This window comes from Aedes aegypti, chromosome 3, assembly GCF_002204515.2.
Source record: "Aedes aegypti strain LVP_AGWG chromosome 3, AaegL5.0 Primary Assembly, whole genome shotgun sequence".
Taxonomy (NCBI): domain Eukaryota; kingdom Metazoa; phylum Arthropoda; class Insecta; order Diptera; family Culicidae; genus Aedes; species Aedes aegypti.
This window is the reverse complement of record NC_035109.1, coordinates 73,659,616-73,731,704: the sequence shown is the minus strand read 5'-3', so window position 1 is coordinate 73,731,704 and position 72,089 is coordinate 73,659,616. Positions and strand designations below refer to the sequence as shown.

At 38.3% G+C, this 72,089-nt stretch overlaps 5 protein-coding genes across 5 annotated transcripts; 2 read left to right on the top strand and 3 right to left on the bottom strand.

Moving 5' to 3' along the window:
• The first annotated feature begins 1,842 nt into the window (after window positions 1–1,842).
• LOC5567389 lies at window positions 1,843–3,469 on the top strand. The gene is made up of 3 exons (XM_001651741.2): window positions 1,843–2,166; window positions 2,235–2,351; window positions 2,752–3,469. Exons 1-3 carry the CDS (start codon window positions 2,075–2,077, stop codon window positions 2,888–2,890), a joined length of 348 nt encoding a protein of 115 aa, XP_001651791.1. The 5' UTR covers window positions 1,843–2,074; the 3' UTR covers window positions 2,891–3,469.
• A 5,772-nt stretch (window positions 3,470–9,241) lies between these two features.
• LOC110679215 lies at window positions 9,242–11,314 on the bottom strand. Its single transcript, XM_021853356.1, has 2 exons — window positions 10,740–11,314; window positions 9,242–10,148 (listed from the first exon to the last, which is right to left on the bottom strand). The coding sequence occupies exons 1-2, from the start codon at window positions 10,822–10,824 to the stop codon at window positions 9,823–9,825; spliced, it is 411 nt and encodes a 136-aa protein (XP_021709048.1). The 5' UTR covers window positions 10,825–11,314; the 3' UTR covers window positions 9,242–9,822.
• A 9,561-nt stretch (window positions 11,315–20,875) lies between these two features.
• On the bottom strand, window positions 20,876–22,814 carry LOC5567390. Its single transcript, XM_001651742.2, has 2 exons — window positions 21,978–22,814; window positions 20,876–21,279 (listed from the first exon to the last, which is right to left on the bottom strand). Exons 1-2 carry the CDS (start codon window positions 22,696–22,698, stop codon window positions 20,933–20,935), a joined length of 1,068 nt encoding a protein of 355 aa, XP_001651792.1. The 5' UTR covers window positions 22,699–22,814; the 3' UTR covers window positions 20,876–20,932.
• Window positions 22,815–29,408: 6,594 nt separating this feature from the next.
• Window positions 29,409–56,559, top strand: LOC5567391 (nuclear RNA export factor 2). The gene is made up of 4 exons (XM_001651743.2): window positions 29,409–30,639; window positions 33,868–34,587; window positions 55,207–55,983; window positions 56,063–56,559. Exons 1-4 carry the CDS (start codon window positions 29,548–29,550, stop codon window positions 56,267–56,269), a joined length of 2,796 nt encoding a protein of 931 aa, XP_001651793.1. The 5' UTR covers window positions 29,409–29,547; the 3' UTR covers window positions 56,270–56,559.
• LOC110677742 lies at window positions 34,601–35,314 on the bottom strand. Its single transcript, XM_021849008.1, has 3 exons — window positions 35,067–35,314; window positions 34,920–35,008; window positions 34,601–34,861 (listed from the first exon to the last, which is right to left on the bottom strand). Exons 1-3 carry the CDS (start codon window positions 35,122–35,124, stop codon window positions 34,634–34,636), a joined length of 375 nt encoding a protein of 124 aa, XP_021704700.1. The 5' UTR covers window positions 35,125–35,314; the 3' UTR covers window positions 34,601–34,633.
• Window positions 56,560–72,089: the final 15,530 nt, after the last annotated feature.

The following is a 72,089-nucleotide window of genomic DNA, read 5'->3' as shown; positions in this document are numbered from 1 at the left end:
AATTTAACTATTTGTTGGCGATCTGTTAAATAAGATTCAATCCAGTTGAGGAGTCTCATCGCAATTCCCATTTTATTGAGCTTGAAAATCAACATAGGAATGTCTAGTCTGTCAAATGCCTTACTAAAATCGGTGTGAAGTGCTTCGACGTGGTTACCTCTATCCATTGCATTCAAAGTGTAATTTACAAATTCCAAAAGGTTTGCTGTAGTAGAGCGACCTTTATAGAAACCGTGTTGTGTATTCGTTATTCTATGTTTTATTTGGCTGAACACATTTTTATTTATAATTGATTCAAATAGTTTTGGAATGGATGAAATAATAGCAATTCCACGATAATAAAAGAGATGAATTGAAGGAATTCATATGAAAAAACTTCGAACTTCTTCGAAACTTCTGGAACAAACCTCAATATAAAAAAAATCAGGCAAAGGCTGCATATACTCAACGATCACTAAAATTAACTAACGAACAACACGAAACTCCAAAAAGCCTAGTGATGAATTTTTCATTGGACTAAAACTTCCTCCGACTGGAGCGGGAATCGAACCCGCTCTTCGTTGTATTCCCAATACGGCTAAGCGACTGAAACCTTTAAATCACCACCGAAAAAGCTGAAAATTTCACTTAACACTATTTTTATGGTTAGGATCGTAAGGATGATATGGGAAATTGGATTTTCAAACATTTTTAAATTTTGAATCGCCCTACTGAAGCAGTTTCTGAGAGATTTGGTGTTTGTGATTACTGGGACAAACGCTTAGGCAATTTATTCTAAAGGTATGCTTACTGAAATTTCAAAGGAACCATATGAAATCTTTTTTTTAACAGTAGTTTACAATAAGAGACTCAGCAAAATCACGACCCTCTAACTTATCAGGGCAAAACGCAGGACAACTGGCCGACAGCAAACGAATCTTCTGACTTTTTCCAATCGAACTTCACCGTTGAGCCAGTCGATAAATTGTACTATAAAGTTTTTGTACTTCACATTGCTCACAGTGGGAAAAAGAACAATATTAATATTTATACACGGGAAAAAATTCTGTGGTAATAATTACTATTGTAGCTGACTACGCCCATTCTTGAAACTACCATGGAATTTTAGATCAATTTACTATGTTTACGGTACATCCCACCATATAACTGGTACATTCGACAGAAATAATTTACAACAATCTGATTTCGACTACAAACATGGTAAAATCAAGCGCGTTTCTGGTCTGCTGAAAATTGCCGGTGCGAGCGCTTAAGTTAACCCCCCAAAATAGTAGTTCTTACCGCACAATTTTTTTGTAGAATGCACATACTAAAAAGAAGCTGAGAGGTTTTGAAATGTTTGGTTTGGCATGAAATCGGTTATGAACTTTAGAAATCTGCTTATCCTTCTACTGATGAAAAATCTGGTTACACACTTGCTTTTGTGCATGCAACAATGTCTTGATACTACTGTCAAATAGATTTATTGAAATTCTCATAGGTATGATTTTATGAGTTGTGAATGAAGTTATAGCATTTTTCCTCAAATATTAATTTGTAAAATTATTGGTAATAATTAACCAATGAATTTACCTAGGTAGGTACAGCTATACACTTTGCGGGACGGTTATCGGTTCGCTCTCAATTCTCTCTCTCTCACATTTAACTACTACACTAAAAACAATACACACAGCGCCTGTATTTTCTGGAGAAGATCAAAATAATAGAATTATTTCTCATATTTTTCATAAAATAAAAGCAAAAGTTTTAACATTTAAAAATATCTATTGAAGCAAAAACTTTTTAAATTGAAAATATGTTATTATTTTTTTTTTGTTTCTACAGAAATATTGGTTCTACTATGAACGAGTGGGTTACGGGTAGTTTCTTCCTAAAATCATACAGCCGCTGAGTACAACACTATTAACGTGTACAGTATTCTCTCGCTCTTATTTCACACCACAGTCACACACTTGCATTGAAGATTATAGCGAACAAATTGTAAACAAACAACATTTTACGATACAGTTTACTGAAATTTGGGCAACAAGTTTAATTATACTCCAAAGGAACCACAGAGATCGGTGTAACTGAGATGGGCAAAAACTGTGCTGTTGAAGGATGTCCTAGTTTCAGGCATTGTATATCAACAAAATCGTTCTACAAAATATTCACTGCAAAGAGAACGTAAGTTGATTAATCTTGTGATAATGCATTCTTCGCTGCATCACATCTGTACATTTTTTTTCTTGCAGGAATATCGACAAGTGGATCGAGTTTTGTCAAAATTCACCGCTTGCAAAAGACAGTGTGATTTGTGAGCGACATTTCAAAGACTCTGATTTCTGCAATCCCAACAACAAATCGCAAGGGTATGTATTCACATTTTTCTTTTGGATATATAGAGACTTCCCTTTGGGGCCCAGATAGCCGTAGCGGTAAACTCGCAGCTATTCAGCATGACCATGCTGAGGGTCGTGGGTTCGAATCCCGCTGGTCGAGGATCTTTTCGTAAAGGAAATTTTCTCGATTCCCAGGGCATAGAGTATCTTCGTACCTGCCACACGATATACACATGCAGAAATGGTCATTCGGCAAAGAAAGCTCTCAGTTAATAACTGTGGAAGTGCTCATAAGAACACTAAGCTGAGAAGCAGGCTCTGTCCCAGTTGGGACGTAATGCCAAAAAGAAGAAGAAGAATATAGAGACTTCAACAAAAACATTGTTGAGGAATTAAAACACTCATTCTTATCGGATATTATTTATTTCAGGGTACACTCACTTGCATGTCCGAGCCTTTATCCGCCGACTACCGGTTCAGTCGAACCGAGACCCAGTTTGTTGCATAGGGATGAAACGCAGGAACTAAAGCTAGAAATCAAGATTGAACCGACGGAAGTAAATTTTTAGTTGGCCCTTAGACATGATGTACACAATTCCTACTCAACTCAACTATTGAATTGTTTGTAGAAATTAAATGTTAATACTTAAGTAGCTATAGGTACCGCAAAGTGCCTAATTCAGCGCATTTGGTCCAAAGTTTGTCGAAATTTAAGAAAACTGTATATGATGGTGATACATCACAATAACACTGGAAATCAACATTAACATTATTTCCAATTTATTGGAAACATTCCAAAATGCGCGTAATTAGGGTCTTAGGCCCGCTGAATTACGGCACCTTACGGTATGTATATTTTATTTTGTTAATTCGACTGATAACATTTATATATTTAATAATTATAAATTAGCCAAAACAAGATAAAAAATGCGAAATATGAAAGTACACAATAAATTTAGGTCCTGTAAATGTGATTAATCTTTTCGTTCAAGTGCAATACTAAATACGAAAATTACTGGAGAAACTAACAATCGTATGTTATGGGGAATGAACTTCTTTGGATTTTTTTAGGTGCAGCTCAGGTAACGTTTAGCATAGCATATTTAATCGAACACGAAAGTCGATGTTAAAAAAATCTAGAAAATAATTCCTCCAAAGATCTGAAGATAATATCAAAATTTTGATCTTGGAATTTCTTAACCAATTCAAAATTTGATGTTTGCAGCTCACAGCTATCGATCAGATTTTTGAAAAGAAAAATATGATTTGCTAATGTTATTTCAGGAGTAAATTTTAGATCATTTCCAAATATTTTATCTTTTATATCTATTAAGGTAATATTTATTTTAGCTATTCATATCCTATTTTCTTTTCTATTACTAAGCTTTTAACGCCTGCCCGGAAACTTTTTCCGTGACATGATTTGTGCATGGTCCGTAAATACTAAACAGATCTTCAACAGTTTGGCCAAAAAGGCCATTCTTTTATGCAGAATAGCTTAAAACTGAAATTTTCTTTAGATGCTCTTTCACTAAGATGTTTTTCGTACTGTAAATAAAGAAAATCTTTCGATTACAGCGCAGACAACGCTACAGAAGGTATTAGAACGATGTTTTTATCCATACATTTGATAATTTTTCTTACACAATATGAGCTACCCTTCCTTCAGTAGTCCTAAAAGTTGTTATAGACTAGTTGCGCCCTGCTGTCCATCATTAACATGGCAGAAGCGAAACTGCAATCGAAAGCAGCAAAAAAAGACATGTACAGTCAACTTTCGTTCGTTGCACTATCTTTATGTGGGCTACACTTTAATTGGGCTTCCGTTAGTTGGGCTATAGCCCACCTAAACGAAGGCAAACGTCATTTTCAGACATAAGACGTAATTTATCAATGTTGGTAGCTCTGTTTTTCTTTTGTTCTATGTTATTTGAAAGCTCGAAACTCAGCTCGATTAGTGAAAGTCTTTCACAGCGGGCTACAGGTTTAGTGCAACGAACGAAAGTTGACTGTACTATGAATGAGCATAAGAGCTCTGCTATGTGAAGGCCCACCTAGAAATAGCATTTTTTTTAGTTGCCTTTCACTGCAAATTACGGTCAGTTATTGTTTGCGGCCAAAGGAGAAAAATATAAAAAATAATCTCACCATCCATTCATCACACTGCAGGGGTAATAACATATTTTTATTATGATGCATACTAAAATTGTATTTTCCGGGGAAGCCAGATTGCAGCACCCCAGAAGGGTTGCACAAACGACTAGCAATTTAGAACCTTACGGATGTATTTTTTAAGCTTAAATAAACTCCTTCTCACGACGTTGTATGGCTATTTTACTTTTCAATTTAAAAATGATTTTTTTTCACCAAAAGATATCTTAATACTATTTTATAAATACACAGGGCAACATTTGTTTAATAGGAAGAGAAAGTATGTACCTCATAATTTTCACCAGTAATTTTTGCAAAAATACCTATTACTGTTACCTGAGCCAGTCCCACTATGAGGCATTTTGTATACATTTTTTTTTCAACCTAGCACTAGTTTTCGACCCACTCATATGATTTTGGCCTACTTTGTATGAGAATACGAAAATTGGCACAGATTTCTTGTGGGTCGAAAATAAGTACTTTTCCCCTATTCTAGTAAATTTAGTATATCATTAGTCGTATTTATGTATTTTCATCGCACCGGAAGGGGTAACTAGTATTTAACCCAGTAATGAGCTACGCAGGTATTCCTGAACAATAAACTTGAACGTTTGTTTTCAATGTCAGGGACAGTTCAAATGCAAATCAAAACTAGAATAAGGTTGCTGTATATAAGATTGAATAGGAGAGGCGGAGGTGGAATTGTATCACAGTCATGCACAGTCGACGAAAGTAAAATTTTACAAAATATTCGCAATATCTATTACATATACTATTGTTTTACTAAATTAAATCTTTCCATTATGTATGTGGATATATTTGTATAGTCTATCTTGAACAATTAACATGGTCGCACTTGAGATAAATTGTTTTCAACAAAAAAAATAAATGTTTTTTTTAAGAAACAATAAATTAAAAAAAATATTTACAATATTAACACTCCAAATACCGTGTTAAAAACTTTACGCGGATTACCTCATAGAATAACAATGGGACAAGGGGTAGGACACTTGATCTGGTAACAAAATATTAAAAGCAAACTGAATATTTACATGCACCAGAAGAACAAATTTTATAATAGCAAAGCTCCCGTTTAGGACTTGCTCTATTTCTGCTATTGCTTTTTCGAAAGGGGATTAAAAGATGTAGTCGATTGCGTCCATCATTCAGATGAAGTTGAGCCTACGAAAGTGTATATTAGGTATTCGAACATACGCGACAGACAGGGGTGGCGGAATGAATGTGTTTTAAAATCCAGAAAACAATGAACGTACTGACCAGGTATTAGTCTGAAAAGAATTTCTCGTGGGTTGAGGAAATGGCTCTGGTTCAAGTAATGGGTATGGTAAATCAAATATACTTTTGCGGTGTAGGCGAAAAAAAAACCAGAGAGATAATACTGAAAGAACATGCAATTTAATTATCAAAATCTGTCTACAAGACGTCAAATCTACAAGACGTCAAAATAAGTTTTTCTCCCACCATACATGTTTCAGCTCATTGAAGGTTAAGTTTTTATTTGAATTTTTACATATTAAATTGCTAAAATGCGGCCGAGTGTTTCGAGGACGACTAAGATCGATATCTGACGTTATCATCCATCGTTTCTGAGTTATCTGACTAGGCATCGTCGTTCTTCATCCTCGGTGTCTTAACATCGACATCTGGTGAAACTCTGTTCACCTTTCTGCTGTGGTAATCAGGATCATACCGTAACAAAATTCTCACCATGTGTACCACTTTGAAAAAATCTTGTACCGTTTTGTCTCAAATTCCGAACAGACTCATATTCCGAACACTCGGTTTTTGTATGGCGATTTGGTTGAAATGTTTCGCTGAAATATGTCACCAAATAACAAGGAAACGCCAGTCGATTGCAATTCAATTTTAACGTCTCCAATATAATTTATACCGCGGGTGTAGTGATGATTCTCTAGTTTGAAACCAGTAGAATCAGCTCAGATAAATTTATTGACGAAATTATTCATTTGAATACGGTTTATTCGTGCTGTTCGGAATTTGAATCAAGGTGTTCGGAATATGAGACAGAATAAACACAGTGTTCGGCATTTGAATCAAAATGTTGTTCCATACTTTTACGTAAAAACAATACTAAAACTAATTAAATCAACATTATTATTGGTATACCCAACAGCTAACAGTTAGGCTTTACGAAGAAATTAAAATTTACACAAATATCAGCTAATTTATGCCAATCAGATGCATTTGAAGTCACTGTTAGCCTTAAGTGTTCGGAATATGAGTCAAAACGGTATTCTAGCGTAAACTTAAAATATGTCAGTTTTTTCTTGTATGAAAAAGTCACAGCCACCTTGATGTAAATTGATGATACTACGGATATTTATATGGACCAATGAACGTGTTCACGATTTTGACGTTTGAGCGGTGCCGAATTCACTAGTTGCCATGGTCACGTAAATAACACGGCACCGCTCAAATGTCAAATAGTGAACTCGTGCATCGGTCCATATAATAATCGATATGGATCAATGCACGGGCCCAGATAGCCGTAGCGGTAAACGCGCAGCTATTCAGCAAGACCAAGCTGAGGGTCGTGGGTTCGAATCCCACCGGTCTAGGATCTTTTCGGGTTGGAAATTTTCTCGACTTCCCAGGGCATAGAGTATCTTCGTACCTGCCACACGATATACACATGCAAAAATGGTCAATTGGCATAGAAAGCTCTCAGTTAATAACTGTGGAAGTGCCCATAAGAACACTAAGCTGAGAAGCAGGCTTTGTCCCAGTTGGGACGTAACGCCAGAAAGAAGAAGGATCAATGTACGAGTTCATTATTTAGACGTTTGAGCGGTGTCAAATTCACTGGTTCCGTGGTCACCTAAATAACACGACACCACTCAAACGTCAAATAGTGAACTCGTGCATTTGTCCATTAATATCAGCATTAATGAGTGTCCTACCCCATGCAATGGGAACTAAAAGTTCAAGCAGCTGGTTCTCAGCGACCTGTGAACCGATTTTCGATTTTCTTTCCATGCCCATTGACCCATCATGTTTACTTGATTCTGTGTAGATTTCACGTTTGTAGTGCTGTTCAGTCGTCAGAGTAGCATGAGTCAGTAACTTTTTATCGCAGGATCCACACGGTATCACTATCACGGCATTTGCAGTGTTAATTTTGTTCGATATAAGAAATACATTTAAGCTGCTAGATGGATCAATCAACATACACTACCCGTCCTAAATACGAACTCGGTTGAAAAAGTATTGCAACATTCAGCTGAATATTGAATCACCCTGAAAAGTTTAGCATCCCCCCAAAAAAGAATATTCATTATGATTTACTGTAAAACGGGGTAACTTTGATAGTTTTTTCGAAGAAAACTTGAATATTTATGCATACTGTTCCAAAGAATAATAATTTATATTTTTAAAACAAGTACTGGCATCCTAGCTATCGATTGCAGTCGATAGATTTCCAAAAGATTTATTATGAATGGATATATAATTATTCATATAATCGAAAGTTGGTTTTCTGTTTTGGGGTAACTTTGATAATGGAGTATGAATCGAACAAAATTGAATGAATTACGAACATTTGTAGGGCATTGCGTACCTATAGGCGTTTAACGTTATATGGAAATTTCTGACTTAGACTACAAAAAAGGTCCCAGTTTGTGAAAATGCGTTTGGCTAAGAGATTTGAGACCGTATTCAAGTTCTATGGTAACTAGGCTGCCAAATATAAGTGGCCAACTATTCAAAAGTACATCAAATAGTGATCGTAGAACAGATTGTTTGTAAGCGTTTCGAAAATGCTAAAATTGTGTCAATTTTCAATATTCGTATAAAAAGCCTCAAATGCACTTGATTCCAATGAAAATAGCTTTGACATGAAGTGTCATACTAATACTCTTTACTTTTGCATTTGTTTTGCTTAACTGATGAACAGAAACTTCGTTATTTCGTTTAATATGTTGTGGGTCTCGCACTATCAAAGTTACCCGCTTTATCAAAGTTACCCCGTTTTACAGTATCTCGAGATGCTGATGATCTATAATGGTGCGGTCTTCAGCAAAGTTGTTCAGCAAATCAAGGATATTCGGAAAGCAAACATTTTGGTTCGCAATTTTGCCGCTAGGTGGCACTAGTGAGCATGTATAAGTGAACATTTTAAGCACGTTCTATCTTGTGATCCACATGAGAGAGAAAGTTCATGTCTTCAGCAAAGTTGTTCAAAAGGTCAAGGACGTTTGGAAGACAGACAGTTTGATTCATTTTTACAAGCATACTAGCACCACCATTTTGAACCAAATAGTCTATCTTCCGGATTTTCATAACTTTATGAACAACTTCACATGATAGAACATGCTTAAAATGCTTACTAGCGCTACCTAGCGGCAAAATTGCGAACCAAACTGTCTGTCTTCCGAATGTCCTTGATCCACTGAACAACTTAGCTGAAGTTTGGATCTTTGCAAATCATAAGGATCTCGAGATATAGCAATTTAAAATTTACCTATTTTAAGGTGATGCTAAAATTTTTGGGGGTGATTCAATATTCAACTGGGTGTTGCAATACTTATTTAGTGAGTCCGTATTTATGACGGGTAGTGTATGCTATAAGATGTTTAACAAAATGCCAAAGAAAACAATTAGATTACATATATTATAACATATGAGAAATTCACATAATCAATTTTAATACTAAAATATTATCCACTTGTTTCTATTGACAATAGCATCCATTATATTTCATTTATTTATAAAAAAAATCACTCTCTTTGAATAATTTATTCGGAGCCTAAATGCTCGCCTCGAGAAAAAAAAAAGAAGATAGAGTTTGTTATTAGACCAAAAGAGAATCGATCTTTACAGACAAATTTTTTGAAATCAGTGAATTCAGGCATTCACACTTACCCTGTTGGAGCACTTCCTCCGCTGCACCATACTGTAGAAAAAAACATGTTTTCTTTTAGATAACTACGATTTACCTATAAATTTCAAGTATCTCAATAATTTGGTGCCTTCGAAATCGTGAGCAAGAACACAATTCGACCATTTTAAAAGTCATATTTGAATTTCGGCTAGGATTTCAGAATGTTTAACCTTAGCTTGATTAATTGATTAATATACCTACTGCGTTACTGTATCGAGAATTTTACCATTCTATGGCACCATTCTGTGGCACCGTCCCAAAAAATGCCGCTGGCATGGCTAACCGGTCATCAAAATTATAACCTGATATTCCACCAATTTATGCCACACATTATGTCCAAGGTACGTGCCAGAACCCATGAGCAGAAACCACTATAAAACATGTACGAAGAAAACCAAAAAAGAAAACTATACACTACTTCCACCAATTTCACCAATATTTCGGCAGACCGTTGGCGTCATAGAACTCCTCGGCGCACAGATCCGTAGTGCAAGTCAGCACTCCATTAGCCAGACATTCGCACACGTTGCACTGCTTGCGGAATGTCTTTCTCGGTGGACACGGAAGCCGCTTACGTTCTTCCTCTGGGCCTTTGGTTGCCGTTCGCTCGATTGCTTCCAGGATAGACTGGTCGTATGAACAAAAGCGTTGTCCGACGCCATCGAGCACGGTAATGCAGTTTATGAAACTGCTGGCCGATCCAATAGTTCGCTTGGTCCGGTCTGGCAAACTTTCGGTGGTTAAAGCTGGTGCAGCTGTCGAGTGGACAGTATAATTTGCCATGAATATAAATTTAATTTTATCTATTCCACATACAGTCACCGGCAAAATAAAGTGCCAAATTGCTTGTAAGTACTTAAATTTACCAAAATCACTTGTTAAAACGACAAATTTTCGCGTAAACTGAGATAACGTCCTAACAGCCATTGGTAACCATGTGTGTAGCTCGTTGTTTCTAAGCAAATTAATTAATGATCATCCAAACCAACAATATTGCCAGGTCCTTTCTTCACCATAAATAACGTGTCAATCCATTCAAATGCTCAGAAACAACGAGCTACACACATGGTTACTAATGGCTTTTAGAGCAAGATCACAAGTCATTCGAGAATTCTTCAGTTAAAATGTGTGTACCTCGTATCTATGATAAATTCCAACTTTTTTATTAAGAAGACACAAATGTATTCATAAGAGATGGGCCCAATATAAGTACATTAATTTTATCAAAAGAATTTCACGTTTTAACTGACCATTTTCGCCAATTTTTTGTGATTACAAGCAAGCGGGCACTTTATTTTGACCGTAACTGTATACATATATTGCCACGAGAGTCCTGATGGCTTTACCTGCTGCACATGGATTTGACGCAATTTCAAACAGAACCGTCGTTATCGCAAGCACCAAGAACGGAATCAAAGCCGAGCGATCCATTTTAATCTAGCGGACTAAAATTATATTCCACAACTGCAACTGTCAGCAGCTTTGGTCTTTGTTTTTAAATAATTAAGCTGCTCAATGCACAAGTGCACCACATGAAATATGTATGTAGAAAGGAGTTGCAATTAGAGTACAGAAAGCGATTAGTCCGCTGGCGAATCAATATATGAAATGATAACAGAGGCAGAGCAGAACGGCATGAAATAAGGTCATTTGAAATTGTACGTTACGGTGAAATTTATACTGTAGAATGTAAAAATGGCACACGTAAAATGATTTTTTTTATATTGCCCGTAAAATAATGAGTGCACGAATTCAAATGGATCCAAGTTTCATTTCTCAGAACTGGTGGCAAGTCTCTTTTTAGAGATGTGTTCAAATCTTGATTTTATTAAATAAGACGATATAGCGTGTTATTACTACTAAAGGGTGTACGGAATCAAATTGCGACACACACATTTGGCAAGATTTGGCAAAATTCACACGTTCAACCAAACATCTTCAATCATTCAGGAAGTTAAATAACATATGTTATAAATATTTTTCATGTTTGTTTTATTCAATTTCAATTACATATCCAAATGCACGAACTTTTCTCCTCGCACTACTCATAAGGTCATGTACAATACTTGGACCAACTTTTTTTTGCATGGCAGTCCATTTTTTATTCATATCTTCCTCCGATTCCACTTCCTTAGGATGCTTCCGAAATGCCTGCTTCATGATGGCCCAGTACTTTTCAATTGGCCGCGGTTCCGGTGTGTTCAGTGGGTTGAGATGCTTCGGCACGAAATTGACCTTCTTAGCCTTATACCACTCCAAAACTTCTTTCGAGTAATGGCATGAGGCCAAATCCGGCCAGAAAATCTCAGGACCATTGTGTGATTGCAGAAGAGGAAGCAGACGCTTTTGGAGGCAATCCTTTAGGTACACCTGCTCATTGACCGTTCCAGTTGTCACGAATGGAGTGCTCCGCTTTCCACGCGAGCAAATTGCCTGCCAAACCATATAGTTTTTGGCAAACTATCTTCTGCTTTCTAACGTCCTCAGGAACATAGAATTTATGCTGAGCAGTGAAAAACTGGAGCCCCGAAAGCTGCCGGAAGTCTGATTTTACATATGTCATATCATCCATAACGAGGCAATGTTGTTTCGTCAAGATCTGGATGTAGAGCTTCCGCGCACGTGTTTTATCTACCGTATTCTGCCGCTCATCGTGATTCGGCGCCTTTTGGACTTTGTACGTATGTTGTCCTTCACGTTTTTTCGCATCTTGCACGAAAGTTGGAATTCTTCTTGAAGGCTTCTTCTTCTTTCTGGCGTTACGACCCACTGGGACAGAGCCTGCTTCTCAGCTTAGTGTTCTAATGAGCACTTCCACAGTTATTAACTGAGAGCTTACTATGACAATGACCATTTTTGCATGTGTATATCGTGTGACAGGTACGAAGATACTCTATGCCCTGGGAAGTCGAGAAAATTTCCAACCCGTAAAGATCCTCGACCGGTGGGATTTGAACCCACGACCCTCAGCTTAGTCTTGCTGAATAGCTGCGCGTTTACCGCTACGGCTATCTGGGCCCCCTTGAAGGCTTGAACTATCCTTTTATATTATCTCTTGAAGGCTTGAACTTGAACTATACGGAGATCTAATGCCACTGGTCATCAAATTCAGTGGACTGTATAAAAAAACGTTTCGGACTCGCGAAAAATAAAACGCGTCTATTCACTTCAACGTCGTAACAAAGATGGCTTTTTTTATTCAAGGAAATGTCACACAGAAGGTGTGCAGCAACATAGCGGAACATATAAAAAGGAACAAAGTCAATGAATATAGGCTGGAGTAAATTTATCAAGGTTTATACATTCTCCCCCGCATTGGAATGGTTTATTTCAATTCTCCAAATTGCTCCGAGTCAAGCGGTAGAAGGGAAATCTCGGTCACACCCCGCTTGCATTCACCCCTGGCGGTGCGCCGAGTTACGACCCTGGTGATGTTATCGCTGCCAGGGTGTGTTTCGATGATTCGGCCGAGTTGCCATTGCATCGGCGGAACGTTGGGATCATTAATCAACACCTAGGCTCCAGGTTGAATTCTAGTTGTTTTGAACCACTTCTGGCGGTTCTGCATCTCCGGCAGATATTCGGCAATCTACCTTTTCCAAAAGTGTTGTTGAATGGCTTGCACTAATTTCCACCTCGTCAGCGTTGATATTTTCATATTGATGTACGAAGGCTCAGGAATACACTTCATTTGTCGTCCAACGAAAAAATGAGCAGGAGTTACCGCGATTAAATCGCTGGGATCATCAGAGCATGGAGTGAGTGGCCGCGAGTTAAGCACCGATTCGATTTGAACTAGCACCGTACTCATTTCCTCAAACGTTAGCTTCTGATTCCCAACTACTCTTTTCAAGTGGTGCTTGTCAGACTTCACTCCGGACTCCCAAATTCCACCGAAATGTGAACTTTTCGGTGGGATGAAACTCCAGGTGATCGATTGGCTTCCACAAAACTCTTCCAGTGCCTTGATGTGCTGTTCTGCGGAAAACAAATTGCTTAGCTGCTCCAGTTCGGCTTCAGCTCCAACAAAGTTTGTTGCGTTGCCTGAATAGATCTTGCTAACAGGTCCTCGTCGTCCGATGAACCGTTTCAGCGTGGCATCGAGAAACGCATCGGTGGTTAAGCTCCACACCAGCTCGAGATGGATGGCACGTATACTAAGGCAAACAAAGAGACATATGTATCCCTTCGTAATCACCGGTTTGCGTGCTAGGGTGAGTGACTTAATCGAAAAAGGTCCCGCATAGTCGACGCCGGTGTGGAAGAAAGCAGGAGATGGTTGGACTCGGTAAGACGGAAGATCACCCATAAGCTGCGTCGTCTTCATCGGATTTGCTCGAAAGCACGTAACACACTGCCAAATTACCTTTCGAATAATATTCTTAGCCTGCGCTATCTGCAAAACTTCTTGATTCAACGCAGCTGGGCCATGGATCGGTGAATCAGTAGATGTGGCATCTCTCCTCTCGATATTAGATCGGCCGGATTGTCGTACGTGGGAATGTATTGCCATTGGTACTCGTTAGTAAGCTTCTAAATCTCGATCACTCTGTTCGCTACGAACAACTGTAGAGCAGCTGGTGATTTTTTGATCCAACAAAGCACGATTTGTGAATCACAGGGTCACACGATCGAAAATGATGTCATGACAGGCATGTCCCATAAGCTTGATCTGATGCGTCAGCAAACCCATGGAGTTCCACAAGTTTGGATCCTTCGCTGATTATCCACCTGGGCACCTTAAGGTCATTCAACGCCGGCAGTTGTGATCGGAACGAACGCCACCTTTCAGCAATGGTGTCAGGAACGGGATCGCCCCAGTCCAGATTAAGAAGCCCGACCTCTCTGAAGATCAGTTTCGCTGCTGTGACCACCGGTCCGCCGAGACCCAGCGGATCGAAAAACTTGGCTATTCCACTGAGTACTATCTTGCGAGTCACCGGCTGGGACAGATCGTTAGGAGGTTGAATGCAGAGCGAGAACCAATCTTGCGAAGCATTCCACACTACTCCTAGAGTTTTTACCACCGCATTATCAGCAGCATCTTTCACGTCGTATGTAGTACCCCAGAGGTTCTTTGGAATTCCTTCTAGGATAGCTTGATTATTTGAGCACCACTTATGTACGTCAAATCCTCAACTCTGCAATAACTGCAGTAGCTCTTGACACAACGATTGTACCATTTCGCGGTATGCCATTTTGTGGTTTATACCACTTCGCGGTAAAAGCGCTTATTAAGGCCCAAGTAAAAATGGTGCAAAAGTCAAAACTAAAAAAGCAGTTTTCTCTTTTTAAATGGATAAATCGAAGAAAATAAAAACACACAGCTCTTTTATTTTCCAATTAAAAAGACTGTGTTTTTATTTTCATCAAATTGTTCTTTTAAAAGGAGAAAACTGCTTTTTCAGTTTTGTCTTTTGTGCCATTTTCTCTTGCGCCTTAACTGCGGTATTAGCGCTATTAGGGGCCTTCCTTAGCCGAGTGGTTAGAGTCCGCGGCTACAAAGCAAAGCCATGCTGAAGGTGTCTGGGTTCAATTCCCGGTCGGTCCAGGATCTTTTCGTAATGAAAATTCATCGTACCTGCCACACGATATACGAATGCGAAAATAGCAGTTTAAGGCCTAAACTTTAGGCAAAGAAAGCTCTTAGTTAATAACTGTGGAAGTGCTATTAGAACCCTACGCTGAGTGGCCGGCTTTGTTTCAAAGGGAACTTTAATGCCAAGAAGAAGAAGAAGAAGAAACCCTTTCGCGGTTACCGCTTTTCTAAGATTATAAGGTATAACTCGATTATTATTAGGGGTACCGGGGGCAGTATGGACACCCGGGCAGAATGGACACCCCCTGTATCTTTTAATAAGCGAATACTTTTACACTTTAAATGCAAACAATATTTCAGTTGCCTGTCGAAGGAGTAAATTATCCACTAAAATTTCAGAAAAAATGTTCAAAACATTGATTTTAAATAGAAAAATTGAGCATATTTTTATTTGGTTCGAAAATTATAACATTCACACCTCACCAAATAAGGTTTCAGAGGCAAATGACTGCAAGTTGACCGATAATGTATCTCTTGATTGAATCTTCAATTATTTATGCTATATTCAAAAATATAGTAGATTTTTTTCTGGTACTTTAAGACATTGAAAAACTTATATAAAAATTTCTTATACTGTTGGGGCAATATGGACACCGGGTGACAAAGTAGAGCTGACACTGCAAAGAGAAAAAAAATATAACTTTAAATACAAAATTATCCAAAAATATTTAGCATTCAATGCAATGATTATGAAGCGGAACCACAAATCAGTTGAAAATCGTCAATTCTTGATTAAAACTAACCTGGAGGCAATATTGAAAGCATCTCTACGAAAAATGTCGTAAATTGGTTTTAATCATATTTCCAGTGGCACAGTGACCTGTCACTATGATTTCCTGAATATGAACTTCATGTTTCGAGGTTTTGAGAACGATCGCGGTACAATTTTCCTATAAACATTAGGGTGTCCATACTGCCCCATGGGGGTGTCCACTTTGCCCCGCTAGCTTGATGGCGACTACCAAATATGAGCTTTTTTTGAACCTATTTTTAAAAACAAAATATTTTTTTCCCAATTATGCAACCATGTTTAACAAATGCTTAAGAACTCTAAAAAGCATACTGCACATGAAAAACAGTATAATATTCATGTCCTCACAGTCAAAATAGGCAAATTCCTTAGGGTGTCCATACTGCCCCGTGTCCCCCTATTATCTCTATTAACGAGATTTGCAGCCCGAGGCAGGTTCATCTCGGATCTAATTCGATATCGAGTAAGGGAGAGTTGACTGTTTTTTGAATGGTGTCCAGCAATTTGACCGAATGTTATTTGGCCAAATTGCGAACTTAATATTAATCAGATAGCTACAACGCTGATATGTAGGATTTATCTTGGCCCAGTGACAAATCCTACTGTTTTTTTATTTTGATCCGTATTTTTTTTATTTAAACATAAGCTATTCTATTGAGATTTTGAGGCAAAATTCGCTTGTTTTAACTGATAAATTTACTTTATTCAAGTCCTTAGCAGCCTTTTAGTTATACTGGTTTAACAATGATTTGTATTACACTTGCTTACATTTTCATAAGTGATTTTTCCTTATTCTGATCTTTCTTGTTCTTTCAAAACTTGCTTTTCTCATAATTATTGCTATTGAAGTTTTTAACACGTTCATCAAAAATTTTTCTTCTTCTGTCTCTTAAGTGAATACTAACGTGATATACGATAACATTTTTATTCGAGATTTTGCCTTCTCTCATAAAAAGTATATTCTTTCAATTTAGCACTGTCACACCAGTTATTTTTCAAAGGCAGTTATTTCTATATCAATGATGAATAATTGTCCTTCTTTAAGCATTATTTGTCCAATGCAATGTATCTTTGGAACTCATTACTTTTGCTTACTCTTTTTTTTTTTCGATCAAACGGTTTTTGGGCAATTGACCTTTTCGGTCCAACATCATAGGGGCAAATGAGCCGTAACCGCACATATGCATGTTTTTGCTTATTTCACAGTTAAATTGTAACTACTAAAATTTAATTGATTATTATGCCTTCTAATGATCGAAGGATTTTCGTACGAGTTGCATGATTATTTGTTGGCAGTAGGGTAACGGTCGTATTTTGGACCCCCTAAGTGATTTTAATTTTTTGTCCCAATTAATTATTTGCACAACGTAACCAAGTCATTTTGGCATGAATTTAGCAAGGATGGAGGGCGGCTGTCAACTGGGAATAAAATTGAAAAGCCGCCAACCTAAGTCCAGAACCAGTTTTAAGGCTTAACGCGGAAAAGTAAAAATCATTCTTCGCAAAATTACAGGTAATCAATGCGCTTGAAAGAAATTGTTTGCAAGCAGTTATTTGCTACGTGGTACTGCAGTGCGCTGTTGGCAATTTAATCAGAAAATTCTGCTAAATTCCCGAAAGAGATGTTTGCGAGAAAATTGATTACGCCGTCACCATTGTTTGGTCGTTATTTTGTATGGTTGTTTACATTTTAGAACCAGCGACACGTCGGGGTAGCAATAAAGAGCCGCCAGTTCCACCCTTGGAATGTAGAGAAAAACTTCCTCTACGAGATAAAAATGCCCATACGGTCATGTAGAGTTAAAAAAACGTCGAAAATAATTGAATTGTGAAGTACTGTTTTTCATTATTTTGAACACACCAATACATTTTGGATCCTCAAAGTATATATTTTGGACCCCCGGCAATTTTTATCGTTTGACGATAAAGTCCACGACAAAGGTTGTATAATATGCTTGCCCATAGTCTGATCAATCGATTGACAATGGAAAACCATAGAAAGTCTACGCTTTTAGTTCAGAAATTTGAAAAAAGTTTTTGTTTACATTTGAAAAATTGCTGACGGCTTCAATTTCTGTGTGTAACGTGTTGTAACGGTTGCATGGATGAACTGATTAAATTAAATTAATTTCAGATAAAACAAACACATTTTCTATGTACAAGCGGTTGATGCAAGTGCGGAATAATCCTATCTTACCAAATTGCATGCGAATTGCGTTGGTATTTCGATTTGAACTGGAAAATTTACAGGAAAATGGGCCAGGGGGTCCAAAATATATTGATTACCCTATCACTGATAACATTTTCATCAGTGATTTTCCCTTCTTTACTGGTAATGTGAGCTATACATCCCTGTACAAACCGCAAAACGGTACACCGCGAAACGTCATACCGCGAAATGGCAAACCGCGAAATGGTACACCGCGAAGAGGATTACCGCAAAATGATATACAATCGTCCATACATATACAAATGTTAGGCATAGGGTCATGGCGAGCGTTTGGTATGTATGGTAATAGTTGATTCTTATCTAATGGGGGTATTACAAGACCACGCGGACAATTTCGAAACAATTTATTTCTATACATCGGTCTTATTAACCGAAAGGCTCAGCAATGCTGCAAAACCATTTCTTAGAAAATACTCATTAGTACCGTCATATAACAAACGTAACGCAAGAGTGGGTATGGTTGGGCTCTTCGTTACATTCATGGCTCGCGTTTGACAATGGGGACATTAAGGTCAAGATAAACGAGGCCGGGCTTCAATTCTGTGGTGGCACGGATCTGGAGAGTCGAACAGCCACTCAGACTTATCGGTTGGTCACTCGCTGGTGAGCAGTTCATTAGGGTTTCGACGTAAGTGGTTGTCTGGTTCTTTAGGTTTGTGCTCTTGCAGGATTAAGCTTTGACCTCGGTTCATCTTCACCTTAAATTGACTTCAAAAACCCTGGGAGACACAAATCATTTCTGGGGTTCAACAATAGTTGTACAGGTAGTTTACTTGATTTTTAAAGCATTTGGAAGACATTGAGGATTCTAATTACTGTTTCGACAAATAACAATTGAGATATACATAATCTGGCAAATACATTTTTAATTTGGGATTATCATACAAATGACATGACAGAGAACAACAACGACATTTAAGAAAACTTCAATACACTTAGTTTCGATGAATAGTTACGCAATGATTGATTAATTGCTTTACTACTTGATGCGCTACATAAGTTGATGTTTTTGATTTAACATATCTCATGTTGCTATTCTAAATTTATATTTCAAATTTATTAGATTTGATCAGTAGTTTTCATTTATTTTTTCAAATATTGTTTATTCTTTACATATATATTTTTACATGTTAAAAATACTATTTCAATATTGAATCACTTTGCTCGTAGGCTCCAAAATAATCAATGGAATTGTTTGAACTACGGATTCATTACATTTTGCAGCATCATTAGAATTATTGTGTCAAGTCTATCCTATTTAGCTAACAGCCAAGCCAATCCTATTTTCCTTCTCCAATGGCGTTCGCGTGGTCAGCATAGACTATTCAGCCATTACCCCTCCTATCATTGGCTTTGGATTGACTTGCGCTCTCATTGCCCCACCAAACGCTGCAAAATGAAAATGAAAATTATTCAATCAATATCTTTATTAACGAGATGTTTAGCCCTGGGCTATTTAATCTCGATACCAAGGCTTTGCTTCCCTTCCGAAGGTAGTCGTCACTTTGACTATTTGTGTCATTAGTGACTATCTCGGGGATGGAAATCGATCCCAGGTCCTCAGCGTGAGAGGCGTGTGTTCTAACCACTACACCAGGTTTCAGAGGTCTAGAAGAGTTTTTTGAGAAGGAAGTTTTGATTAGAGAAAACTTTCAATACTAGCTCAAAAGTTTTGAGCAAAACAGGGCCGCTTATCACTCTGATAGGATGATTCAGTCACGGCTCTCCAAAATGACCCGTGTATTCTAAAATAAGCGCTTCAGGTATAAATCCATCATATCATTTTATATAGGCGAATGCTCAAGACAAGGCTGTGAATTATCTCATCTCATTGTTGACGTTATAAAAGCATTCATTGCAAAGATATTGAACTCGATGACTGTATGATAAAATGTGATGGTTTGCTCAAATTGCCCTCTATTAAGGAGAAACTTAGAGATGAAAATCACCCAAAGGGGTCATGCACAAATTACGTCACGCTCCGAGGGGGGTGAGGGAGTCAGACCAAGCGTGACAAGCCTTACAAAAATTTCGGAGAACTCATACAAAAACGTGACAAAGGGGGTTTGCTCAAAAAAGTTTAACTTTAGCGTGACATAATTTGTGTACCATCCCAAAGTGAAAAACAGAGATATCGTTATCTTTATCTTATGTACTGGTTGGAACATTACCTGGTATGCTAAATTTTCCCGGTATTCATTGAAATTCCCGTATATTTCCCGGTTTTCTCCCGGTAATTTGAAATTCAAGGCTTTTACCCGGTTTTCCCGGTACGCTATTAATAAATTCCTACAAGGTTCTACAAAATCTATTAGAAATTCTTTCGTGATTTCCTTAATAAATTCGACCAGAGATTACTCATTTGAATTCTCTAGGAATTTCCTTCAGATTTGTTAAGGAATTCCTTCGGAATTTAATCCAAGGCTCACTCTTGTAGTCTCTTCTGAAGATTTCCCAAGTAAATACTGCAAGGATTCTCCTAAAGTTTATTTAGGGCCTTGAACCAGACGAAAATTTCCTTAAACAATTCCTGGAAATACTTCTGGATAATGTCTCCAAAGACTTCTGTATGTAATATGTTGAAGAATTTCTGGAATCTCCAATCTTCAAGGAATTCTAAACGACAGGAAAGAAATCACCGTAAGAATCTCTGATGTAATTTGTGAAGCTATCTCTAGAGAAAGTACTAGTTGAATTCTTGAAGAAATCCTAAACGAAAATGTTGCTGTTTGGCTGGGAAATTTCTTGAGAAATTTCTCAAATAATCTTTGAAGAAATATCTGAAGGAATCTCTGTAGCTACCTGTAGAGGGATCCTTGAATAAATTTTTGGTCAAGCTCTTCATTTAGCATTCAAAATCTACTATTGCTATGGAACTTTCGGATCATAAATAATTATAATCTAGTTCTAAATCTTTTTAATTAAGTACTAACAATAATGCTATAAAACAAGTTGTAGCTTACTCGTCTTTAAATGCAAACCCGAAGGAGTCTGTCCAAGACATTTTCTTCATCGTAACCAATCCGGTGGCGTGTACGTTCAACTTATTACCGGAACCCTTCTTCCCGAAACTTACCTGCCCTGCCTCGTCCAGCTCGGCGTGTTGATCCCCCGCCATGTCGGGATGAACCTCCAGTTGGTCACACGTTACGTGCACTTCGGTATTTTCCAGTACGGTGTCACTAATGGCAAGATCTACGGTCGTAGCGGACCGCGCAGTCACCGTACATTCACCCACGGTTTCCGAAAGCTGGAGGGATACCTCACGGCTGGCCGCATTGGCATTGAGAGTTCCGTAAAAGCCATCTGAAATAAGATATTAGGAATTACCATTCGAACATATCACACGGTTCCCAGACCTTTATTATCAGAAAAAAAGTCTCCATCAAATATGTACTCAATTTAAAAAAAGGTAAGGCACATTTAAAGTTACGCTCTTAAGAAAAAAAAAATCAGTAATATTTAAACGGCATTTTATTTAATGCTATTATCAGAATACGATCAAAAACTGCGTCAAGATTGGTTTATTTAGCACTTTTAAGGCGTAACTATCAAAATATAAACATTTCACAAATATAAACATTTCACAAATATCCAACTTTTTATAGGCTCAAGCGATATAAGGCATAACGGAGTAAACTTAATCAAGTAATTAAATAAGTTTTTGTAGCACAATAATCTGGATAGTCTATTGAAATAAAAAAACTCCCTAATTCCTAAGGAAGTCATGGTGGATTCTCTGAATAAATTGTTAAGATATTACTGTAATTGTAATTTATAATGTGCATCCGGCCCGCCGCTTCATTTTTTGCGACGCGCGAAGAGCTTAAGGATCTGTTAAGTTGAGGAAGCTGTTTTAAACTTGGTCTTAAATTGTAAGTATTCATAACAACAAGATGCTTGCATTATTATCTGTAGTATTTGAACTTTGCTGTATGTATCAGTAAGCTTCAAAATTTTTGTATCAGAATCTCAACAAAGTATAGCGATTATTCATAACTTACTCATGACGAACTTTCCGGGACCGTTCGAAACCACCTGACAATTTTTATGGATACTCTTCAGCAGCAAGTTGCCTCCATTGGTCCGGAAGCTGGAATTGTTAGAGTAACTCGAAGTGACCGAAATGTCCCCCTCATTGCTTTCGACTTCCACCTCACCGCCCTGCAGTTTCTCCAGCGCCACATTTCCCGTCCCAGAGGTGACCACCTTGATAATCTGCGCCAGTGTCGTTCCAGCGCAGGAAATGTTCCCGTCCGCACTTCTCAAATCGATCAAAGTGCAGCGCAGATTTTTGGTGTCCACATTGCCACCGGATTCGATCCGGATTTCGTCACTGTACAGATCGAAAACCGCTGTGCTTCCATTGTTGAGCACTTCCAGATCGGCTTTGATGGGAATCTCCAGGATGCAACTCACCGGACTGGAAGGAGCACTGGAATCGCTTATGGACACTTCGTTGCCACTAATCTCAACATTCAGGTTGTGGTCTTTCTCGCTATTAACCGAGGCTTTCAGAAGATTCGAATCGGGACAATCCAGCAAGTCGTAGGGCACTATCTTCAACGCACAATTGCAGCGAATTTTTATCTTCGAGTATGGATCCACAATTTTGAGAATTTCTTTTGCATGCTGATGGTAGGCGGGCGATGTCAGTACACTTCTTATTGGGTAGAATTGTTTGATACGGCGGGTTAACACGGATGCGATGCGCGATTGAATCATTTTCAACTCATTTGCAGTCGTTTATCGATTTTTCTTGGAAAGAAACGAGAAAAATTGAACGAAAATAAATTACCTATGCCGGTTTGAATTATTAACAGCTGATGATGTAAACAAATCATGATTTTGGTAGCAATGTGATGACATTAGTTGGTAGCATTCTGAGGCGCGCGCAGAGTCAAAGGCGAAGCGTCGAAGAGGTCGAAGACGAAGATTGGCCGAATATGTTGTGCATTTAGAATAATGTTTAGTTTTTGAAGGCTGGCAGACAAGAAAAGTAATCGCTTATCTTGAGAAGAAATCTCGCATAACTTATGATCTCGCCCTAAAAGCAATTGGTAACCATGTGTGTAGCTCGTTGTTTCTGAGCATTTGAATGGATTTACACGTTATCTAACAACGCTATTGTGATAAAAGGATCATTCTCTACCTGTACGTGATGTTGGTTTGGATGCTTATTCATTCATTTGCTCAGAAACAACGAGCTACACACGTGGTTACCAATGGCTTTTAGGGCGTTATCCCAGAGTACGCGAGAAATGTCATTTCTTTCTCTTGGAAATTTCTTTTGTAGGAAAGAAATTTCACTTCTTTTTGTATGAAATTTATTGGCCTTATTTTTACTTTTCTTGAGCGAAACAGCAAACTTAGCTTAAAGCCTGACTCGCTGCTGACAAGTAAAGCCCCAAGCACAATGTGAGCGGCAGCGCAGTACAACGGCAAAACAGCAGATGGGCTATCTTGAGCTACACTCTACTTGTCAAGTCAATGTTGAAAAGGATTTAGTCAACATGGGATTGATAAGTAAAGTGTAGATCAAGATGGGCATGCCGTTTTGCCGTTGTGCCGCGTTGCCGTGCACATTGTGCTTGGGGCCTAATTTCTCGGCCTATCTTGAGGCATGGGGAATTTCTGCCGGGAATCGATCAAGAATGCACTTTTTTCTGATCGCAGTACGCAGTTGAAAAGAAATGTCAGTTCAAATGGGAGCTGTGGTAATACATTCATAGCTATATAATATTAACAGTTTTATTATATTAAAGCTATTTATTATGATTAATGATCCATTGATCACACCAATCGCGGAAAAGAAAGATAATCTAAAACTAAATTTAATAAATCAGTTTTAACAGAGATCTTGGAGAGAAAACACGATTAAAAAACTTTTTGTTCTCATTTCACCAATTTATCCGTTTGTCCCGTCATCAAGATCCATTTCAGTTCCTGTTTGTCATCTAAAGTTCGTTCCTGTCGCTACCTGTCGTCTGAAGTCCGATCAGTCCTGTCGTTGTCCAACCGTTCATCAAGTTCCGTCCACGTTGCTGTCTAGCATCTGAAGTTCGGTAAATCTCTTCGCTTATCCTGTCTGCTAGTTAATCGAGTCTATTTGTTGGCCGTTTGCCAGTAAAACCATGGGTGGTCACCACATTGGCGCAATCAAAGTTTAAAAAAAGTGAGTAAAACTGATTTTTCTTCACGCGAGTGTAAGGTAACTGCTAAATACTGTTTTTAAGATTTTTTCGTATTTTTTTTAAAGTTGTAACATTAGTGATCAGTTGTCATGGAAACATGTTTGGGTGGAAACCAACTGTTTGTAGTTACTATAATAGCGAGGTTGCACGATTTTTTTTCAACCAAGTTACCGTTTTGATTCATATTACGGACACTTAAGGCCTCAGTGAAGTATAACCCAGCTTGGACCATACAAAATAAATCATTCTGGATTGGGATGGTGGGTAAAGAATACGCGTCCGCAACTTGAATAATTTTAAATAAATCAAAACGTGTGGCCTTTTCATGGTTCTTATTCCGGACGCTCCCTCACTTTTGCCTCATATTCCGGACGCTTTGATTCGAATTACGGACAGCTCATGATAATCATTAATGGAACAGTCAAATCATCAATTGAAATCGTTCAACCACTTAAGAGACGTCTAAGGTAGTTGGGCATTATAAATTTGCAATGATATTTGTGGAAAAAACCTAGTAAAACGAGCCTCGAAAATGAGAACTTTTGGATGGCGAAAATTGAAACATTTCGTGTGAAATGTTTCCCATACAAACGAGAGTGTCCGGAATTTGAATCTGTCCGTAATATGAATCAAAACGGTATGATCAAACCTTTAATTATACAAACAAAAGAAAAGTTAAAGTTATCATTGTTTTATCACAACGGTCTTGTTAGTGTATCACCGTCGCATCGCACCTTTTGCGCCTGTTTCTGAAGCTGTGAGACTGGGGTGCATCGAACCAAAATGATTCAGCATTGCGGATTATGCACGATCGAAATTGTTGCGGAAGATATTGTTGTGTCATGCGAAGGAATCTGCAAGTACCAACGTTATTTTCATGCAAAATGCGTAGGATTATCCTACGATGAAGGATGCGCATGTTTGCACCAAAATATTTTTTGGATGTGTGATTCATACGCAATCGAACATGCTCGTTTCCAGAAGGTTTTCTATGAAAAACAAGCTAACAGCTACGTTACGAGGAGCGAAATCGATGGGTTAAAGACCGAAGTGAAACGGATCAGTGAAAGTTTATCGAAAATTTCAATAAATTCTACAACAGATCAGGATTCGTCTACGTCATTCACACAGCTGCACTTTTCCAACGAAAAATATTCGTCTCCTCTGTCTTCTACGAAACAAAATGCGATCGATCCTGAAAAACGTATTGAACATGAATTGAAAGAGATGGTTTGCGAATCTATAAAAGCTTCTGAAGTGCATCATGTTAAATGTTTGGTACCTGCGTGGATGAACATATCCAACCTCAACTATGTATCATTCAAAGTCACCGTTGATGTTCAGTTTCGTGATGCCGCCTTGAAGATTTCAAACTGGCCGAGTGGAGTGCGATGCCAGAAATTTCGAGACATCTCTAATTCTGCGTGGCGGCTCTCAAATCGGATAAGCCAACTGTTTAATGTACTTTGCCTACACTGCTGTCCTGTTCAATGCCGAAAAGTGATTCTGATCCATATGTTCTAAGTTGATTGTAATTTACTCATGATTTCTGTATTATTGTGTAATTGACACGTTTTAAAACAGTCTGTGCGGCCGTGTTGGTCGAAAATGAAGTAAATAAATAAAAAAGATTTGCCATAATTTCGTTGTAAATTTGCAAAAAAAAAAAGAAAAAGAAGCTTGTCATTGTGATATTCATTTGGTTTTATGATAAATGTTATTAATAGTTTTGAATTGGAATCGCGATTTGATGTTATATATTTTTTTCTTTCACGCACGATGGATTACATCGACAAAACTAAGGATTAATTTTTATCTCTTACTGATTTAGTCGAAGTTTGTGGCATAAGCCTGATTCGCTGCTGACACGTAATTTCTTGGCCTATCTTGATGCTTGGGAAATTCCTGCAAGGAATCGATCAAGGAAGCGATTTTTTCTGATCGCAGTACGCAGTTGAAAAGAACTGTCAGTTCAAACGGGAGTCGTTGCAGAAAATTTCTGCAAGGAATCGGCTAGAAAATTCTTTAGCGATTCCTGTTCAGCAACAAATCAGGCTTTATTCTGAATTTGAAAAGGATCATTGAAATATTTCTTTACAAAATAGAAAATCAAATGAAGTTTTTTATAATTAACCTATTGATTTACTCTTGGTAAAATCTCAAACATGCATTCGTGATTATGTTTTCAACCATTGGGTGGGTTGATTAGATGAAACTAGAACTCTTTTAATGTTTCGTTATCTCTGCGTAGAATATATTGCTGTTTGCATTTGAGGAGCAAATCTTGACTAAACGTCCTCCAAATGTGGTAACACAAAACAATCAAAGGACACCTAGTAACGATTAAATAAATCACCGCTGCCCTAGCAAGATAAATCGATTTTTGACATCGCATTTCTTGTAAAAAATCTTACCGCGTTTGGTGTTCCCGCATTTGATATTTGCATTTCAAATGCACACAGCAATATAGTCACATTTTAAATTTCAACGAATTCATCAGAAAACCTCTACGTGGGTTTGGACTCAATCATCAACCTCTGCGTGGGTTGATAGGCCTCAAGGACTCAATAGATGTTTCATTATTAAATCTCTGCGTGGGATATAAAGTTACATTTTAAGTCCCCAATCGGATCCATTATAAAACCTCTGAGCGGGTTTGGACTCAATACTGCATCAACCTCTGCGTAGGTGGATGCGGCCTCAATACTGCATCAACCTCTGCGTAGGTGGATGAGGCCTCAATACTGCATCAACCTCTGCGTAGGTGGATGAGGCCTCAAGAACTCAATATATGGTTCACTACAGGGATTGAATCCTGAGAAAATTGAGAGAATCTCTCACTTATCGCTCTCTGTACCTATCATAACATGCTGCACATTATGAGAGACTGTTTATCGTATACTGCTACAACTTTGATCAGATTGGGGGGATAGTAGAGCATGATAAAACCCCTCTAAACATAAGTAGATGAAAAAATCGAATTTAGTACTATACCATTTAATTCCACTAGAGTTAAATGGTATAGTACTAAATTCGATTTTTTCATCTACTTATAGGTATTCTGCTAAACAGCTCGAAGATTTATTATCCCTCTAAACATGCTCCAAGCCTGGGGGACACTATTGATATTGGAAGTTCGTGGATTGTTTATCGTGCCAGCAAAGAAAAACACCTATTCGCAACGGTAAAAAAGCGAGAAAAATCGATTTTATCATCGCTCTCTCTTTGGGGCTCTCGCTCGCTGCTTCCATTTATCAGACTTGTTACACCTTGCGATACAATGACGATCGTGAACCGCAACACATGGGATGTTTTGCTTTGCTTGCTTTGATCGTGTTTCATACTCAAATGAGAGCGAATTCTGCAATGCCTGGTTCACTATCAAAAATCTGCATGGGTTATATGAAGTCTGTTTACGAATTCTTCCTGAAACCTCAGAGTGGGTTTGGACTCAATAATGCATCAATGTCTGAACGGGTTGTTATTCAAAATGTATTCTGAATATGTGATACAACTTGTTGCGATAATAGTTTTTGACAAATTTTGTGTGAATGGAAAATTTGGATTAAATTTGTAAAACCAATGTTTTTGTTTTGGCTTTTTGTGGAAAAAAATTTTTGCTGCTAACAGAAAATAAGGGGTCATGCACAAATTATGTCACGCTCCAAGGGGGGGAAGAGCTCATACAAAAAACGAACCAAAGGGGGGGGGGGGAGGAGGTCGAAAAAGTCGAAATTTAGCGTGACATAATTTGTGTACCATCCCTGAGGCTTCTGAAGAATGCATTGATGGCGGGAAAGAAACGTAATGCTCTTTTCTCAAAAAAAATAAAGCAAGTCGCACCAATAGCGAAGTCTGTTCGGAATGCTCACTATTTGATAATCAACAGGAAATGGAATTAAGGTACTCTACGATGCAAGAAAATAAGTCCAGATTAGGGTTTATTGACTAATTTCATAAAGCTAAAAATGGTAGTTTTTGACACGCACACACCCACCCCTTTGTAACGCATTTTATATGAATATTTTTCGATTTTTGTATGAGCTGTAACATCTTAAGGACACCACCCACAACCTTCAGCGTTATGAAATTTAGATGAATCAGCATTACAGACTTCAATTAACAATTTATCGTTTGCTTCATTGAATGTATCGGAATGTAAGCCTGTTGCTGGCGAGGAAGTTATTGATAAAAAATCATTCGAGTAATGGGAGGATCTTTTGTAAGCATCGATGAATTTGGTTGGTGTTACCGAAGAACATATTTAGATGAGTATTTTCAAAATCATAGCCGGTCAAAAATTGCTAGATATATTGAATGCAACTTTTAATATGGACGATTTGCCTAACGATATCACCAACTCGTATTCTAATGCAATCAAGCGATTAGATAACTACTTTGGTTCACTTAGCTACACCATGATGCAACGACAAAAACTTCGTTCTTTGGGTCCATTCACAAATTTAATAACGCTGAAGGTGGTGGGTGGTGTCCTTAAGATGTTACAGCTCATACAAAAATCGAAAAATATTCATACAAAATGCGTTACGAAGGGGTGGGTGCGTGTCAAAATCTACCATTTTTGGCGCTATGAAATTTGTGAATAAACCCTTTGGCACAAAATTCAGAAGAATCCAACACTTCCTACGTTAAGGTGACACATCTCGGAATTCAAACATGGCAGGCACAATGGCTGGCTTGTGCCCCTACTCACGATTTCAGAGGCACAAAACTGGAGAAATAGTTAGCAAACGTTTCTGATCTGCTTATTTTAAGCTTTCTGCTAGTGCACAAAGCCAAAATAAAAAGTTCATTGTTATTGGATACTTTCTTCGCGAGATTTGTGCCTTTGAAGTTTCAGTATAATCTTAGAAATTGATTCCAAACTGTTTCACCTTAAGCGCGTTATAGAAGCTGCAAAATTATGTGATTACATTGACGACCAATTAACAGAAAATGTTTTGTTGACCATTCAGTCATACGCGGTCAATTTGAAGATAAGAGCAATTAGTAAAGGAATTAGGAAAGGCGAGTCTGTTGCCTTTTTTTAGACAAAGTGAGGGCTATCGAAATAAAGAAAGTCAACAAGGAAATGTACACCCACCATGACAATATCGTAGTTTTGTGAAATAATTCGATTTTTTTCGGCGAGTTATTCCTTTCGATGAGTTCGTCATGCCCCAGTTTTAACTGGGTGATCCCTCGGCTCGATGTGCCGGGTCTGTTTGGTAGCAAGCTGTCAAACTCAAAATAAAGCATTTTCTGCGGCGTCTTTCTTCGCGAAGTGGAACAGTGGTTTTGATTTGATTGTGGAAAAGTGCATATTTTGCTGAGAAATATCCATTTTACAGTTTAAGTGTTTCAATCGGGGACTAGCAAAATGTCCAATCTTGACGATCAGTACAACACCTTCATGGAGGAGTTGGAACAGAAGCCGGATGTTCGTCAGCTGGGTTTCCTTCATGAAGACATTGATGATGATGATCCGATGCGAGATGTGAGAGCGATGGCGGAAGCCGAAAGGCGGAATAATCGACGGATGCGGAATCCGGCTGCTTTGGCCCCTCGTGCCATGGACCAATCGGAAGGGCATGAACGGATGGAAATGGATGCGGATGGGCCCATAACGGAGCTGAACCCGAACGACATGAACCGCAAGGTTTTGGTGATGAAAAGCGGCGAAATGGAGATTGCCTTGGAACCGGAAAAGGCACTGGTTTATACGTGTTTTAATACAACTTACGATAGGGCTTCTCTAAATCGGGCCGATGTTTGGCATCAGATTATGGTGCACCATGACGGGAAGTATCGGAAGGAGGAAATCTTGGACGCGCTTTTTACGGTCATCAGCACCGACGATTTCTACCCGGTAGCCTATCGAGAGCACACAAATATCGATTACTTTTTGGTACGGCTTTGCAGCAAGGCACTGGTAAAGCTATTCGATAAGAATTTGAAACTTCCGATGCCGGGCTCTTCGGATCCGTTGAAACTGACCGTTAAGCTGAACATTGCCAAGTACATACAGGGGCAAATCTATCCGAACGGGAAGATCTTTTCGGCGGTAGCTGAACGCTGCGACAATGCCGGTTTGTACGGATTCTCAAACATGTTGAACTTGGACTGCTTCCGCAACCACGGAGATTTCGAGGAACTCAGCGTTTTTCTTGGAAATCGAGCCCATTTGGAGCTGGTTTGCAGTTCCATAAACAGATTAGACGAAATACGGGCCAAGATCAACGCAATCAAACTGACCAACAACAGTATTGCTCACATATCGCCGCTGGTGGCCATCAAAGATCTGCCTATTCAAACGCTGGATTTGCGTTTTAATCGGATCAAGCACCCGGCTTCGCTGAGACCGCTGAAGGGCTGCAATATCAATGAGCTGTACATCGAAGGCAACGGGATTGTGGATGTGCCTGGGTACATGGACGTCCTAAAGGAGTATTTCCCGAAGATCATCAAAATTGTGAGTAGAATTTTTTAATTGATTTTCCTTTGAATATTTTACAGCATCATCCCTCCAAAACGTAGACTTTTTCAGATTATTTTTCCATTGAATCTTCCACCGCATTCTCCATTTTTTTTATTTATACTACACAATCCACACGTCGTTGTTATGTTAAAACAAACGTTCACGGTTTTTTTTTTCCATCGCACTTTTCACATAGCACTTATTTAAATGATAGGTAACACAGAATGAATGCATGAGCTAATTAATCTCATTAAACCCATGAAAGTTTCACGTATCAGCTACTTGAATTTTAATGTAGCTTTTACGAAGCTTTCTAATAGATTGAAGATGATTTTTTATTCACAATTATCGGGCTCGTTTCCCTCCCTGGGCTTGGAATTATATTTTCCAGGGAGCGATGAATTTTGATAATTGATCGCTGTTGTTAGTAGTTTTGATTAGATGTTGGGTGAATTTCAAAGCAATGGCAACCTCTTTATTACAAAATTTAGATTTTATCTTCTGACCTAAAGATTCTGGTTAAACTACTGTACTATGCAGTTGGGCTGCACTACGCTATCACTCATCAAAATTACTTTCACTTCGGGAAAATATAATTTCAAACTGGCGAGAAGATTACAGACTGAGGGTGGGTTAGGAGCACAATCAGACCCTTGAATGTGCAATGTGGGGTAGTAATTGGGAATGCCATTGACGGTTTGTAATCTTCTACGAGGTTTTCGAAAACCAACAGGGCGCGTGCACCGGGTTGCGGATAGGAGCAAAGGGAGATCAATAGCATCTACCTAAAATAATAGAGCAAAAAGCCGTTCCATGATTAGGTAATGTTTAGCGATCTTCTATGGTGTTCTAGTACTATAAAATTCTTCACTCACTGGGAATTCTGGCCTTGATAATATCAATAGTGATAAAAACATAAAATAATACCTAATACTTAATAAGTACAATGTAGCTTCAATGTAGTAATAAATGAAATAAATTCAATTTTCTATACTTGACAAGGTTTTGAAGACAATCAATGAGTGAAAGAACTACCTATTAGAAAAGCCACATCAGCTAAGGCTGTACATATACAAATGTTGGTCATAGGGTCATGGCGAGCATTCGGTATGTATGTCTATGACTGATTCTTATCTAATAGGGGCACTAGAAGACCACGCGGACAATTTCGAAACAAATTATTTTTACACATCGGTCTTACGATCCGAAAGGCTCAGCTATGCTGCAAAGTTTTTGTAAGCTATTCATTACTACTGTTTGATTGTTTATAATTCTGCCCTAGGCAGGTCCCACAGTACCAGACAACTTCGGCGACACTATCATCCACGTTCACGCAGCAAAAGTGGTACCATTCTTCACACCTTTCACAACGAACGCTGGCATCGAAATCCTCCCCTTCATCGCAGCACGGGTATTTGTAGGCCTGGTGGTAGATAGATTTTGAGAAAATGTTCGCACCCTTCGGATGCGGGTAAAAATGATCTCACAGTATGTCGGCTCGCAACAAACTCAAAATCTAGTTTTTTCCCTTCGGCTACAATTGCTCCTCTTACTCTACCTCCGGGTGTGCAGGGTAATCCTACTGTACAATAACCAACATTAGCACATACGACACACATTAAACAAACGTAATCTTACGGTAAACAACGGTGACGAATAACTAACGTCACTAGTTGACTACAGCTCGACGATATTCTATGTTCCACAATCACAATCGAACGAACAAATCACAAAATAATCTTCACTGGCAAACACTAATTGCTGATGGAGAAAACACCATCTTCCACCGCAGTTGCCTTTTTAATTAATCGATCAGCTGCGATCAATGTGATGGATTTTACTAAGGTGGCGCAGATCATTGATGCGTGCCACTAGTTCTCTCTTTCATTCTTCCGCTGTTCTTATGCAGCGCAAATAGTGACGTCATTATTTGCGCTGCATAAGAACAGCGGAAGAATGAAAGAGAGAACTAGTGGCACGCATCAATGATCTGCGCCACCTTAGTAAAATCCATCACATTGAGCTGCGATGGCTGTTTTTTCCTCTCTTTTGCACTCTCCGTTACTCTACATTATGCTGCGATGCTGCACAACAACAACAAAACAGAACACGTTCACGGTTGTGCTCTTTCGCAACAGTGGGCCGCGGCGCTGTAATTGTGAACAGTGGGCCGCAACACCACCCTTATTTAGCCTCAGGCTTGAGACTGAAGAAGGGCGGCCGATTATCTCAAAGAAACACAAGGTCACCTGCACCATTGCTCCGGGTAGCACAGGAAGGCCCTAATAATGTAGAGGATGCCCTAATACTCGACAGGCTCCGTTTGCTGTTAGGTTTTATTTATTTATTCATTCTTAGGCACGGTAAGCTTAAAGCCGTATGGATTATGGGTCACCTGTGAGGTGGACTTTTACCACCGGAACAGGCAGTCCGTAGTGTTGATTCTTTGCCAATTGAAACAACCGCTACCGACACTAGGCTGATCGGGAAAAGGAAGTTAACATTGATGATTAACTCCTGACGTGTCCTAACAGCCCGGAATCCCACCTGACTACGTGGATTTTTTTTTCGGGCATTCTGTTATTCTTAACATGTTGTGGTTTTGATTACAGTGCCCTTGAACCCTCTAATACCCAACCCCGACTTTAGACGGAGTTTACTTTGAAATTTTGTGTAATTTTTTTTAGCTTGGAAATAAACAAAGAAAGCTCGGGAATGTCTTCAAAGAAAATTGTACATTACTGAGCAATCTCCAGGGGTGTCCAGGTAACACGTGTCGTAATGTCACGAGGGCATCCCAAAAACTTTTAGAAATGTCCTTAGAGATCTTTTGGAATAATTTGACGGGTTCTTAAAAATAACTCTTATCTCTTGGTATCTATTTAATTGCTTATTAATTTCTTGTTATACGTTTCGCCTTTTTTCATTCATGTGTGTTTTTTTTATTCAAGTCTAAAGTTCTTATTTCAAAACACTCCCAAGTAACCATTAGCCTGCTAATTCGCCTATTTGATCATATAAAGCTATTATAAGGGGGCATGTTAGCTCTGTAATAGCACTACATTAGCATGGAGGGTGAATTTAAGTATTTTTTGGTTACTTGGGCTTAGTCGTTACCAGCCTTGCAGATGGGTTGCTTCCCCCCTATTTCTTCCCATCTTTCCCTTTCTCTTCAAAAACCTGAAAGGCTTTTATAAATCGATTATTTTTAATATATTTCAGGACCGCACATTCCTGGGGGCAAAACCAAGGAAGCAACAGAAAGTGGTGGCAGCTGCAAATCGTATCGGCGGAGACGACGAGGTAGAAGTGACCTCAACTGCCGGCGAGGTGTTTGCCAGCATAAACGGCGTTGTTCGCAATGCAAGCGATTTCAAAAAGTACAAATTCAACACGAAGTGGCACCAGGTAGTCGTTTCACACGATGGCCGCTACGACAAAGCGGAGATTTTGGAGAACCTGTTTACCGTGCTGGATGGCTTCGATTTCTATCCGTGCTACTATCGAACCTATTCCAAGCAGGACGAGTTCTTCGTGATCAATTGCTATGAAGCGCTGGCCTTTTTGGTGCAGTCCAAGCTGGCACTTAAAATGAAAAGTAGCAGCGAGTACATTTCTATTGTGCTGAAAATGGACATGGCAGAGTTCAAGGACGGACAGGTCGTGGTGGAGGAGAAATTGAACTTTGCGCTTCAATGTCAATTTAACGATCGTTGTCTGGATTTGTGTAACTTCCAGCAGGTTCTGGACCGGATCAAATTCGTGGATTTCAGCGTGAAGAGCACCCGTACTCTGTCGACAATCCTCACCTTGGCCGGTAGGAAATACGGAGTTGCCTGTTTGATTCTTCGCCTGCGACATAATGGAATCCGCAATTTGGGAGCGTTGTCATCGTTGATTTCCTACCCGAAACTGATTGCACTGGATTTGCGGTTCAATGATGTAAGTATACACACTTGTTACAAAAATGTATTAGAATATAATTGATTTAGAATTCTTCGTCGCCAACGCTTCCATCGTTGCACACATTCGTAATAAAGCAATCGAAGAAGAGTTCCCCCTTGCTGCAGCGGCATCGTTTGCAACCCTGGGCGAATTCGTCGTTGGCGTTGCACATTTTCGATCCAGGCATCACGGGACGACCGGTTTCCGGATCGCACGTATACACACAGTGCTGGCGGTTGCCGTGAAAGTTGCACTTGCAGAAGTAGCATGCCTGCAAATTTGAAATATTCAATTCAGGCGATTTAGGATTGAAAATTCGATTTCCTTACGTGATTCACCACTTCATGCGGAGTGCATGGAAGCGTGGTTTCGTTGAATAACTTGTGTAAATCTGTGGGCATCGGTGAGGGACTATCGGCTGGAATAGACGAATTTTAATCAGATCACTATACAATTATTAATATAACTAAATCAACCCAAGATCCTCGTCACAAATGTTACTACCAATGGAATAAAAACTACGAAGTGATTCATGATCAAAAACTGTTTCAGAACTGCAAAATCGTTTCGTAGAAAACTGTCTGAGTTTTAGCTTCGTATTTATCCGATTGATGTTGATCGATTGGCGTGTTTGTCCATCTGGTTTTGGAACTGTTTTGTTTATTCTACTACGTGAAACACATTGAATGAATCGGAACGATTGTGGCGCAATGTTGTTTTAGCTCGCCGCGTCATTTGCGACGAAATTTGTGACTAATGAAAATACGTTTTGTTTGACTGCTATTACGTGACCACCTCTGCAATAAATTAGCTTTTACGAATAGTAAATAGAGAGCCGGATCCTATTCCTGGCACTTTTGATTCACTTCGGCAGTGGGGTTTTTTGAAAGCTACTGAGCTCATATTTTTACGCGTCGTATTGAAGTGCTTCTTGTTGCAAAGTTTCGGACAATTCGGTCGACCCCCCAAAAAAAACCCCATGCCAAAGTGAATCTTGGAGGTGCCCAAGTAGCTCTGCACCGGTAGTAGTATCATCTGTAAAACAAACTTTGGTTTGTTCGAGATCGAAGCATGTTCTGCTGTAGTTAGGTATATCATATGCATCGCAATAATCATAATTTTCTTATAAATCTCGTTATTATATAAGATATTTTGCTCTTTTAGCGAAAATTGTAGGGTCGATAGGGGCAGTATGGCCCACCTAAGCAAAAGTTCTTGAAAAGCAGTGAAACACAATAAAATTTAATCGTTCCGTAAGCTGAATTAGTAGTTCGAAGTATCTCCTTTCATACAAAAGTTGTATTTTGTAAAAAAGGTTACTTAGAATTATGTTGAGAACACTTTTGAAAAACGTTATTTTGTGTGTGATTTTACACGGGGAAAGTCATTTGGCATAAAGTCATTTGGCATAACGGTCGTTTGGCATAATAGTCATTTGGCATAATGGACGTTTGCAATAATCATTGAAAACTGACTTGAAAAAAAAAGGTTTTTTTGTGCATATTACTGCAGCATGGTGATTTTTGCGCACCATTGAAAATCTGACATTGCTACTATGTTTTTGGCGGGTCTACCCCGTTTGACATAATACCATTTGGCATAATGCCGTTTGGCATACAGTCGTTTGGCATAATAGTCGTTTCGCATAATGATCGTTTGGCATAATTAGAAAAAGGAAGATACTGCAGTGTTACAGTAATATGCCGTGCCATAAGATGCGTCATAAAATTCCATGTTCCTTTTTTTCAAATGACATGGAATGACTTAGGCGTTGGATATATTTTTGTTAAAAATGCGCCATAATATCCCGGACTTAATGATCTCCGAAGTCATGTATGATGCAATTCCAAAAGAGCTTTATTCGATATTGGTTTCCTTGAAAAAATGATAATTAGAAGTATGTCCTATCACTAACTGACAACGGAATGTACGATGGTAAGTAGTTTATATACACCCCTTTGCTTAATGGAAGGAATTTGATCAAATTCAATGTTTTTCACAATATACCAAACGGCTATTATGCCAAATGGTGATTATGCCAAATGGCGATTATGCCAAACGACCGTTATGTCAAATGGCATTATGCCAAACGACTGTATGCCAAGTGACATTATGCCAAACGTGGTAGACCCGTTTTTGGCATTATACCATTGGTATTGGTAACTACTTGCATTTTTATTGACAATTTTGCCTTCTTTCCTACGTTGGCATTATAACTGCTAATATGTTCATCGACGATTTCCCTTCTTTTGATCACAAGCGTTTCTTTCAAGTAGCACGATTTATTTTTGTAATTAATTTTTTTATGCCAAATGGCCATTATGCGAAATGACCTTTATGCCAAATGACTTTATGCCAAACGGGTAGCCCAATTTTACGCTATACACTGAGAACAGCGTTGCAGTTGAAAATACTACATTAGAGGGTTAAATTAAATACACAACGCCACTTGATTTGTGCAGACTGAATGGATCATTGAAGGTAGCTTTTGCCAGTGCTCACCGCATCAAATCAAAGGCGCCACTGTATTTAACATTGTGACAGCATTGCTGTTCTGTCAAACACACAAGGCTACGGTGGCGCTATCTATGCTTTCCATAGCGGCCGTTTTAGTTATTTTAATGATCCATTTGCATTTACTTTGAATATTTTGTGCATTCAATTTTACCATGGTACCATTTCGACAGTAAAAATTGTCACCACTGTGCTCGAGTCATTTCGCATTCAGGTTTGAAAAAACGTTGGGAAGAAAAAGATTACAGTTTTGAAGAGCCGTGATATTTTTTTGTTTGAACGGTCATGGTTTGCTTTGGATTTTGATGGTCGTATAGAAACATGTAAATGTAGAAGTGGTAAATGTTTGCTACAGTACTTTTCCCATCCCTGCCCCTAGAATTGAAAGTTTTTACAATCAAAATTTATGGAAACGAAAGTTTTGTCAGACATTTATGCAGTAAATCAGATACATTCATTATTGCTCAACATTAAATTGAATTGAGTAAATGTTTTCAAAGAATTTGTCAGTGATATATTTAGGCATTCTAAATAAACACTATCAAAGAACCTGTAAACTAGAAAAAAAACTTGCCAAAGTTCATAGATTCGAACAGTTGTATTTAACAGGCCATCTAAGAAATCTGCTAAGTGGCAGTCCATTAAGCACGTAGTTTTTTTATTATTTTGAGACTCCTCCAATGTTCTTTTGTCCACACAAAAAATATAAGGTTTGTATGGACCGTGGTCTTTTGCTAGAACCCCGTCTCCCCCCACGTGGTTTATGGGGATCATCAAGATGCTCCTAAGAACCAAGAAGAAGCAATCCACCGCCAATCAGGTCAAAAGCCTACCAAGTATCCCTAAAGGTGTTTGGCCCGAATACCTGGTGAAGTTTTTGGGAAGACTTTTTACGAAAAATCCAGCCAGCAACTCGTCAGACTTTCCCAGACCTCCATTCCTCTTAAAAAATACTTAGAAAGATAACTGGAAGAAATTCTTCGATGACTTCTTAGAGAATTCCTGGAAGAATCTGTAAATTACTTTACATAAATAAAAATGATAAAATGTATCTTAACTTAAGGGCTGTCCGTTTTGCTGGGCCGTGGCCGCTCAGCCAAGGATTTAGGAGAAATTGGTGTGCTCGTTCCATGCCTTTATTTCAAATCTGTTAAATTTGTATGACTACACATTTTCATCGTTAAACGGTGGGAATGTTACGTAAATATGATTATTCAACAAACTTTGAATGGTTCGACACTATGAGTGTCGGCATGAAATTTTGTTCTTTATTTTAAATGCTTTATATTGTGTTAAAATTATTATTGTTTTATGGCTATATCGGTCATGCGACTCAAAGGTAAAGGGAGTCTATAGAAGTAAATGATTTTTTTTTGTTTTTTTTTTGTTTTTTACAAGGGGGAAATCTGCAAACAGATCCCCTGAGAAGATAACTCAGGGAATGCGGGGATGACGCACCAACGACGACCCGCTAAAACCAGCCTATGCACTGTGCATGAGCAATTCATTTAGAATTGCTCAAGTGGTGAACAGTGCATCGACATGACCCTTGGACTCAGACCCTCATCTCCCCGGAACCACCTTACGGTATTTCTTCGGGAAGGGACCAGTGCATATAGCACAACACGTGTAGCAGAAGTAGCCTAGGCAAACTGCTTCTCCTAGCCGACTTAAACAATGTTACAAGGGACCAGCCTCGGCAGGGCTAATCCTCTGCAGCCAACTCTTGGTCGGCGCGCCATAGACGCTGCAATTCTAACATAATGTGAGTGACAGCCGTGGTTACTGCATTCCAGCACTCGGCATCCGCACACATTCTCTCTATAATATTGTCGGGGGACGTGTCCCCTCCGCATGTAGTGAGCATGCGACCTCTCACAACAATGAAACGGGGGCAATCGAACACGACATGCTCCGCTGTTTCCTCTACACCAGCACAATTGGGGCACGCAGGAGATTCTGAGTGCCCGAACCTATGCAGGTACTGTCTATAGCAACCATGTCCTGACAGAAACTGCGTCAGGTGGAAGTTCACTTCCCCATGGCTTCTACCATACCAATCTGACACATTTGGTATTAGTCGATGGGTCCATCTACCCTTAGTGGAGTTATCCCATTCCTGCTGCCAGCTTCTGAGCGTTTCCTCTTTACACGTGTCGCGGACTCCTCTGGTACCCCTTTGGTTGAAGCATTGAACATCTTCCTTGATGATGAGCCCGATGGGCGTCATCCCGGCTATGATGCACACGGCCTCTTTAGATACCGTCCGGTATGCACTTGCTACTCTTAAGCACATTATCCTGTACGTGCTTTCCAACCGCTTTAGGTTTCTGTTCGTTCTAAGCGCTTTTGACCAGATTGGTCCTCCATACCTTAGTATGGATAGCGCCACGCTTGCCAGCAGCTTGCGTTTGCTGGCAATTACAGCAGAGCTGTTAGACATCATCCTCGAAAGCGCCGCTATAGCCGTAGATGCCCTTTTACAGGCATATTCAACGTGGCTAGCGAAGCTCAGCTTGTCATCGATCATTACCCCAAGATGCCTAAGGGATCGCTTGGACTCTATGGTGCAATCACCTACCGAGATAAGCGCCCGTTGCTCGGACCTGCGGTTGTTGACCACCACCACCTCAGTCTTGTGACGGGCCAGTCCTAGTTTCCTAGACTTCATCCACTCCTCAACCAGGGAAATAGAGTGCGCTGCTGTCAACTCTACTTCCTCCATCGATTCACCATAGACCACTAGGGTGATATCGTCGGCGAAGCCAACAATCTTAACACCCGTCGGAAGGGGCAGCCTCAGTACGTCATCGTACATCGCATTCCATAACAGCGGGCCCAGGATTGAACCTTGAGGTACTCCCGCGGTAATTCGAACGCTTTTCTGCCCCTCCTCTGTGTCATACAGTAGAATCCTACCATCAAAATAGCTTTCTAGAAGCTTACACAACTGCACCGGTACCTTGAGGCGGTGAAGCGCGTGTGCTATTGCTTCCCAGCTTGCGCTGTTGAACGCATTCTTCACATCCAGAGTGACAACCGCGCAGTAACGGATGCCGCTCCTTTTATGCTCGATTGCCACCTCAGCTGTTTGAACGACCGACTGGATGGCGTCCAGAGTAGATTTACCTTTTCTGAATCCAAACTGGTTGTTGGACAGGCCGTCCGCACTCTCCGTATACGGTACTAGTCTGTTGAGAATCAACCTCTCCAATAACTTGCCCGTCGTATCTAGTAGACAGATAGATCTATACGCCGACGGGTCACCTGGTGGTTTCCCCGCCTTTGGTAGTAGCACCAATTTCTGTCGTTTCCATACATCCGGGAAGATTCCTTGATCAATGCAGCGTTGCATCGTGGTTCTGAACATGTCCGGATCCGTGTTCACTGCCGCTTTTAAGGCAACATTCGGGATACCATCGGGTCCCGGTGCCTTGTTTGACGCGAATGATTTCACGACTTCTGCCAGCTCTTCGTTCGTCACTCTCGCCACTTCTTCTCCTTCATCTGCCGCATACGGCGCTGGGGGCCATGGGCTTATGGGATGGTGCGGGAAGAGTACATCGATTATCGATCGCAGCAACTCGGGCGATTTCTCTTGGGGCGCTATGGCTCCTTTGGTCTTAGCCATTACCACTCTGTAGGCGTCACCCCATGGACTAGAATTGGCACTCTCACATAGACTTTCAAAGCATGCCCGTTTTCGACTCTTGATTTCCTTTTTGAGAGCCAACTTTGCCTCTCTGAATGCTGCACCGCGTTCCTCTCTTTGTGCTTCTGTGCGTGCGCGTTGCATTCTTCGTCTAGCCCGAAGGCAGATTGCTCGAAGATTTGCAATTGATTCGCACCACCAATACACTGGCGGCCTGTTCTCTCTAGGAGGGGCTTTTCTCGGCATGGAAGCATCACACGCTCGTGATATCATAGCAACTAGCTCTTCACCGTTTAGGTCCAGAGTGTTTCGTTCGCGCCTCAGGGCTTCAGTGAATACTTCGCCGTCGAAGCGCGCTGTTTTCCATCCTCGGGCTTGGGTCGAGTTACATCGCGCTGCCTTCTGCCCGCCTGGTATTATACTATAGCGAATCGATTGATGATCGCTATGAGTATAACCGTCATCAACGCGCCAGTTCATGGTACCTAAAAGGTTAGGACTACAAAACGTCACGTCGATGATCGATTCTGCACCATTTCTGCGGAAGGTAGGGGAAGTGGTGGTAAAATGAACAGGGGTGGTAAAATGAACACCGTGCCTTTTACCGAGAAAAAACAAATTTCGATTAATTTTTATCACGCACGGACGATTTAGAGCATAAATCCGAGTGTTCGAGTTGATACGTAGGTCAATTGAAGTGAAAATATCAACGAAAACTAAGAATTTAGAAAACCACGTTTGAAAATTAGAACTGACGTAACTTTTAGCTCGGAAGACTTGAGGTTTTTCAGTGAGGTGAATATCGTTATGATATGATGTCAAATCTGATACCTTTAGAATTCTTTTTGAATGGGTTACAATCATTAATGGATGTATTTTCGGTGGGGCAATGAAAATTTTCAGAAATATTTGTTTTGCTCACGTTTTTTGCATGATGTTCATTTTACCACCAATCGCTGTTCATTTTACCCACATGGTGCAGGTAAAATGAACATTTGCATCGCTTTTTGATAGTGATGAAAATATGTGAAAATTTAGCTATTTTAGTCTGAATCCATGTCGCTGCTATAGATTACATTCCTATTTTTGATGTTGTGCGATAGAACTATACAAATTCCTCGTTTTTCTATCAGAAACAAGATGATTTCCTTAAGGTGTTCATTTTACCACCCCTTCCCCTACTCACTGTACCCACATTTGCCAGCTCTACATTTAATGCGGCCAGGGATTCCAACAATAGCTGGCCTCTTTGATTGGTGCAGCGGCTACCCCACTCCACTGCCCATGCATTAAAGTCGCCAGCTATCACTACTGGCTGCCGATTAGCTAGTTCGGCCATCATCCTGTCAACCATGTGGGAAAATTCCTCAATCGACCACCTTGGGGGCGCGTAACAACTGCAATAGAACACGCCGTTGATTTTTGCTATCCTGTAGAAGTAAATGATGGAAACGAATAGGTGCATAGGCGTCGCAAGGGAGCGACAAGATTGAAATTTAATTAGGTGGTGAAAACTGAGCAAGCCATTTTAAAGTCAGTAAGCATCGAAGCGTCCTGTTATTGTGTTACATAATTTGTATATTGTGTTACATAATTTCTTTTACTCTTAAAAAAATTACGCATTACGGTTGTTCGCGAGTAGCATTGCCCCCACAATTACATCTCTGGATACATTACAATTAATATGCCAATGCCACATATCCATTGTAAGGTGCCATATATTCAATCTCCAATTCGTGTTGGGGGATTGCTGGCCAATATACAGTCCACTTGAAGCATCCGCAATCCCAAGGACTCTCCCCCAACATTTGATCCTTCCAACCGGATCGGAACTACCAGAAGACTACCCGCCATTTGGATGGGCACAATGGATTGACCATAAAGAATGGATAAGATATGCCATTGTGCTAGGACAATCGATACGATGCTTGCAGGACATCGGTGGAAACAATGGTTTCTCACGGATTGGATTGGATACACGGTGTGTGTTCAATCAACCCAATGACGCGAACAAAAGAATTGTCCTCGTCCTATGCGCATCACAAGGACGTGATCAAGGTGAAATCCTCTGTTCGGTACAGAACTCTCGTCGCAACTTTTGCGCATGCAATTTGGACCATAGCATATAGCAAGCGGAACTGGGAACAAGATGTTCTCAAAGGATGTTTAACGCAAATCAAATTTCGATCATAGAAAAGAATTCTGTAACACCATATTTAGCTACCTGTGATATTACGATGGAAGGAATTCATTCAGAAACTGGAACAGTTTCTGGGTGGGTGAGGATGTTTGCGAAATGAAATTTCACCGTAATCTCAACAGGTGAAGGATCGGTGAAAAATCACGGAACAATCTGTAAATTTTTTGAACAAAATTATAAAGAAAAACAAGGAAATGGTTCGACCGGGATTCGAACTCTCGACTAGCCAATCCGGAAGCAGGCTCGCTACCTCTAAACCAGCTTTCACTGCTTGTTAGTGGTGTGCAAAAACTGAAACAAAACAAAGCTTATGCCTGCCAGAGCGGCTATCACACGATTTCACAGAAGTTCGGTGAAAATAATGCTGTTACTGTTGTTTGTTTCACGGATTTTTTCCCGGTAAAATAAAAGATTTCAAGGATTTTATCCTGTAAATTAGATGATTTCACGGTTTTTTCGGTAAAATCTGTATTTTCGTTGTTTTTGAACTGTAAGCTTGCGAAACGTGCAATAGCAACTTCGAATGGAATTAAGGATCATTCCATGGAGTGGAGTGGAAAGTGTTTTTTGTTGAAAGAAGCGGTTAAATATAATGAAAAGTTGAATTTCATTAGCTCGTATCTTTTTTAAGAGTGCTTTGCAAAGACCCAAGCTGTCCGATTCATTTTCGCGCGAACGGAGCGTTTTTCTTCTGTTAGCACTTCATTCGCGCGCCATCGAAGTGGTTTTGTATCCCTGCTTTAGCGTGTTTACGCTGAGATTGTGACTGTTCAGTCGAGGATGGATTACCAACTGGTGAGCTCGTTCATGCTTAACACATTTGTACTATGACATGTATTTTTCCTGTACTTGTTGCACAAAATTTGGATTGTTTGACACTTAAAGTGTTGACATACGCGCCTATTCATGTTTTAAATAATTTCGAGATTCAAACCTTTGAATAGTTCGATGTATAAGATGTCGACGCATTTATTGATAACTTTTTAAACCGAGGTTACAAGAGTCGCATCACTTATCAAGGTGAATCCTGATCATGTAGCTTTTAAGCCCTCCCACTAACAAAACTTCTTCCCACGACAACCATGAAGATGCAGAGGTATACTCGGTCTTTAGTAACAATGGATGTCACACTAACATTCCTTCCCTTCCCCGATGACCGTAAGGACGTGGCCGGCGCCGTTATTGACATTAATTTTTTCAGAGTCCTTGAAAATGTACATTGAAGATGGTATGCTACTCCAAAGCTACATCTGTTGGTTCCCTGTACAATTTCGATTACGTATTCTGGTCAACCACGGAGTAGCAATCACGAATTGTACGGTCATCAATGCTCATGCTCATGCTCATTAGTTCGTATCTTTTTTAAGACGAGGTTCATTTGTTCATGCATTCATTCAGAGCTACCTACGATCCACGTAAATGTTACGTGAAAAGAGGGATGTAAAAAAACCACGTATGTTTTCACGTAACAATGACGTTTGGATTATTTTGAGTGTATATTGCCCATAAACGCATGGATTTCCTATTCACATGGGACAATTATGCGTTTATGGGCAGTATAATGTTCAATACCCAAATTTGCCAGTTTAGAAAAAATGGCTTGTTTGGGACCGGTTTCACGGAGGTCCCATAAATAACCGAAAAAATACCCAAAGAAAAAAGCTGGTTCCATTGTCTAATTAAGTTATCACATGACGTCCTATAAACTATGACAACAAGTCAGATTTATATCAATTAGTTGGGTAGAACTTGATTGAAAAGAAAGTTGAACTCTAATTTTACCCGACTTGATCCTTCGAACCGAGTGTGATTTCCAAAAACTCCAACGATAGTCGTAGAACCAGGTATTACATTTCATCTCATCTTTAGATCCTCTGAGCATGATATGGATCGAATCGTAAGATATCATCTTAGAGCTCTGTGATCGATTTTTCGTCAATATCTTATGCTCAGATGAGTCATCTTGAGCTCAGCAATCCACGCGTTTGATCTACTTGACGGAAACACAACACACTTGACGGCGTTCCGCTTAGTTGCAGGGCTGTTACAACAGGCGCAAATTTCGCGATTCTAGCGGATTTCGCGATTTTCGCGGATTTGTAGCGGATTTGACCAGCCAAGCGCAAAAATCGCGAGTGGATAAAATTCTGTCGCGAAAATCGCGGATTTCCCAGAAAATGCGGCAAAAATTGCAGTTATATTCATAGAGGCGTGATTTCACAATACGAAAATTTCTATTTAAAACTCAGAAAATCCACGTCTTCTCCTTGAGAGCAGTAAAGTTCAGTTTGTATAGTCACTGATATCAAAAATATTGTTCGGGGAATTATAAAAAGCAGTAACATTTTATTTGTAAATCATTTTTATTTTATTTTGAGTCATTTTTCTCGAGGATCGCTAGTCAATCATGAGATAGTTCCTCCCTAAATTCCTAATGACACTAGATTTTCTATTGATGTTTACGGCGATCTATATGTTCTTGACTTTAAGATAAACTGGAAATAGATTATTGTACCGTTCAAATCCTGTAAGTTTGGAGTACATTTCTCTTCCGTTAAAATCTTAAAAAATGGCGCTCATTAAGACCACTCGGCACATTTGGCTTGGTTTTTCAAATACCGTAAAATGGGGTGTTAAGGGATGAACAAAATTTCAACTCAATTTTCGAGCAACTTCTGGTATGCCAATAATTGAACAGTACACAGCCCTACAATTCCTCCGGCGTGTATATCAAAATCCAATAACAATGAAAGCGATCTTATGACAGGTTTCTGAGATAATCATGAAAATGTGTGATGGAAATGCAAAATGGGGTGTTAAGGAATTTGAGCTTTGTAAATGAAAGTATATTTGGTCAACAGCAAAACATTATATATTTGGTCAAACAGTGCGCATCGTACCTTCGTGCTGTGCGTACACGAATTCTCTCTGCTCTTGGAAGTTTTCTTAAAAACTACCTAAAGCAATAAAACAGTACTTTTCAGTGCTACAAAAACAGTACTTTTCAGTGCTACAATTAAAAACGGTACTTTTCAGTGCTACTTAAACAGTACTTTTGAGTACTAATTTCTACTATTGATCCCTTTACGATCCTTGTTTGGACCCGTGCCTTCGATTTTTCGTTGGACCCGTTGGCGAAAGCTAGCGGTGGTAATCCTTCTTGGACACCGTCTTGGGAAAAAAAACTTTCGAAGGTCACGTCTTCTTTCGTTTATTAATTAAACATGGTATCAACAACAAACAAAAGGAAGGGTGAATCTCTGAATTCACTACTTCCTTCCAAAAAAGTGGGTTTTAAAACTGTCACTACACGTGGCAAGAAAGGAAGAAAGGACGTTTCTCCGAAATGCGAACTTTCTTCCAAGGGTGAAATGAATAATTGTATCGAAATGAGCAATCAGTTCGATGCTCTAGACAAATTTTCCGAACACCAAATCGAAGCAGCCTCTAGCCCAGGCTCTTTGATTCAAGTGAGGAAGCAAAGAGTGCCGCCTATCGTGGTCAGTTGTTCCGAATTTGGGGGATTTAGGCAGGAGATCTTGAACTCCATTAGGGGAATCAAGGTTTCCTTCCAAATCGCAAAGAAAGGAGACTGTCGCGTTTTGCCGGAAACTCTTAAAGATCGTGAGCTTCTTCTCAAACATCTTGAAGAGAAGAAGCACAAATTTTTTACTTATGACGACAAAACTGAACGTTTGTTCAATGTTGTCTTGAAAGGTCTCTCAAGTGACTATAAATCACCTGAAGAGATCAGAAATGGAATAAATGATTTACTTGGATTTTCCCCAGTCCAAGTAATCATTATGAAAAAGAGAACCCAATCTGGCATTGTTCGGAAAGGGCTTTCTCAAGAATTTTATTTAGTTCACTTTAACAAAAAAAGAACTAAATAATATAAAAGCTCTAGAAAAAGCAAAACTTTTGTTTGATGTCCGTGTGACATGGGAACATTTCCAGAAACCTGGAGGAAATTACCAGAACCCCACTCAGTGCCGTCGGTGCCAAAAGTGGGGTCATGGTACAAAAAAATGTCGCATGGATGCTAAATGCATGATTTGCGGAGGTTCTTCTCACGCCAAAGACGCCTGTCCAGTGAAGGAAGATACCACCAAATTCATATGTTGTAATTGCGGGGCTAACCATAAGTCCAATTTTTGGAATTGTCCTTCACGCAAAAAGGTCATTGAGGCTCGTGCCAGGCAGATGAAATATAATATCCGTTACGATAACGGTCGTTTCCGGAATTTGCCTGGTAGAGTATCGAACAATGTTCATTTTTCAGTTAACGATCGCTTGATCATGAATCATACCCATCAGGAAGATCATAATCATGCTCATTCACAAACTAATTTTAATCCGTCGGGTAGCCGTTCGAATCTTTCTATTTCGAATGTATCTACCCACGGTAAATCCTTTGCCGATATCGTAGCAGGAAATTCGAACTCCTCCCCTGTTCGATCCATGGGTACCCATTCCACTTGTTTCAAATCAAATGGAAAAAACCCTACCGCCACAGGTAACTCCGCTTCTTCGTCTACCGGAAATTCCAATGGGAAATCACATGACATGTCTGCCTCTGATTTTAATTTTCTAACTGAACAATTGAATCTAATGATTGATGCAATGTTCAAAGCCACCACTATGACTGAAGCAGTCCAAGTAGGTGTAAAATTTACAAATCAAATTGTTATTAGATTACGTTTTTCTAATGGATCCAAATAATAATTTAAATATTTTAAATTGGAATGCTCGTTCTCTGAATGGTAAAGAGGACGAGCTGTTTAATTTTCTTACGGTTAATAACGTGCATATAGCAGTTATTACCGAAACGTATTTAAAACCTGGATCTAAACTCAAAAGAGATCCTAACTTTTTTGTTTATCGTAATGATCGACTTGATGGGGCATGTGGGGGAGTTGCAATCATCATTCATAGGCGTATAAAACATCAACTGTTTTCATCATTTGAAACTAAAGTTTTTGAAACTTTAGGTGTTTCTGTTGAAACACAGTTTGGTAAATATACTTTCATTGCTGCCTATTTGCCTTTTCAATGCTCTGGGCAGCAAGTTAATTTGCTCCAAACTGACTTGCGAAAATTGACTCGCAATAAGTCAAAATTTTTTGTCATTGGTGACTTTAATGCCAAACATCGGTCATGGAATAATTCTCAAAGTAATTCCAACGGCAGAATTTTATTTGATGAGTGCTCTTCAGGATATTTCTCAATTCAATGCCCTGATAGCCCCACATGTTTTTCCTCTTGTAGAAACCCATCCACGATTGATTTGGTCTTAACCGACTCTAGTCATCTTTGTAGCCAACTGATTACTCATAAACTGACACTTATATTGAGCTGTTCGGTAATCCAATCCGCATGGTTATTAAATTAATTAACTCATTACGCGTGGTAAAGATGGACAAATTATGGGTGAAATTATGAAAAAAATCCACGTGCTCGGCTGGGATTTGAACCCAGGACTCTTGTATGCTAGACGAGCGCTTTACCAACTAAGCTACCGAGCCACTTGGTGACCCAATAACTGAGTTGGTTACAAGTTTAGAATTCAGATCCCTACAGACCACGCAGACCCCTTTCATAGCATACAAGAGTCCTGGGTTCAAATCCCAGCCGAGCACGTGGATTTTTTTTTCATAATTTCACCCATAATTTGTCCATCTTTACCACGCGTAATGAGTTAATTAATTTGATTACTCATGCTGATTTTGATTCTGATCATGTCCCTGTTACATTTCAAATATCCCAAGAAGCGATTCTCAATCCTATCAGCTCCACTTTCAATTATTTACGAGCCGACTGGAATATATATAAAACGTATGTTGACTCCAATCTTGATGTTAACATTTCTTTAGAAACTAAACTTGATATTGACAATGCTCTTGAAACTTTAACAAATTCCATTGTTGAAGCCCGGAGCATTGCAATTCCAAAATGTGAAGTAAAATTTGAATCCGTGATTATAGACGATGATCTTAAACTCTTGATCCGTCTTAAAAACGTGAGGAGAAGGCAATTTCAACGCACTCGCGATCCTGCTATGAAAATTATATGACAGGATTTGCAGAAAGAAATCAAGAAACGTTTTGCTCAATTAAGAAACAAAAATTTTGAAAATAAAATTTCTCAATTGGACCCTGGCTCTAAGCCCTTTTGGAAATTATCGAAAATCTTGAAAAAACCTCAGACGCCAATACCGGCATTGAAAGAGGAAAACAAATTATTACTAACTAATTGCGAAAAAGCTCAAAAACTTGCTATGCAGTTTGAAAGCGCGCACAATTTTAATTTAGGACTTACTAGTCCAATTGAAAATGAAGTTACTCAGGAGTTCGAAAATATTCTCAATCAAGAGAACGTTTTCGAAAATGCCTGGGAGACTGATTTGGAAGAAGTGAGAACTATTATTAAAAAATTCAAAAACATGAAGGCTCCTGGCGATGATGGAATTTTCTACATCCTCATCAAGAAACTTCCAGAAAGTAGCTTATCATTTTTAGTTGATATATTTAACAAATGTTTTCAATTAGCATATTTTCCTGACAAATGGAAAAATGCTAAGGTTGTTCCAATTTTAAAACCAGACAAAAATCCTGCAGAAGCTTCTAGCTATCGTCCAATCAGTTTGCTTTCCTCCATCAGTAAACTTTTTGAAAAGGTTATTTTGAACAGAATGATGGCCCACATCAACGAAAATTCAATTTTTGCCAATGAACAGTTCGGATTCCGCCATGGACATTCGACCACTCATCAACTTTTACGTGTAACAAATTTGATCCGTTCCAACAAATCTGAAGGCTATTCTACTGGTCTTGCTCTTCTAGACATAGAAAAAGCATTCGACAGTGTTTGGCATGAAGGTTTGATTGTAAAATTAAAAAACTTTAATTTTCCAACATACATTGTTAGAATAATTCAAAGTTATCTGTCAAATCGTACACTTCAGGTTAATTATCAGAACTCCAGATCTGAAAGACTTCCTGTAAGAGCTGGTGTTCCTCAAGGCAGCATTTTGGGACCAATATTATACAATATTTTCACATCTGACTTACCTGAGCTACCTCAGGGATGTCAAAAATCTTTGTTTGCGGATGACACAGGCCTCTCCGCCAAAGGACGAAGCCTGCGTGTCATCTGTAGTCGATTGCAAAAAAGTTTGGATATTTTTTCTTCATACTTGCAAAAATGGAAGATTTCTCCTAATACTTCCAAAACTCAACTAATAATATTCCCACATAAACCAAAAGCTCTTTATTTGAAACCTTCAAGTAGACATGTTGTCACGATGAGAGGGGTTCCAATAAATTGGTCAGATGAAGTTAAGTATCTAGGGCTCTTGCTAGATAAGAATTTAACTTTCAAAAATCACATTGAGGGCATTCAAGCCAAATGTAATAAATATGTAAAATGTCTCTATCCCCTTATTAATAGAAAATCAAAACTTTGTCTTAAGAACAAGCTTTTGATATTCAAACAAATTTTCAGGCCAGCCATGTTGTATGCTGTACCAATATGGACTAGCTGTAATACCAGGAAGAAAGCTCTGCAGAGAATTCAAAATAAAATTTTGAAAATGATTCTGAGGCTTCCTCCCTGGTATAGTACAAATGAGTTACATAGAATATCCAATGTTGAAACATTGGAACAAATGTCAAATACAATCATTAATAATTTCAGGCAAAAATCGTTACAATCTTCTATTGCCACGATTAATGCGTTATATGTTTAGGTTAAGTTAGGTTAAGTATATTAAAAACATTTTTTTTTTCTCTTATAAGCAGGTGAAATCAACTCACCTGTAAAAAAAACTGAACTGCTACGGCAAATGAAATGTAATATGTTGTTAACAAAATGTTAATTAAATCTTAAATTTGTTTTACCAAATTAGGATGATAGTGTTGTCAAATAACACAGAACACCTAGATATAAGAAATGAATGTAATGTTTGGAATGATACTAATAAAGAAATTAAAAAAAAAAAAAATAAAAAAAAAATATATATATATATTTGGTCAATAATTTAGGGTCGTAGATCTTCTTCTTTCTGGCGTTACGTCCCAACTGGGACAAAGCCTGCTTCTCAGATTAGTGTTCTTATGAGCACTTCCACAGTTATTAACTGAGAGCTTTCTCTGCCGATTGAACATTTTTGCATGCGTATATCGTGTGGCAGGTACGAAGATACTCTATGCCCTGGGAATCGAGAAAATTTCCTTTACGAAAAGATCCTCGACCAGCGGGATTCGAACCCACGACCCTCAGCATGGTCATGCTGAATAGCTGCGCGTTTACCGCTACGGCTATCTGGGCCCCTGATACTTTTCTTACTGGTCGTAGATACTTTTCTTCAATTTCATAGGTATTGTTCAATTTGAACCTGATATCACTTCAATATTATGCAAGTCGGAACTTCTACAAACGCAAACCGTTTTATTTGAACTGCCAAATCTTTCATACATATTATTTCTATTTGGAAGCTCTTAGTACATCGTATATTTGTTTTGGAATGATTTTTATACTTGCATGCAATAGGACAGGGATTGAATCCTGAGAAAATTGAGAGAATCTTTCATGTATCGCTCTCTGTAACTATCATAATATGCAGCACTTTACGAGAGACTGTTTATCGTATACTGTTACAGCTTTGATCAGATCGGGGGGATAGCAGTGCATGATAAAATCCCTCTAAACAAGCTCCAAACCTGGGCGACACTATTGCTATCGGAAATTCGAGAGTTGTTTATCATGCCAAATGAGAGCGAATTCTACAATGCCCGCAATAGAATCATATATTTGCAGTTTCCGAATCCTAGTAGCTGTGCAGAGCAACTTTGTGGATAACCTATGTAAGGATAATTTCAACATGTTTTAATGTTAAATAGAGGAAGTGGTCAATTTGCCTGTAAAAAAAGCACCACAATAAACGATGTATTTGCATGCAGTGACATGTTCGGAAAAATCCTAACGAAAAGTATTCCAGTATGGAGAGGAAATCTATGCCACACTATAGCACGATGCGCTTAATGTCCAACAACACTAAGCACATGGCCATGAAGCATGAGAAGTTCTTCAAAAAAAGCTTAGAAAGACATAATATAATTATTGTTTATTGTCTCGTGCTTGAATGGATCTATAGCTCCACAACCATTTCAGCAGCAGCCATTGAAACTTTTCGTGAGGAATGTTTCTCGGCTGTACCATTGGAGCATGCTTGTCCGTTGTCTTGTTAAGTTACAGTCTGTGCAGCTAAATGGTTGAAGAAGGTGTCCGTGTCATTTTTTTTACTCTCAGCAAATAAGTGAAGTAAAAATCGTGTTAAAAATTGGTTTAGATTACTAAAAAAAACTATATTTGTATAAAGAGAGCTATATCGCGAGTCTTAACCGCATTTTAGGTATAAATTTATGACCATAAACATTTTATTAAAAATCTCTTACTTTCAAAATCTTGTACGGATATATATTGATCTACTGCAAGTTGTAAGCGTTTTTCTCCCATTTTTTATGGGTAATCTTAGAATAACGCATTACGAAAATAATACATGGAAAAAACCGATTTCATTGCTGCAGTGTTGCCAACTTCGATGATTGTCATTGTGCTTTGGAAGGTCTTCTGGAAATAAAGCATTTGTTTTTCTATTGCACTTTCAATGTTACGTGGGGACCAGATTAGCAACTCTATGAAGGCGTAGTTTATTTTCCATTTCAATACTTTATTAGTACTTCCATCAGGACGTACTTTAAACTTAAAAATTCTACTCATATCAGTTCCAGTGGAATTTGAAATATTTTTCTCTTGAAAAATCAGTGAAAAATGAGTTTATTATATCTGAAAAATTGTTGCTCCAAAAATAACCAAATATTGTTATGGAGGCTTCCGATTGATGATGCTTTCGAAGAACAAGCCTTTTCTGAAAATAAAAATATAGATTGTCGAATTTTCCAGTCAATTTCTAAAAATCATTGTTGTTGATAACTTCCAACAATCGACTGTTCTAAACGTTTTGCCTTATAAGGGTAAAATTTTATTATTTTTGTGCTGTTTTATTATCATAATATAGTACAATATATGTCGATCAATGTACAGAAAACCGATTCCGATTTCATTGATAAATTAAAAAGATATAATATGTACAAGGTGTCCACTTTATAAAATCCATCCATAATTCCTAGAGCCACAAATCCTCAAAGTAGAAGAATGTGGAAATAATGTCAAAAAAAGCCCCGTTTGACGGTAGCATTAAAAACTAGTATTTGATCATGAACGTTTACGCATTTTTTTATAAAGAGTAGTAAAGATGTCAATAGAACAGACATTTGTTTGGCGCGGATTGGTGTTCCTAGGCGCGGATCGAATTTCTGAAGTCGCGATTTTCGCGAATACGATTTTAAGATTTTTGTAACAGCCCTGTAGTTGCATTTGTTAGTGAAAAACTAACCGAACAAATGCCCTACTAAAACGGAAATCATCGATCACAAATAATTCAGGTGAACGATATAAATAAAGCCTGATTTTAATTTTCATTAACTTTTTTAGGGTTTGCAACATTGTTCTTTTACCGCTACTGGGAAGCCGGAAAAAATAATAAAATGATAATTATTTGGAGTGATACAGTTGTTGGGATCAATAAAAATTATTTCAGTTGATAATCCGAAGGATTGCATGTTTCTTAGTTTCAATTCATCTACATAATTGTACTTTCATGATATATCATCTTATCATGTATCTACAGCTAGCTTCAAGTCGGAATCTGATTGACTCACGTACATTGAATACTTGTAGCATAACTATGGAAATACACACAATTAATTTGAACATGGTTCTAAGCGGCAACAATTACAATGCGTTCACTTTAACTCTCATTGAAACGAAAATCATGTTTAATTGTCAGTAAGTTCATCTAATTCCATAATCTACGAATCTCGTTAAGATGGTTCACCGCCTTTCAAGACCGTCACAGAAGGACATTTGTGTATACGATTACCTATAGGAGGGGAGATAAGTAAACTGTTAATAAATCAGATGGTCTGGATTTCCCTGATAACTGGGTAGCTAAAAATTCAACTCACTAAGTAGACAAGAGGACAATATATTCACTAAACGAATTCAAAAGGAGCTTCTCGGTCACTTTGAGGCATAACATTATGAGTTTTGTTCTTGGAGATACTGTTATTTTGTAATAATAATAATACAAGCCCGTTATTGTGGTACAAGGAAAGTGCTCGTGTTCGTGTTATTCATAAATTTCAATTTTCATTGCTTAGAACCAATATTCCAGAACTGTTTATCGCCATTCTTGATTGCCAAATAGGACGGTATATTCGTAGATCACAGTTGTTCTGAAAACAAAAAGATTCCGAAAAATTGCTCGCAAATTCCCAGTTGTTATCTCTGTAAAGGAAGGTAATAGAAATAAGCATAAATAAGAAATTAATAAGGCAAATTGATCCAAACCACCAAACAGCTGTCAAGATTATCTTCTGATGCTTAAGATTGAGATATGATATCATTTCAGAGCGCTCTTGGATTAGAGATAATATCTTTCCATTATCCTAAGATGGTCTCGTTCATCAGATGAGATTGCAATGCCTGCGTAGAACTAGGCATTCGTCAAGAATTGCCGTAATGGCGCCAAAACTAACTTTTTCGAATTTGCTGGGCGGATACGGGTTAAACCAAAACTGAAAGAAAATCACCGACTACAGCGCTACCTACGGTGAAAAATTTAATTTGAATTATTCTCCCATTTTTTTGGTTGAATTCTTCATACAAACATAAAGCTAGGAATCCGCTCAAATTTTCACAGTGGCATCTGGGGTACCAAATGAACAAATTTGGATGGTGTTACTTAAGATTTTTGCAGTTTGATAATTGTGGGCATCCTAATAAGCATTCAGCAGATTAATTATCGCATAATTTATGATTTTGACAAAAAATGTGGTGATTGTTTCTGAGCAAATAAATGAATAATCATCACTACTGGGAGATAGATAATGGTTTTAAAACAGTTAACTACCATAGCCATTTTCAAAAAACGTTTAAATCCTTTCCAACATAGGAAACAACGAGTAACCGATGGCTTCTAGAAAGTTATCCTAAATTATGCAAAACTTTTACTATATTCTATCCATAAGCTCCTTCTATTGATATTTTAGAGCAAAAGCTCCATCTTATCCATCACTCATGCGCATTTTCCGTTTGCTCTGCCTTTCTTCTCTCCCGCCATACACAGATTCGCACCTTCGACGACCTACAGGGTGTCATCAAGAACAAAATCAAGGAAGTGTTCCTAGACAACAACCCGGTGTGCAATGCGGCCGAAACCGGTGTGGAGTACATTCGCAAGGTGAGAACTTTCTTCCCGGCGATGGAAAAGCTCGACGGCATCCCGCTGCTCGACAACGGCAATGTGAACTTTTCGCAAAACTTTATCTGCACACCGGAAGCGTACAAGTTCACCGAATCGTTTGTCAAGCACTATTTCTCCATCTACGATTCGTTCCAACGGTCCAGCTTGAAGGATCTGTACCACCCGAAGGCACAGTTCTCCATGACCAGCAATTTCAGTCAGTCGAAAACAATGGACTCGCATCAGGTGCGTCTGAATGCCTATCAAGGTAAAAGCCGGAATCTACTCCGATTGGCCAACATTGACCGGGCCATCAGCAGCCTGGTGGTGGGAAGCGAACGCATTGCCAACGTTTTGGTCTCTTTCCCCAAGACGGAACACGATTTCTATTCGTTCCGCGTAGACACACCCATCTTCCGGCCGGAATGTGTGGTCATCACAGTTCATGGTGCCTTCAAGGAGATGGCCAATTCCTTGCTGAGTGATGACTTTGTGCTGGGATTCACTCGAACGTTTTACATTCAACCCTGTGCCAAGGGTCTTGGCATTTTCGAGAAGGCTATCGAGTTCAAAATCTACAACGACCTGTTCCACATGTACAACCTGACCACATACGGGCGGGAAAACGTATTCAAGCATCATGACGAACCAGAAGTGGCTGTAAGTATCGCAAATTGCCAATGGAAAAATAGCTTTCGTGTCGTTAATCTGTTTGTTTGTTTCTTTTGCGATTCTGTAGGATCCGTTTGTGCCGCACAGCGAAGAACGCGAAAATACAATTATCGTATTCCAGGAGCTCACTCGTCTCAATCGTAAGTGGTGTATGCGTTGTTTGGAGGAATCTTCCTGGAATCTGAAGGTGGCGCTCAACATCTTCCTCAAGCTGTACGAGGAAGATCGCATTCCCGAGAATGGCTTTGACACGACGCTCGGTCAGAAGCGTTAAGTTAATGTAAATTTTAAATTATGCATTCGCTTGTGCGATTGTGGACTAAATGTTTGTATTGGATGTAGTTGTGATACCTCTACAGAACATTCTTCAATCATCCTACGCATTGTAGGGTTCATCTTCAATTCTCCTTTGCTTTGTCATAGTCTTTTTGAGGTACTTCTTAAAATTGTGTATTGTACCTACTATAACAACCCTTTTAATCCATTTCATGGTAAAATTATGGATTTGTCGAGGTGTCTATAAAATAATAAATTTAAAGTACATCTTACATACATTTATTTAAATCTAGTATTTTTTATATTGTAGTAAAATATCACTCCGTCCAAGCTGTTAGTGCATACTTTGTCTCAGCGGGGACCTAATTCCATAAAGAAGAAAAAGGAAAAGAAGAACAAGAAGAATAATAAGTTGAATTGAACAAGCATGGTAGTGAGTCAAAATGACCGACCTGGTTATCAAAAGTCACTAGAGCCACTTTTTACATAAAAACGGTAACCTTTTCGAGGTCTGATAATAAATCAACGATAATCTGAACTGGAGCAGCTTCTTAAACTCAAATAGCATGACAGTAATGTTTCCCTGGTTTTCATTATTTTTATTATTGCAGACATTTTTTCTATTATCAAAGCATGTAGAAAGGAAGGTATTCTTTGCCAACTTTCTGGAAGAAAAGTTAATATTGCTATATCTATTTTTTTTTTTACGTGGGACTACTTCTTTCTTTTCTATACAGGAGTGAAATTGGAATTTCAAAGCCAAGAGCGTTACGTTGGCATGAAATATTATAATCATTTATAATTTTTTGCTGACTTAACGAAATTCGTTGATTAGCACCTCAATCGAAAGACAAGACATCAAAGGTTCATGTCGTTTACTTACTGAATCCCACATACCTGTCCAAATAGTTTAATAACTGTTTTAAAAGAGAACGTTGATTCCAATCAAATCTATAAATATGGGTGCTAGAGAAAAGTTGACGTCATTTGCTTTTCACTCTCTGCTTGGATCGCATCTCAGCAGGCTTCCCCCCCCAGGCGTGAGAGCAGGAGGTGTGGCGATTTACCAGAAGGATATTGCCTTCAACGTTGCTGTCCCTCACACAATTCAAAAGATTGATGAGGAATATGATACAATGCTTGGCGTAGCAGATAGGGTTCCCAGTACCGACCCCTTTTGACAAGTACCGGTTCTACGGTACTGTAACTCTCAGTACCGGTAGTACCGGTAAAATACCGGTACTGGAAGATATTTTCACAATAAATAGGGAAAGTGTACCAGTTATGACCATAGTGGTTCCCTATTTGGCCATATGTGAAATTTTGATAACTCTCACATTTTAAATCTTTTTGAATGTTTTAACATCAAGATATATCTTAAATCTAACAACAACAACACACAAAAATTTTCAAAATTTGAAAACATTAAAATAAACACGTATGGCGAAATAGGGAACCACTATGTCCATAACTGGTACACCTACCCTATAATGCATACAGTTTCGGATAACAAATTTGCAACTTTTTCAAATTTGTAAAAAAACAAGTTTGCTGAAGCTCATTCTTCATTTTTATGAATTAGAACACTAACAAAATATGGCCTTAAAATAATTATTAGTAAACCGTTTGAACTTTATAATAGATGGAATACTCAAAAATATGTGTTGAAATATAAGTTTTGTCTGACGTGTGGACCACATTCATTCAAAACTGTTCTAGAACCATCAACAGTTGACAGTTTTATAGGGACTTGCAAATGTATTGTGCAATATTGTATGTGGTGCGGAAAATCGTTCAAAATGAATAACTTATTGATTTTTTTATGTTGTAGCCTTGCGTTTCGTTCATAGAATATGATTTAAAAATTTGTTGCCCATGCATCGTGAGTTTCAACAAATATGTCACTTTCAACATAGTCGTAATACACGAATTATTCTGAACAATTTTAATCAATTTTTGTGCCATAAATGAAGCACGTTTGAATGCTTCAATATGCTGAAACAATTATTCATATTTGTGCCTAGCTGTCTAGAAAGCTTAATGTAGGTTCAATCATATTCGATAATCTTCTGGGTAACCATAGGATCTTCTGAACGGGGACGGGCCTGATGTAGTGGTTAGAACCCACGCCTCTCACGCCAAGGGCCTGGGATCGAATCCTATCTCCTCAAAAGTTACTTATAACGTAAAGTTTATAGTGATGACTTCCTTCGGAAAGGAAGTAAAGCCGTTGGTCCCGAGTTAAATTAGCTCAGGGTTAAAAATTTTGTTCATGAAGAAAGAAAAAAAATCTTCTGAATCATTTCCGTTCAATAACTTCACCCTCGATAATATTTCGAAACTTGTTTTTAACGAAAACAAACCATCCTCAGAGCTCAAAAGATAATATTTAGAATAAGCCATTATGTAATACGTTCCTTGATCGTCCTGAGAAATTCGCTATCTACGAACTTTACCAAACATGCATACCATTTATTGTGAAGAAATTAATTGATTCAAACGATTTTCAGATTTTTCATCAGTACCGAAAATACCGATACTCAATGCTCTCCAGTACCGGTATTTCGGTACCAAAAATAATCGGTATTACCGGTACTTTCGGTACCGGTACTCCCGGTACCAAAACCCTAGTAGCAGATCAGGTTGGAGACATTTGTGCGGCATCGATTATGGTTGTGAATGGACTATGAAGTGCTGCTAATAACAGTGTACATTTCTCCAGGTACCGTGGACGTACCATATTTGACGCGGTTAAGAAAATCCTAAATTCGAACATTTGTCAAATCGTCAAAATCTGTCCGATTTTGTTGAAATTTGAAGCTATGCTAGCTCAACTATTATAGAATTAGGGAAAAAAATCAGTAAAAACTAATTAAGCGTTTTTGTCTTCATGTTTAATTGACTTTAGGTTTTTTTTAGGTTCCTTATTTGACGCATCAATTCTGCAATGTGCCTAATTTGACGCACTATGTTCCTTCCTGAAAAATAATTACTTAATTTTAAAATATACAAGAGTTTTAGTATTCAATAGTTCAATTAATTGAAAAGGCGCTTTGGAGTGGACATAAAGGTTAGAACCTTTGGAAAACGTTTTGAATGACGTCATTCGGTAGTACTTTTGCTATGCGTTTAGTTAAAGTGTGTATAAAACCGGCGATCGAGTTCAATCCATAGTCAAGAATTATTGTTTAGTTTAATGTATTTTCGCCGTGATATCAAACGGGGGAAAGGTTTGAAAACTACATTGCGCTGGAACGGGGAAGAAAGTTGCAAAACTAAGGAAAAACTGGTCGAAAACTAGAACGAAAACAACCGGTTCCAAAAATGGCCGTTTGAGAATCTTCGTTACTTATAACACGTGAACTACACCTACTTGTCCCATGTTCTATGTAACCCTTATGGACCGCGGGACAATTATGCGTAGAACCAACGGTAGTATGAGCCTCGAAATAGATCGAGAACCATATATGGGGTCATACATTAAGTACGTCATGTTATTAGGTGGAAGGAGGTGTTCTGCAAGATGTGACGAATCATAAAAGTTTTTTGAAGGTTTCATATAAAAAGTGTGACGTAGGGCGGATGGGCGAGGTTGTTGTATTTTTTTTCGTGTGTGTTATTTTTGTGTGTATGTCACGTATGTCATGGACACCTCCTATTGTATACATTTTACTAAACCAACCATTGAACCTAAACCTCATCTCCTGACGCATTTATCGAAGTCTCCTATTGAAACATTAGGGGACGTCCATAAACCGCGATAAATTGTACCATTTTCAACCCCTCTCCACTTTGGCCGTATTTATTTTCCTAAAAACGTGACGTAATCTATGGATGACCCTTTACATGTGATTACTTAAAGCATTGGGTTGTTCTGCGGACGGATTTTTTGAATGCAATATTCCTTTTCCTATTTTAATGACGGGGTTGGTGATCTAACGGCTACCGCTTCTGCTCCATAAGCAGAAGGTCATGGGTTTAATCCCAGGCCCGTCCCTTTCCTCGAACTTTGTAGTTGTTATCTCTCACTTGCTTCTATTCATTCTTAATCTATCACACTCGAACTATTCGTTCATAGCAAACGCTAGAACCAGAGACGGACAAGAAACCGTTTCCCTAACGCTTCCATTCTTCCACGCGCATGCCTTTCCTTACGCCTGATACATAGGCAGTCTGCTAACCACACAAGCAAACCTCTCTGCCATGCCTTCACTCCAATCCATACACTTTCGCATGAACTGACGTAGATGCAGGGGTATATCCGGTCTACTGTGGGAGCCTGTTTAATGCATCATCAATTCCTCCCCCTTCCCCTCATTGGTCAGCATTCTGACGGGGCAGGCGCCATTGTTGCCTAAAAATAGAAGATCACCAGCACTTATACAATGAGAGTGTCTGTTAGTCCTAAACAGCCATTCGGTTGGTTCCTTGTGTAAGTGCAGCTGATCTGGCGATACTGGAGTAGCATCCACGGGCGGCCAATCAAGCTCAAACTCAAGCTCAGCAATATTCCTTTTCCTATTTTCGATTCAACAAGACATGCTGAAAAAAATGCAAATAATAAGAAACATTGTGAACCTAACTTGACGCACAAGTTTTTCATATAAAAATATGTCTTAAACCTTGAAAATAGAAAAATTACGACGTCAATTCATGAATAAAAGAATATTACTGACTGTTGTTGATGATATTGCTGTAGGAATGAAAAAATGGACGCACTTGTCGGATGCATTTTCAAATATTTTTTTTTTATTTTTTGCCTAAAAATAAACTTTTTTTATTGATTGAAAATAAACTTTTTTTTTTATTGAAATCCTTCAATAACATGTACCACAAAGTGCCGTAATTCAGCGCAGTTAAGGAATAAAACGATTCAAATGGTTACTTAAAAATTAGTATTGCATCAACAAAAAAGCTTTATGGGTGGATCGCTAGCAAATCTATTCTAGATTGTGGGAAAAATATGAACTAGACTGTATTCATAATTTACATTCGTGATTTTTTTGAAATAGTTAACTCGTTGAAATTGCCTAATTCCGCGCATTTTTTAAACGCTTTTCCATATTCCGCGCATTTTTTAAACGCTTTTCCATATTCCGCGCAAAAGAATACCTAATTCCGCGCACTCATGAAACAATCAAATTAACATTAATTTTGATGAGGGGCTGCACCCATTCGTTACGTAACACTTAAAATTGAAAATTTTCAACCCTCTTCCCTTCCGTTTCACTTTTTGTATGAGAAAACGTAGAGTTTTGTATAAACCGTAACTTTTTAGTCCACGTTCAGTTTTTTTTAATTATTTTTCTGTCTATCACATGAAATAAAGATAACCAATACCGTGGCATTCGTACGTGTGAATTTCGTCTAGGGGAAAGTGGGGCAATTTGGCCATCTTAAGAAAAGTCGTTAGAATTGCAATTTTTAGATCAATACACTAGATATGCACGATTTCCGTTGACTTAAAAAAATCACGAATGATATTTTCGACGATTTTTTTTGTCGATGGGGTGATATTAGCATTATTATTGTGAAATTATCTCATAAAATCTAACAATTTAATTATATTATTCACTGAACTGGAAAGTTTAGAAATGAAATACTCTTTCGAAATCTACTGAGCTCATATTTGGTTTAAATATGTTTCTTATTGCATAGTTTTAGACAATTCGATCGAGAAAAACCCCCCATCTTCTTCTTCTTGGCATTAACGGGAATCGAACCCAGACACCTTCAGCATGGCTTTGCTTTGTAGCCGCGGACTCTAATCACTCTGCTAAGGAAGGCCCCTGAAAAACCCCCATGCCAATGTGAATCATTCCACCCCATTGGCGAAACCGCCCCGACTACCCCTATTTGTATTCTGCACTGTCCATACAATACAAGTACTACCCAACTAACAATTTTACCGCTATAAGCCAAGATTATTTGTTTTGTGCTGTATAACAGTTGAATTGAAGCAGCGAACGCAGAAAAAAATGAAAGCTGTCAAAAATAGAACGATTAGCGTTAATACAGCTGTAATGCAAACGTTTTGCAGCTACAAATCTTAGCTGAATAAATTTCGTCAGTTATCGCTTTTGCTGCTTTTACTAAGCAGTAACTCAACACCGTAAAAGATAGCAACCTAATGATGTGGAATAAAACTCGCCATCATCAATCCGGCTGCTTGTATACAATATGATTTGTTATGCTGCTCAATATATATTTAAGAAGCGCTTTGTCGTTAGTTATACAGCGAGCATACAGCAGTATGCTGTAAAACGACAACTTGTGGCGCATCTACTCAGCTTGTTGGATGTAAACATTGCGTTTGACGTTTCGCACCCTTTTACAGCCTGATGAAGTGGTGTAAGCGCGGCTATCCCGGATAAAAACGTATCATTCAGTGAATGGAATAAACCATTAATGTACAATATAACGTATTGGATACAATACAGCGTATTGTGATTGAATGTCGAAGCAATATTATTCTTGTTTGGATATACAATTCAAAAACAATATAATATATTGTAACAGAACATTGTATTGTTTTTAATTGGTTTTATACCTTACAATTTTGGTCAAATTCCTATTTTCGCGTAAAACAACTGTTGCTTTTTTCTATGTAGCTTTGCTGAAAGAAATAAACAAAACAAGTTCAGAAAGCAAGAAATGTTGGGTGAAAAATATTCAAAAAGTGAAAATAAGTAGTTTTTTAGAAGTCACTTGACATTAGCTGTAACGACGAATGCAACCATGATACAGTTCGTTGAATTGTTTTTAAATTGTACAACAATACACGAATTGCTAATCAAGACAATACATGAACATTATATCGTATTGTATTTTCAAAATGTTTGTATGAGAAAATATCTATATTTGTATTGTTACGATACTTAACCACCCATACATTATATTGCAAAAATCTCATATACCATACAGTGAACTGTTCAAAACAATATATTTTACTATAATTGTATTGTCATTTTACATATACTGTATTGTATTTCCATTATATTGAATGGTACTGTTACAATACGTTATATTGTTTTTGTATTGTATTTTTTATTCGGGATGGCATATATTACGATCATTATAAAATATTGTGTGAACCGTTTTCGATGTAGAACAAAACGGTGTGTTTTTTTGCCTTTCGATATAGACTGTGGTGGCAACAAGGGCAGCGTCGAGACTTGTGGATGCAGAGATCGTGAGTTCGATTCCAAGCGGTGGCAGGTAACGTTGGGAACAGGCTTCCGAATTCTCACTCACTCTCACGATAATGGATTTATCCCTCACAGCAATTTTCAGCGATCAGCTGCCTTGGGATTTTATCCGTCCACAAAACAAAGCGAAAATAGATAATTGCACATTTCCGCAGCTGTGAGAAGTTTGTTTTCTCTTTCTCCGATCCATGGAGAATTTTTCCTGTATCCATCGCCACGAGCAGCAGTTGCTTTTATGCACCAAATTAACCACTCCTTTCGTCAAGTTGGTGTGGTAGCATGGTTAGCGTGCACGCATCGCGGTTGTTTTTAGCAATGTTCTAGGTTCGAATCCCATCGCCGGCACTAGTTTTTGTTTATCCACATAGTGATACTTCTCCGGAGCAGTAGGTGAGCGAAAATATGATGGAGTGAAAATCAAATTATCCACTCTGTGGAGTGATTTTCGGTTATCCACCATCGTAGCTCCAGGGAAAATTAGTGTGAGCGATAAAAGATGTTCACGCGAGGAAGCGAAAAAAGCATTCTCCTTACGTGCGAAAAATCGTAGATTTCGCATCATTGATACGAACATTCAGAACCCTGGTTGGGAACATTAAATTCAGTTACTTATGATATGAATTCCGGAAGCTGTGAAACAGCTTGAAAATAATATTGAGTCGATAATACAGCGAAGCTGTATAATAATTATTCAACAGTTGCGAAATGGTTGAGAAAGCGCATTCCGAAGATGTTACACAGCTACTTGTCTTATAACTGTTGAGATAGAGCAATGATCGGTATGAATAAGAGCTGCCAACACAGCTTAAAAGTAGTTGAGTAGATTCGCCAGATTTGTTGGTAAAAGGATCGCATAGTGGTTATCACGCCCAATGGTATGGGTGCCCTAGTGTAGATGTAGTTGTGAACCTTAGAGGAAAACAATATGCACTCAGTCTCGAAAAACACCCAGAAACCGGGTGTAAATTTTTCAAATTGGGTAATATTTCCATATGCATTTTGATGAGTCTGGAAAGCGTGTGCAAGTTTCTTTGAGGAAAACAAAAACAAACTGTGTATGACAAGCGTATGCTAGTCTACGTGTGTTCATATGTCACTAAGCTCTATAGAAGCTTTCGTTCGTATGTACAGCGCCTTTACCCAGCATAAAGCCATATAAAGAAGGCCTAGAGAATGTTTACATTTGCACTAAATGATAGTTGGGTAGTTCGCATTATTGCTTGGAAGCAATAAGTTTTAAGTAAATCAATTAATGGTATCCACTAATGCCACGGGTAACTGAAACTTAATTTTTTTAAGCAACAAAGACGTAACGTTTCCGTGAATCATTTCCCGAGAATGTGTCGTAATTTGTGGGGTCTTCTACAAATTACGACATATGTTGGTTTTCCAATAATTCTATATGGATTGTATAATATAAATAAGAATCATATACAAGACTTGTAGTACATTGGCAATGTAATGTGTGGTTCATTATGCTAAGTCAATTTTGTGCGCACAGATGTATAGACTATTTTTTGGGGCTGTGCATAAACCACGTGGTATTTTTTCCCTGTAAGGGACCGTCCATAAATAACATAGCATTTTAGGGGGAGGGGGAAGTCCACGATTTTGCTACGAACCATGTATTAAGTATGGAAAAATAGGCTACGAAGGGGAAAAGTTTGTCAAAAATTGGTCAAAAAATGCTACGTCATTTATGGACGCTGCCTAAGTGGGCTTTCCCGATATTCCGCTTGTACATGAAACGTATGTATGCATGAAGTTACTTTTCAGAGAAATAGACAGATGTGAAGACGGATAAAAGCATGTTTTACTTGTCTGTTGTTATACGAAGAACAGTGCGCGGAATTAGGCATTATGACAAAAAAACGTAGCCTAATTCCGCGCAATTCTTTTCGAATAAAGCTCAATAATTATGCAAATATTTGATAAGATTTCATAGAAGCACCATGAAACATATCTGTAGCAAGTAGTTCCATGGAATATTGCATAAAAAATAAAACATTTTTGATAAAGAAATCGTGTTTGTTGTTGTCCTACAGTCTTAGCACGGACGCTAAGAAAATTAGAAAAATGACGTTTACTCCGACGGGCCTTCACTGATTATTTTTTTATGCCGCGAAAAAATGCCTTATTTGCTTTTATTTGTGATTCAAACTTATACCGAACCAAAGTAGCCTCGAATAGCATTAAAAGTTGCTGAAATGTTAATGTGTATTTCCATACATAAATAATTTTGTATGAAATGCGCGGAATTAAGCACTGCGCTGAATTAGGGCACTTTACGGTAAATGAAGATTGAGGAATAAATTTTCGATTGCTAGTCTGAACTAGAATTAGTTTATGATAAAATTAATTAGAAAATGCGTCAAGTTTGGACCCGCGTCAAATATGGTATGTTCACGGTACTACTGTGCAAGATACGAAAATGTTCATGACCCGTAATTTATTCAATTATGTAAAACAATATACCCCAAACAAGAAAATATTAAATTTGTCGGTTTGATGAATAAACATTTTAATTTAAAGTTAGCAAATCGTCCAAATGAAGTGGCCACATTAGGTGGTTCTTGTATTGATTTAACGTTTATTAAAAATCTAAGTGTTGAGTGCAGTCGATATTGTTCATATTTTTCTTACCATAGACCGATTTTATCGATTCTCACGATCGAAGCACCCGAGCCTATCAAACATTAAATAATCTACTGGAGGAGTTTGGCGAACTACAGCTGGAGATACCGGTCACCGAACCAAACAACACAAGGAAGCGACGACCAAACAAACAAACTCAATCATCTGGCACATCACTGGATTATTCCTGGAACACCAAACACTGGTTCTCGCAACCACAGAACGATAACTGGTCCTTTACAGGACCACCAAAATGAGTCCAAAAAAAATTAATTTCTGAAAACTTCATCCTATCAATAACAACACAAAACTAGTACACTTACAAATTCATACACATGACAAATTATTAATAATCTTTCACTACACTCATACTCAAACTGCACTCAAACATCATAATCAAATCAAATCCTTTTTAAAGGTTTTTACTTTGAAATCCGAAACTCTAAAAATGCTTCCAAACCAAATGACAGATCTCCCTTAAGGGGACACGGGAGACCGTGTTATTTTCCCTATCTTTCGTCTCACTCTAACAATAATCATCAAATCTTTGTGGAAGCAAATCTCGAGTTTTAGTGAACCGATGAAGCTGAAAATTTATCGGGTTGTGTACTACATATAAAGCATCATAGTGATACATTTTCGCATCGATATATGGAGTGGTTCTTGGGATTTGCTTCTTGAAATGGATAGGGTGATTATGATGACGTCCCGTGCGGCCTTAAAACCATAACGTAATTGAATACTCACAATCACAGCACCTATCATCTATCATCTGCAAAAAGCTACCGCACTGTTGTTAGAGTGTGACCCAGAATTGATCGAAGTTGTGTCCATAGTAGTTCTACGTGAACCCCGCGGTAATGTAACAGACATTACCCACACCAATTTTCAAGGGATTGGTCTTCCGATACTATCATCTAAGGATGCTTTATGCCAGACCTGAACTCCTCCTTGCTATCGTACGACAACGTTTTTAGCTGCTCGGTGGTAGAAACGGTGCCAGAAATATTGTTCATCGTTGTCAACGTTGCTTTCGGGCAGAACCTTCCCGCCTCGAACAGCAAATGGGCGAACTTCCGTCTGCTAGAGTAACTGTCGCACGACCTTTCTTCTTCGTCCGCCTATTTCTGGTACTAAGCCTAAACACGGATGTCTCTACAACCAGTCCTAACTACATCCCCGTAACTTTGATAGCGTAGCGCTGCCGGGACTTTGTTGGACTGGACAGAAGGTGTGGAAAAATGGGCATCGAGCGGCTACCTTCTACTAAAGCTATGGCACCACAAATGAGCTAGGAACTGGCTTCATTGTGTTGGGCAAGATGCGACAACGCGTTATCGGGTGGTAGCCGATCAACGCGAGGATGGGCAAGATGCGTATCAAAGGCCGTTTCTTCAACTACAGCATTATCAACGTACACTGCCCACACGATGGGAGACCCGACGACGAGAAAGAGACGTTTTACTTGCAGCTGGAGCAGATACATATATGACGGATGCTCGCCTAGGGTGGGGCTTATTTAGGGTTACCATATTTGCTCCCACCGGAAAGAGTACATTTTTTCGAACTCTGTAAAAGAGTACTAAAGAGTACACTTAGCCTAATAGCTTAAAATTTTGAAAATGCTCGTTTTACTAACGTGTTTATCTGAATTTCCTTGTTTTGATCATTTTTGTATTATTTTTCAATCTCAAGTAGTTGCTCACATTAACTTTAATGACATTGATTATAAGTTAACAGATTTGTTCAGTCGGTTTTTTAATTATAACGACGTAGGGAAGGTGTACCGGTATTCACCATGTACCAGTTATTCGCCACACCGGATTAAATACCGTTTTACGACATATATGGTTGCCAATTGTTTAGTGTTCACTAAATTGCTTTAAGATGATACGGAAACATTCTTGGAAACTGCAAAATTTTCTGAGAAAATTATAGAAAAAATCATTTTCCTTAAAATTTTTGCTTCTTTGCACCTATTTTTCGCCATGGTGTTCCTGATTCGTCACCCTCCATAAGAAATCAACGTAGGTAGCGAATTCAGGATACGAAATTAAAATCGTGGCGAATACTGGTGCAAGTGGTCCAGTATTTGCCACCCCCATTTTTAATACAAAAACAAAGTTTATGATTAGTTTTTATATTTTCCCTGCTGAGCATGGATTGAAAGCTTTCGTTTAATGTATTGACAGTAATCAAAGGTCTTTTGATTTATGTATAAACAATATGTTTCCTTAGGGTGGCCCAAACTGGTACACTTCCCCTATATAATAAAGAAAGCCGTTCAAATTTTGGCAATATTGTAGTCTATCATTTTTTTTTAGTACACGCAGAGAAAAATATTTTGAAGTCAAATAAATTCTGAATCATTTCAACAATATTTCTGCATTATTTGCCGGGTTATAATTGCTTCTCATTATTTTAATAACTACTAGTAATTTAGTTCAACAATATTTCTCGTTGAATTTGACAGCTGGGGTCAATGTGGCTCAACAAAATAAATTGTTGATATAAAAAAATATTTCTTTCAAACAACAAATTTGCGTATTAAAAAAAATGGCGTTTTTGAAACAATGTTCTGTACTTTTTCGATTTAATAAAATTTTATTTGAAATAATAAATCCTTTTTATTATCTCGACCTCCTCACACTTCATTTCCCTTTATTTTGAAATGAACAAAAACGATTAAATGTAGCTTTAAAAATCTAAATATATTTACATTTTCATGTGCTACCTTTCACTAGGATAATGCAGATTAATAACTGGCATTTCCAAATTTCCAATTTGTTATTGAATTAGTTCTGCATCGCAACCGGGGGATGAACTCATCAGATCAGTTTCCTTCCGCTGAGTTAGGTTCAGCGGTTCGAGTAGGAGTTAGCTGCAATTTTGTAAAATAGCCTATTTGATTGCAAATTTAAGAAACTAAGAGTCATAACTTACCCAGCAAGGCTTCGGTCATGGTTTTGGATGTTCCGAAACTATTAAATAAGTAGAAATTTTCTTCTCATCCGCGACAGACTTTTTTGTTTTACATTGTATAGAGCGAGAAACAAAATGACAGGTCAGATCTTCAGCTTTAAACACTGAATTGAACTAATATCAAAATCAACAATGGAAGTATTTGAAACAAACTAATCTGCAATTTAAATTGATATTTTTAATTGTTGTTTCAAAAATAAATCTAATTTAAAGTGCTTTCAGTAAATTCAAAAATATTGTTGTTTTGTTGTTAAGCATCATTGCTGTTTCAACGCAATTTGTTTGATTACAACAAATAGAAAGCGCTTGTCAAAAATAACAAAAATAACTATTATTTTGAATAATTCTCTGCGTGTACTGTTCGATACCAAATTTAGAACGATATTGGTTTGTACAGGAAACTAGAACTGAGAAGACCCCTTTTTAAAACCTAGGATCTGAAAAGAATCTCGAGTATTGTCATTCATTAAATTAAGATTTGCTAGGGACTTGTTGAAGCAATACAGAAGACGCAAGTTAGTTTAATAGTTTAGTTGCGTCTTTTGGGCACTATATTTTAAAGTTACATCCTTTCTTTCTCACAGCTGTGTTCAGCCATTGGACCATAGTTTTACCTTTAGGTCACTTATATCTATATTTAGTTAGATATATGAGCTTGTGAATACTTGCTGATCATTATTAAGCTAATCGTACCAATTCGAATTAGCTATATAATTTAACGAAAATCGTTGGATCCCTGTTTTCATGGGAAATATTTGGTTTCTTCAAAATATTATTTGATTTGTTCGGCAATCGTCAGTAATGACTAGAAAAGAGTACAATTGAACCCATTTAGCAAAAAAGAATAGTACACAAATTTTTAACACAAAAAAGAGTACATGTACTCTAAAAAGAGTACGTCTGGTAACCCTAGGCTTATTTCCAAAAATCTTCCGTAGTCAGGATTTACAAAGTGGAAAATGATAATCGGTCCCAAAATAACATCCTGTGAAAAAATGAGAATTTTTGGTGAAGGTTTAGAGGTGGCGCAAAGGGCGTATGTGCAGTTTTCCCATTTTAGTGAACTGTGAAAAATTTTGGTATGCTTTTCAGCTTGTTTCGGTGATTTTAAGACCCTTAAGGGCAAAAAATCACCTCAAAATTGCGATATCTCCACTCCTTTAGATGATATTTGACGAAATATATATTATGCATGCGATTTTTGGCCCTTGAATAGGTTACGCTGGCTGATTAATATGAACCCAGATAAGCATATGAATAGCTGGGGAGAATTCCTATGCTAATAGAATGGAACAAAGAGCAAAGAAGAATGATAGAAAGAACAAAGAACACAGAAGAATGTAAGGTGGGATGGGTTAAACAGGTGGGAGGGTGAAACTAGTGATGCCTTGAGCGTAACTGAGGAATCTAGAAAACGATAATTATATTAGATGACTTCATTTTTTTCATTTTTTTTTCTCGGGGATGGGATTCGATCCCAGATCCTCAGCGTGAAAGGTGTGTGTTCTAACCACTACACCAGATCCAACCCCTTGACTTCTATTTAATATTACGTACTTCAGAAATATTTCGAGCAATATTTCTTCAAGTAGGGGAAGAGCACCAATTTTTTAACCATCTCTAGTTTTCGACCCATGTATACGATTTTATTGGAACTTATTGCAACTTTATTGGACTTTATGGAAACATTTCAATAACGGCTAAAATGTCCTTAATTCCATGCGAAGTTTCATCATTATTCTGCTGGTAGATATAGATAAATGCACGTCACTTTACTGCTTTAGTTCAATAATCGTTTGGTTGTTTTTTTTTTTGAATGATGATAGCAATATATCGAAAGGGACCGTTGCAAAATCTACATCCTGGAAATTCAGCTTCACGTAGTATCTATTAAATTCATAACTAATTTATATAATTATTTATATATACATAGGATATCCTGTGAAAATTCCTTCATGTAGCTCTGTCCTAAAAAATATGTTTCAGAACTGTGACGACTTAATTTTGGTTTTATTTGAGAGGTTTTCAACCTGAAGTGCTTTATCTTTTGCACCCTATAGAAGCTCGTGCACTAATTTGAATTTTGACTACCGATTTTTATCCTTCTGCTGTTGTTTATACACATCTATTTCAAATACAGATGTAGAACGATGTATTGAACTTCATCTGCATTTTCGTTTGTCCGAAGTTATGTGGAAGGTGTTGTGGCGAAAGTGAAGTATTGGAACCCCAAACGCAATTAATTCTGAAATGGCATCATAATCCAGAAATTCCTGTGGAAATTCTAACAAGAAGTATTATTGCTGGAAAGCAAAAATCGTTTATGGATTTACCTAATAAGCATATATCGTGTGGGATCAAAATCCGAACACCTAAGAAATGAATCTAAACCCTTCCACTTCATATAAAACTCCTTCTACAGTACTTACCCGATTTTGTCAGCCCCCGATTTTGTCTGCCCCCGATTTTGTCAGCTTTTTGACCCGATTTTGTCAGCCTATTTTAAATTTGTCGAAAAATTGTTATCGTCATATTATACCACTTTTACATTAAAATTGATGATGATGTTTGATGTCATGCACGCATGGGCGTAGCCAGAGGGGGCAATGGCAATGCCTTTTATTAAGTGTTAAAAATCGACATTCCAATCAGGGGAAGCCCCTGATAAAAAAACTGGCTACGCCCATGTCCATCGCCCTCTTAAAAGTCCATGTAACCATGTAACATGTCAAAATTTGAAAAACAGGAACAAAAAAAAAATGACGCGATTTTGTCAGGTTCCCCATTTTGTCAGCCTAAAATTCATCGAGGGGCTGACAAAATCGGGTCCTTACTGTATTTGTATGAAGTGTACGGATTTTGAGCCTGTATGGATTTGGGCCCCTCTGTAATTTCTTTCAGATTATAAAAGCAATTGCTGGAGTTATATCAAACGGACATTCTAAAATACTAAATGAATGTTAAACTTGCATATAATCACATCTCATACATCCA

Bases quoted from the DNA above. Each gene is read 5' to 3' on its own strand.
- LOC5567389 (XM_001651741.2), top strand. From the start codon at position 2,075: ATGGGCAAAAACTGTGCTGTTGAAGGATGTCCTAGTTTCAGGCATTGT. The intron at 2,167-2,234 runs GTAAGTTGATTA...TTTTTCTTGCAG, and splicing joins ATATTCACTGCAAAGAGAAC to GAATATCGACAAGTGGATCG. The intron at 2,352-2,751 runs GTATGTATTCAC...TATTTATTTCAG, and splicing joins CCCAACAACAAATCGCAAGG to GGTACACTCACTTGCATGTC.
- LOC110679215 (XM_021853356.1), bottom strand. From the start codon at position 10,824: ATGGATCGCTCGGCTTTGATTCCGTTCTTGGTGCTTGCGATAACGACG. The intron at 10,149-10,739 runs GTAAAGCCATCA...TCCACTCGACAG, and splicing joins GTCAAATCCATGTGCAGCAG to CTGCACCAGCTTTAACCACC.
- LOC5567390 (XM_001651742.2), bottom strand. From the start codon at position 22,698: ATGATTCAATCGCGCATCGCATCCGTGTTAACCCGCCGTATCAAACAA. The intron at 21,280-21,977 runs GTAAGTTATGAA...ATCTTATTTCAG, and splicing joins TCCCGGAAAGTTCGTCATGA to ATGGCTTTTACGGAACTCTC.
- LOC5567391 (XM_001651743.2), top strand. From the start codon at position 29,548: ATGTCCAATCTTGACGATCAGTACAACACCTTCATGGAGGAGTTGGAA. The intron at 30,640-33,867 runs GTGAGTAGAATT...AATATATTTCAG, and splicing joins TCCCGAAGATCATCAAAATT to GACCGCACATTCCTGGGGGC. The intron at 34,588-55,206 runs GTAAGTATACAC...CGCCATACACAG, and splicing joins TGGATTTGCGGTTCAATGAT to ATTCGCACCTTCGACGACCT.
- LOC110677742 (XM_021849008.1), bottom strand. From the start codon at position 35,124: ATGAATCACTTCGTAGTTTTTATTCCATTGGTAGTAACATTTGTGACG. The intron at 35,009-35,066 runs GTTGATTTAGTT...CGTCTATTCCAG, and splicing joins ATTTGTGACGAGGATCTTGG to CCGATAGTCCCTCACCGATG. The intron at 34,862-34,919 runs GTAAGGAAATCG...TCAAATTTGCAG, and splicing joins CGCATGAAGTGGTGAATCAC to GCATGCTACTTCTGCAAGTG.